Here is a 60,948-nt window from a genome sequence, read left to right as displayed (position 1 = left end):
TCCTGGTCAATCCTGTGAGAAACACAGACTTTTGAGCCAGATGACAGATACAGAGAATGAATTTTATAGGACAGGACAAACATGATTAGTCGTACTGAGGCTGTAGGTCCAAGTTTCTGCATAAGTGCCTTAGACTACAGCCTGGAGTATAAAGAGAAAGGCTGAGAAATATATTCTTGGTGAACAACCAAAGAAAGCTGGGACTTAAAAAACAAAACTCCCCCTCCCCCCAGCCCCAGGCTGAACAACTCCCAAGTAACAATAACAGAGGTTCCCTTCAAGGAGGGAAAGGACTGGGGGGGGGGGGGGTGGGAGGGGGGACAGTCCCTTTTCACATTACACATTAAAAAAGATTGTTTTGTACTATGTGCACACATCACCTATTTTCTTTCTTTCTTTTTTTAAAGATTTTCTTTATCTTTAAATAAAAAATAAAGAGAAAAAGAGTGAGTATGAGCAGGGAGAGGGGCAGGCAGAGGGAGAGGGGGAAGCAGGCTCTGTACCAAGTAAGGAGCCCAATGTGGGGCTTGATCCCAGGACCCAGGGATCATGACCAGAGCCAAATACAGATGCTTCACCAACTGAGCCACCCAGGTGCTCCCACATTACCTATTTTCAAAAGTAACTTGTAAAGAACAAGTACCGTGAAGAGTTGCAGTAAACACAACAACTACGTATGACAAAAGAGCAAACTGCCCAGACTCAAGACTACCAGTTCTTCATGTTTTCACCTGGATTTGCACTTGTATAATAATTTGCTCAGGTAGATGAATGTACAACCTTCCAATCCAAGGCCATACATCAGAATAGATCTTTCATGTAATATAAGAAACCTGAGCTCTGGTGTGCCTAGGTGGTTCAGTTGGTTAAGCGACTGCCTTTGGCTCAGGTCATGATCTCGGAGTCCCAGGATAGAGTCCCTCATCAGGCTCCCAGCTCTGCAGGGAGTCTGCTTCTCCCTGTGACCTTCTCCCCTCTTATGGTCTCTCTCTTGCTCTCTGTCAAATGAAAAAATAAAATCTAAGAAAGAAGGAAGGAAGGAAGGAAACCCAAGCCCTGAGAGCTGGAGTAACTGGACTTAGGACTGTCCTGGAGCTGGTGGGGTTGGCATGTGCCCTGAGCCCAAAGCCCTGGGTAGGGGCCTGGTTGGGACTCTTGCATCACGCCCTACCTGCTCATCAGCACCCAGATCCACAAAGAAGTGGGCCTCAACCTAGTGGGTGCTGAGCCCTCAGTTCCAGAGCTGATGTGGCATCTGGGGGGCCTCAAAGAGAAGTGTGTTGGGAAACAATTTTTGAGGACTTCATCAGTGACCTTCCCCACATGATCCTGGACAAGCTGGAACGTGAAGGTTTCCATGTGCTGAGCATGACAGAGGTGAGCCAGATGCTGGTGTGGGGTGTGCACAAGGACTGACTCTCTCACACTGAGGAGCAGACCGGGCACCCTTTTCTCGCGTGATTCCCAATCATGAGTGTCTGTTCTCTCACTGTCTAGCCCCTCACTTCCCAAATCATCATTTTCCTTTCCCTGCACCACTGGGCAGTGAATGGCCTTTTCTGAAACCTTCCTCAGCCTGTGGGAGAGGGCAGGGCCCTTGCCCTGGGGCTTCTAGCTGCCCCTTCATCTTCAGGCCTGGCTAAGGGACTTAGAGGAGGTTATAATCTCTGGGCAGGCTAAGGTGCTCCCAAGAGCCAGGCTGTCCTAGGCCAGGAGCTGGGAGCATATAGCCCCAGGTTTGGGTGGGAAGGTCCTGCAGACCTAGTCTAGGCCAACAAAGGGCTGTGATAAGTGGCTGCTCAAAAAAAAAAGGGGGGGGGGTGCCTGGGTGGCTCAGTTAGTTAAAGCCTCTGTCTTCAGCTCGGGTTATGATCCCAGGATTCTGGGATCAAGCCCTGCATCCAGCTCTCCGCTTGGCGGGGAGCCTGCTTCCTCCTCTCTCTCTCTCTTTCTGCCTACTTGTGATCTCTGTCTGTCAAATGAATAAATAAAATCTTTAAAAAAAGAAAGAAAGAAAGAAAGGAAAAGGAAGAAAGAAACCCCAGCCCTGAATGGTTAAATGGCTGCATACAATTTGTCAAAATTCACAGAGTACTCTCAAGATTTGTACTTCATGGGCGCCTGGGTGGCTCAGTGGGTTAAGCCACTGCCTTCGGCTCAGGTCATGATCTCATGGTCCTGGGATCGAGTCCCGCATCGGGCTCTCTGCTCAGCAGAGAGCCTGCTTCCTCCTCTCTCTCTCTGCCTGCCTCTCTGCCTACTTGTGATCTCTGTCATATAAATAAAATTAAAAAAAAAAAAAAGATTTGTACTTCATTGTATGTTCATTACACTGTGCTTCAATAAAGTATTATTAACAACATCAAAAAGCTTAGCCTTTGTGAAGAAAGAATGAGTCAAAGAATCACCATTTGGGGTTTATTGGGTAGGTGGTTCAGAGAAAACTAGTGTTTTGAGAAGACAACACGGTGTAGACTTTCTGCAAAAACTTGCTCTTTGGAAACCATCACTACAGCATGTGCTTTTGGTTAAGCATTCCACGGCTGAAACGCAACTCTGTGCTGAGATGCCGAGAAGATGATGCAAAATCTTGGCCAAGGTCAAGCTCTGCTGATGGTTTGAGAGGGGGACGGCAGCCAACTGCTCTGCACTTGTGTAACATTTAAAAAAAGAAAAACTAACCCCAAGCCATCTTCTGTCCCTTTTTGGAGCCAACATTAGTCCTGCTCATTGCATCCAAGAACTCAGAGGAAGTTGCATGTATGTTGCTACAGCTCAGGCCTACCAAACCTCCAGGGCCCATACATACCTACTTTAATTTAAAAAAAAACTAAGCTAGCTTGCTGGGACTCTAGTTGGCTCTATGGGATATGATGGAAGATGTCAGAATTTTAGATGAAGTTAGGGTTCATCCATCAGAGGCAAAGAAATATACTTTAACCTCCCTTTTGGCTATCTGGTTACTTTTTCTGGAACTAAACTGCAACAAAATGCAACAAAGTGACCATAATTTGATAGAAAATGGGGGCTCATGTCTGTATCTGGGTAACTATTATAAAAAGAGCTGCAAGCTTAGCATATTTGGTCCAAATATGTGCTACACAAAGAAAAGCCAATACACCAACACCCTCTTTGGGACTGAACGAAGCACAAAAAGGAACAGGGAAACATATTTTTTGTCAGGTTATAGGGAACAGATATAGATACACAGAAATGTCTTTCAGCAGTTTATAGAATATAAACTATATTTTATGCATGTCTGTTTTATAGATGCCAAAGGTAAGAGGGACAAAGTCCAAGGCCAGTCAGGGTTATACAAGATGCAGGCCCCAGAAACTTCCCAGTCTCCCTGTGAGGTGATCATGTCTTAGGACTTATGGATGGGTAACAATGTGTTAACACTGGATCCCTCAAATTTTCTTAGGCAGTCATGACAACATAAAAAAAGAGAGAATATTTTTAACTCATTGGTTTAATGTTTTCCTTTTAAAGTACCTAATTCTATTCAGTCCTCTATAGTATAGTCTTAATTTCTCCTATCCTTAAAATGAGAAACACTCATTCCTTTTTTCTCAATATCTTCCCATCTACAATACTTGGCAAACTTGCCTCATTTCCATTTTGTGCTTATCTCTTGTTAAACCTTACAGCACAAGCAATGCAACTGAAGATACAAATTTCTCCTCTTTCTTTATTGCTGAATAGTGAACTGTGAGTTCCTAAGGCCACAGATAGCACACCTCTGGTGAGAAGTATATTTTGACCTCAGGTGGAACACCAGATGGAGGAACCAGGCTTCTCTCTAGTCAATGAGGCCAGGAGGACATGGTGTGGCATCCTGCTTCCCTCATTCCCCCCCTTTCCGTGCACAGTCTCCATTCCCAGAGCTGGGGGCGGGATGAGGGTGTGCAACGATGAAGCAGAAGGTACACAGCTTCCAAGGGAAAGCGCCACATAAGAAACAGTGGGATGTATTGCCGAATGCTACAGCCAGGAGGGTCCTTACAGCACATCTAATCTTAACTTCTAACTTTACTGGTAAAGAAAGGAGCCCAGAAAAGTTAAGTGATTAGTCCAAAGATATACAGGTAATGGCCAGAACCAAAACCTAGGTCACCAGGCTGTTCCTCTGATCCTTTAACACACAATAGAACTGAGTACAGGGAAAAGCAAAATAGAACATTAAGTCCATGGGCTACAACCCCATCAACCCACGAACCAAATAAACATATCTCTTTTAAAACTACCCATATCTTAATCTCCCATTTCTTTTCAGCTGTTAGCTTACTAAGCTCAAATGTTTGATTCTTATCCAGGACTTAATGGATACCCTGGTGGCCTGGAGAGTCAGAATCCCAACTCTGCCCCAGCATGTTGAAGCCTGAAAAGGGAGATCTTTGGGAAGCAGGAGTACAGTAAAAGTAGCCTCTCCTACTCAGGAATATTCTGGACCACACATCATGCTTATATTAATGCTGACTCCAAACTCAGCAGCTGTTGGAGCTTATGCAGGCAGAAAAGGCAACAGACTACCCACTTAGCAAGAGGAAAATGCAAGAATTAATAACAAATAAGGAAGCTAGAAGGAGGGTAAATGCTTTGGATTCAGTCTGGAAGGCAGGGAAATTACTTCCATTCAGAGCAGAAAATGACCTTTTAAGGCAGTGTATACTACATCTGAAGAGGATGCAACACAGGATGCGTGAAGCAGGTCCTTTGATATTCCCTATTCCTGTGCAAAGGAAGTCAATTCCTGATTATCCCTCAAATGATGACCCATTTGGTCTAGTTACCCACAGTATCTAGGGACCTCCAACAAGAGTGGGCTATATAGACAGACCTCGTTAGATGGAAATACTAATGTACTTCCCACTTTCCCAGATAACATGCTGGCATTCAAGCGAGGGCCTTGGTGCCTCAAGCAAAAGGCAGGGGATGGGGGGTGACTAAAGCATCTCCTAGCAGGCTGGAAGGATAGGTAATTGGAACAAGCAAGCTGCCCGGCTGCATGTAAACCCCAGACCATCACTGGATATGAAACTGCTCCGGGACTGGGGACAAGAAGAAGGTATAAGGCTTCAGCATGAGGAGGTAACTTGGTGAATAGCTAAAGTATATCACTGAATTCCAAAGCAAAAATATTCTGGGGACTATGTATTATATTTACATTATTCAGATCAAGAGTTCATTACAGCAATGTCATTCTTACACCCTCTTTCAGCTTATCTCACCCAAGAAAAACTGATTCCCACTGTATTCCTGAAAGATCAGGCATTCTAAAAATGGCCACTTAGCAACAGAAAAGACAAAAGATCAAGAAGAAGGACTCTTTTAAAATATGTAACAATTAGTAAACTAGCAAACCAAGAAACTGTCTTCTTTAACAGTAAAAAGTGATAGCGTGATGATGGGACATGATGAAGGGAAAAAAAAAGAAGGAAAACGATCAACAAATGAATGAAAAACTCAAGAGAGGTAAGGTAAACTGAGAATTCAGATTATAGTCAAATGTTAGGGCCCCACACTAACAGGTAAGAAAGGAAGCCAAATAAAAGCTCTTTCTGCCTGCTGGGCTCCTAAGAGTCTAAAATGAGGGATTAAAATGGCTTTATTTCAACAGAACACATTTTGTCATCTGATCTCCATCCGTGACATGGATAAGAATAAGTAACTTATGGTTGCACTCTTAAAAAGCAACAAATCCCTGAACATTGTGCCTTGTTCACTTTAGGATGGCAAATCACTGCTGTGTATCATACACACAAAAAAGACCTGTTTGTAACTTTTATTTTAAGTTTTTATTTTAAAATAGTGTTTCCAAAAAACACTGACTACAAGGGGAAATGAGTCAATAAAGGATGGGAGATAAAGAGGAGGCAGAGAGAAGACTCTAAGCCTAGAAACACAATGATCCGGGTACATTCAGAGGCCCTTGCCATGACCCTGTCCTCTCACTACTGCTCACATGGAGGCTCAGTAAATGTACTGGGACACGAGCTAAAGGGTTAGAGAGAAGCAGTCCCTTGATATATGCTCCTAAAAGGTGATATCAATTGGTACTCACTCCAGAAATGTGAGACCTCCTCTGCCCCATCCAATCACTAGAATTCTATCCTAAATAAATTATCAAAGCTATAGTCAAAGATTTATACAAAAGACAGTTCAACACAATATCACTGACATTAACAAAGGATCTGAAACAACCAAAATTTCAACAGTGTGGGAATGGACAACTGAAGTATGGAAGAGTCACTACGAATCTACTTTCAAAGATGAGGGGTATAGGAAATTAATTATTTGTGGTACCACGTTAAGTGAGGGGTAAAAAATAGGATGTCACAGTCTATATGTACATGACTCTGAATTCTGTTTGTATTTCACACATTTTTAAATAGTGAAGGAAATTTGTGGACATCCCAGCAAAGGTTAGCTCTTTTCTAGATGGAGGGAAGATGGATGATTTTTTACTCCTTCTTTAGACTCATTTCTCATGAACATACACTGCAATAAATACTTCTTTTATAATATGCCTGCCCTAAAATATCTCATTCAAGGTCACCACTGTCAGTCTTCGGGAAAGGGTGCTAAGGGCTGACTCAAGAGAATGAAGAGTCAAATCCACACAGTAACTTCTGAGAAGGGTGAGAAATCTTGTGTGCCAGTCTAGCCTCCTTTTCTACGGTGCCTGTTGGCTCTGGTGGCCCACAGCTCTGCTGGAGAATCCATTCCTTCTTCCTACAGCAACCACCGCACCTAAATAACCTCGTGTTTCTCCCCTCTTAGCATGAGGAACACAAGGAATCAAAATGAAAGCACCCTACTGACAGTTTCAGAGGAAGTTTTTCTGGTAACCCTATTCAAATGGCCCCAAATCAGCTACACGGATCTGGAAACATAAGTCATCAGCTGTGTTCAGGAACCATATATAAAAGCCCTGTTTCTCAAGACTGACTATAAAACAGAATCTGTGAGTGCCACCTTGTGGCAAGCCTGACCACTCTAACGACCACCCGTCACGCCCCATGGTTCACCCCCGGACTCCGGAGCATGGGGTCCAGCCACTGAGCACATGGCCCACAATGACCTACCCCACTGAACATACGGTGCTGGAAGAGGCTGGTATTGTTCATCTTCAAGGATCTCTAGTTTAGAGCCCAACAATGCCTGTTTGGGGGCAAGAGGGCACAAAGCGGCGGACGAACAAAACGCACACCCGTTTGCGGACGCTCCGCTGATGGGCTGAAACCGCGCCGTGCGTGGTACGTCCGTGTGCGTGGTACGTCCATGTGCTCGCTGTGCGTGGTGTACCTGTGTGCGTGCCATGCTTCTGCCCACAGCAGGGACGCCAGGAGTGAATATCTCCTCCCCCAAGAATATTTACTGATTTTACAAAGCCGAGAAGAAAAAAGTTTTACATGTACAGTCAGTGAGCTTTGTGCTTAGAAGTTTTATTTATGAGTGTTAGAGCAACCATCACCAACTTGGGCACAATTTCAAAACAGCTCCTGTTGGATTCTGGCCATAAAATCACTAAGTTTGTTACGAACTTGTCAAGTAAAAAAACCTCTCCTCATACTTTAGAAAAACTGCTAATCACTAATAATTTATGCTCAAAGTGGTGGCTTCATATAAAGAGATGAAACACCACTGTTCTGAACATCTAAGTATATGAATTAATCTCAGAGTCCCACCCACGAGAGCGGGTGGAGAAATCCTTCCAACGCAACCCGACCAAAGGACTCCAAGAGAATTAAGTGTTGAAAAGAGGTCAGTATTACAAATCGGAAGGAACACAGAACACGGAAGGGACGTGACACTGATTCTGAGAGTAGAGAATCTTCCTCTCAGAAGGAGATTCAGCTAGAAAACCTTGCAGTTCTGGACACGAGGATTGCAATGAATAGACAACAAACAGCATGAAAGGGACAGCGAAGCAAATATCAAAGTTCTCTTGAGAGATGATGCTTGTACCTCTTTCTGCCCCACCCAGTTAGAAGGCCTATTTCCAGAAAAGGATTTCCTCCAGTGTTAGGGTGGAAGCATATGGCAGGAAGTCGCTGCTTTGGTCCTGGCTGTGTAAAGGGGAGCATCCTCAAGTATGGAAATAAACCGAAGTGACCTAGATGGGATGGATCTCAACCAGGTGAGATGTGGGAGAGCATGAAGTTAAGGAATTTATAATTATGAGCTTGAACTGGGGAAATGAATCTGACTCCTGTTCACCTCTCCAACCTCTGCAAGAATTTCTCCTGTCCTAACCCAATGGGATTAAAATACTTGACTGCCCCTGTTTGAGAAAAAACAACATACTGGGCAGGGAAGAAATGTATTAAAAACCTGAGCGTCTTGACAAGTCACTTCAGGGGAGAATCCTTCATCTGCTGTCTGTGCACAGGAAGCAAAAGAAGGAAAGTAAAATAAAGGCCAAGGCCCTTTTGTCCACAAAAAATAAGAGGGAAGCAAAAGGAATTCTCACTCTGCCCAAGTAAAATCCAAAACCATAAGCTCCCCTTGAAGCAACAGCCCGCCTCCACCAGAAGCATCCTGGGATTGGCGTGGGTTAGCATTCCGTTGTGACACTAGGCTCTGACAATTAATGACACAGGAAGAGGTGACTTTCCCACCTTGGCTCAGCTTCCCAGCCATCCTGGGAGGAGAGCAGCTCTCAGGACAGCTTGATGGGAAGGTCTTCTCCGTATTTCCGGAGCAGCTTCTGATGGTTGTGATCCACTGACCACTGCTGGGGCAGGTGCTTGGGCTGCATGGAGTCCAGGAAGTGCTGACGCCAGCGGCTCTCCAGCTGCATGAGGGAGCGCAGCCCGCCCTGGCTGTGGCACTGCACCACCTTCAGCCCATGAGGAATGTAGTTTTCATTGGAAATCCTGGCAAGACACAAAGCACAAGGGTCTGAGGAAGACAAGCACAGGACGGTGTCACAGACGGCTCCAAATGCTGTGGGCCAGGGGGCTGCCACAATGTTAGATCAGGAGGTTGCTGGACTTCTAAAGGTTGATTCCTTTAGTGCTTTTTAAAAAATTTTATTTATTTGAGAGAGAGCACATGAGCACGAGCAGGGTGTGGGGTGGCAGAGGCAAAGGGAAAAGCAGATTCCCCGCTGATTGGGGCTCAATCCCAGGACCCTGGGGTCATAATCTGAGACAAAGGCAGATGCTTAACTGAGCCACCCTGGCGCCCCCTACTTTAATGTTTTTAAAGCATCTTTCCTACATCTGCCATTTTAAGAAGTCATTTGGACACACTGCACACAATCTGACAGAAGATATTTGGGGATTCTGAGCTATATTTGTGGGAGGCCACTGCCGGAAGCTCAGCCCCCACTACAGGAGCCGCACTGTCTGGCTGACAATGAGTGAAGAACGTTGGTTTTTTATTTACTCCGGGGTTACTCAGGTACCAGCTTGTCCTTCTCAACCATACTCAGTATTTATATGGTGCTGCTAAATCACCCTGTGTGTTCTTATGTTTCAAACGCTGGAATACATACATGTAAAAATGCAAGGTGGGACATTTCTTTAGTGCCTCCTTTCTCACAGGAAGAGTGCCAAACCGTACAGCAGAGGCAATAGTCAGTGGTGTTGTAATAGCATTCTAAGGTGACAGATGGGAGTGTCACTTGTGGTGGGCATAGCATAACACATAAACTTGTCGAATCACTGTTGTACACCTGAAACTAATAAAACACTGTGCATCATGTGTCACAATGTTGTGTCAGCTACACTTCAACTTGTAAAAAATTGAAATTAAAAAAAGGTGGGGGCGCCTGGTTGACTCAGTCAGTAGGACATGTGACTCTTGATCACATGGTCATGAGATCGAGCTCCACGGTGGGCCGAGAGATTACTTAAAAAAAATCAACAAATAAAAATCTTGGGGCACATGGCTGGCTCAGTCAGTAGAAATGCAGCTCTTAATCTTGGGGTTGTAAGTTCAGACCCCATGTTGGGTGTAGAGATTACTCAAAGCCTTTGGAAAAAAAAAAAAAAAGCCAAACCATATCCACGAGAGATGTGTTTTGGTCCCATGAAATACTCAGTTGTGCAGCCGGTGCTGTTTAATGGGAAGATAAATCCTTGCCCTCTTCCTAACTAAGCAGAGAAGCCTTAAAAGTCCTCGGATGTCCTGCAAACAGTGCTTTCACTTCCTGTGAGTAACAACTACTTTTCCGGAGAAAGTCCCTACCCCATGGACTCAGTTCCCCTCCTTGCATTCATACCCCACTCTCATTCCTCCCTTCCAACACTCCCTCCCTCATTCCAGCAGTACCAGTGCCCTCCAGAAATCTGCAGCCACCTTACTGCTTAGCTGACAAGTGTCCCTAACTTGCCTATCTTCCCCCAAACAGCTTCTTCTCAGTTCCAGACAGCCAAGTCCAGCATCCCTCTATCCTAGTCAGCAAGGTGATTGGTTAGAAAGGTCTGTGACTGAAAGGGGAAGTTTAGTTGTATTAGCAAATACATCTGGGAATTGGTTGGAGGAACCATTCTCATTAACTTCTCATTGGACCTTGGCAAGTTACTTAACTTTAACCTCAGGGTAGCTAACATAAAAAATAACATCTATGCTACAACCTCACAAAATAGTTAGGAAGAATCAAAATAGGACAAAACTCATTAGTACTGTTTTCTAACTTCGAAATATTTAACAAATGCAAGATATAATGCTAGCAGTTACCAGTAAGAAATCTAAATCCTATTTCAAATGGTTGTTAGAAGAACCGATTAAGACAATTTATAGAAAGTTTATTAGGTTGGAAAAATAGAGCAGGATAACTTGGGACGCCTGGGTGGCTCATTCAGTTAAGCATCCACCTTCAGCTCATGTCCTGATCTCAGGGTCCTGGGATCAAGTCCCACATCGGGCTCCCTGCTAGGTGGGGAGCCTGCTTCTCCCTCCCTCTGCCAGCTGCTCCCCCTGCTTGTGCTCTCTCCCTCTGACAAATAAATAAAATATTTAAAAATATATTTAAATAGATTAAGACACCTACAACCATTTGATAAATGTTTGCTGCGATCTTTAAGATTCCGGGGTAATGAAACTGAAGTACAGCCAAGCAGCATCACTCTCACGGTTTTGGGAACTTATCAGTGCAATTCTTTCGGGCTCTGGTACTCCTGGAAAAGTGGTAACAGGAAGCAAAACTGGAGCAGGGGGCCCAGAGTTTCTTTCACCTCAGCCCTGTACCCATTCATTTGTCAGGGCCATCGGCTTCTCATTTAGGAACACTGAATTAAGTCATGAGTTCAACTCATGGGGAAGGAGAGGAAGCAAAGGAAGGAAGGAAAAAAGAGAATAGTATGAATGGTAAGACCAATTCTGGCCAGTTCTATTCGGTGGGCCGGTACCCTGAATGCAGATGAGACAGCAAACATGAATCCATTGGTCTCAGTTCCCAAAGACCTGGATGAGGTAAGAGACAGAAAGCCATGTACATTGTACTCAAAAGCAACTTCAGAGACTTGGGGTTATTTTTTGAGTATTATTTTCATCTCCTCTGCTGACTTCAGGATTGACTTCTGCACAGAATCTCTAAGGCAGAGCTCCACTGCATTTGAACTCATCTGCTCATCATGAAAATGGCTGGACAGAGATGACCCTGAAGGGTCAAGGACAGAAGGCAAGTCTCCTATGGAAAGGAAACTCTCACACCGATTCTTCTATCCCAGCCCCATGGTATTTTAAGCCATTAGATACTCAATGGGGTAACAGGAGGCTATGCTCTGTGCCTAAACGGCTCTTGGCCCCTGCCTGGCCGGCATCCCCGCTAAGCAGGTGGAGCTAGTACCCCCAGAATGTCCCCCAAACCCTTCCCCAACCGGGAACTGTACACTGTACCTTGTCTCCAGGCTGGCGGCCTCCTGAAGCATCTCCTCCGTGACTGTGTCTGTGTGGTAAAACTCTCTGAGCGCCTGCAGCAGTTCCACCTTTCGGTGAGCGGGCAGGCTCTCCGCGTTGAGCAGGGCCCTGGCCCCAGACCGTACCTGCCGGCGCTCAGGATCTTCCAGCAGGCGCAGCCCCTCCTCAGAGCCGATGGGGGCCTGGAACTCCCTGGCCAGCTGCTGCTTCAGGTGGTTGTCATAGTAGTTAGAGACGGCGTGGCAGGAGGTACAGAGCAGCAGCACGTCGTGGGAGTTGTGGTCTTTCATCTCAATGGGGAAGTGCTTCCGGTACTCGTGCGGAATCACGTTCTTCCTGCCAAGCCCACCCAGAAGCAGCACTCATTAGCATCGGACACAGAACGCAGGTGGAGCTAGCAGGCAGGCTGCTGGGCGTAAACAGGACCGAGAAGCCTCACGCACCACAACCCAACAGAGACTACATAAAGTCAAAACTGCCTCTTCCACTCTTGGCCTACCTACCTACCTGAGCCTTGGTTTCCTCTCCTCAAGGAGCAAGTTCATACCACGTGCTAGCAAGAGGCAGCAGAGGGCCAAGGCAGAGGGAGGCTAACAACAACCTTTGCAAACACTGTGCTCCCAGAGAGGAAAAGTATCAGAGAAGTGAAAAGAAATTCTAATGACCTTCAACATCTGGAAAATAACTCTCAAAGCATGTAGCAGGTCCCTCTACTCCTGAAATTTTGGAAGCCTGGTGACTTAAAAAAAAAAAAAAAATTTTCTCATCTGAGGAACCCCTTACTCAAACTATTTCCAGGCTCATCAAGGCCCATTGTTAATTTCTAAGGAAAACTGAGCTCTCAGGAAAAACTCTTGGCACACAACTATTTGTCTCATTTTGTAAGAGGAGAGTAGGAGAGTGAGTTACTCTACTGAAGGCAGGGAGTAGAGCCAAAGTATGCCTTCAGGTCATCCAAAAACAGGCATACCTCATTTTACTGCACTTTACAGATACTGCATTTTTTACAAACAAAGTCTGTGGCAACTCTGCATCGGGCAAGTCTATTGGCCTCATTTTTTTTTTTTTAAGATTTTATTTATTTTATTTGACAGATAGAGATCACAAGTAGGCAGAGAGGCAGGCAGAGAGAGAGGGAAGCAGGCTCCCTGCTGAGCAGAGAGCCCGATGTGGGGCTCGATCCCAGGACCCTGGGATCATGACCTGAGCCGAAGGCAGAGGCTTTAACCCACTGAGCCACCCAGGCGCCCCTTGGCCTCATTTTTTTTCCCCCAACAGCATTTGTTCACTTTGTGTCTCTGTGTCACATTTTGGTACCTTTTCCTTATTATTATATTTTTGTGCATATGTGAGATCACTGTCCTAGGAGTCACTATAGTAACTGATTTGGGAGGCCATGAATCATGCCCACATAAGACTGAGCACTCAATAGATAAATGTGTGTGTTCTGACTGCCTCACCAACCGGCCATTCCCGTGTCTCTCTTCCTCTCCTCCGGCCTCCTTATTCCTTGAGATGAAATAATATTGCTCTCAGGCCAATCAATAACCTACTACAATGGCCTCTAAGTGCTCACGTGGAAGGAAGAGTGGCATGTCTCCCACTTCAAATCAAAAGGTAGAAATGATTAGGTTTAGTGAGGAAGGCATGTCAAAAGCCAAGACAGACCAAAAGCTAGGCCTCCTGCTCCAGTTAGCCAAGTTGTGAGTGCACAGGAAAAGTTCTCCAAGGAAATTAAAAGTGCTGCTCCAGCAAACATGTAAATGCTGTGCAAACAAAACAGCCTTACTGCTGGTATAGAGAAGGGTTCGTGATCGGGACAGAAGATCACACTGGCCATACAGTTATCTTAAGCCAAAGCCTAATTCAAGCCAAGCCCGAACTCTCTTCAATTCTGTGAAGACTGAGACAGGTGAGGAAGCTGCAGAAGAAAATTCTGAAGCTAGCTGGGGTTGGTTCAAGAAGTTTAAGGAAAGAAACTATCTCCATAAACACCAAAGTACAAGATGAAGCCCTAAGTGCTGATGGAGAAGCTCCAGCAAATTATGCAGAAGATCCAGCTAAGATCATTAATGAAGGTGGCTACATGTAGGAGCAGATTTTCACTGTGGATGAAACAGCCTTCTCTTGCAAGAAGATGCCATCTAGGATTTTCATAGCTAAAGAGAAGTCAAGGGGCACCTGGGTGGCTCAGTGGGTTAAAGCTTCTGCCTTTGGCTCAGGTCATGATCTCAGGGTCCTGGGATTGAGCCCTGCATCAGGCTCCCGGCTCAGCATGGAGTCTGCTTTCTCCTTTCTCTCTGCCTCCTTGTGATCTCTGTCTGTCAAATAAATAAAATCTTAAAAAATAATAATAATAAAGAGAGAGAGAGAGAAGTCAATGCCTGGCTTCAAAACTTCAAAAGCCAGACTGACTCTCTTGCTTGGGACTAATGCATCTGGTGACTTCAAATTGAACCCAGTGCTTATGGACCACTCCCAAAATCCCAGAGCCCTTCAGAATTATGCTAAATCTACTCCACTTGTGCTCTCTAGATGTATGACAGCATATCTGTTTACAGCATGGTTTACTGAATATTTTAAGCCTACTGTTGAGACTACTAATCAGGAAAAAAAAATTCCTTTTCAAATATTACTGCTTGGGGCACCTGCATGCCTCAGTCAGTTGAGTGTCTACCTTTGGCTGAGGTCATGATTCCAGGGTTGTGGGACTGAGCCCCACATAGGCCCCCTGCTGTAGAGAGCTGGCTTGTCCCTCTCCCTGTGGCCCCCAGCCCCTACTCATGCTCTGTGCTTTCTCTCTCCCTCCCTCTCTCAAATAAATAAATAAAATCTTTTTAAAGTAAAATAAAACATTACTGCTCATTGAGAGTATATCTGGTTACCCAAGAACTCTGATAGAGGTGTACAATGAAATTAATGATCTTTTCAGGTCTGCTAACACAACATCCATTCTGCAGCCCATTGATCAAAGAGTAATTTTGATTTTTAAGCCTTATTATTTAAGAAATACTTTTCATAAGGGCTATAGCTACCATAAATAGAGATGCCTCTAATGGATCTTGGCAAAGCAAACTGAAAACCTTCTGGAAAGGATTCACCATTCTAGAGGCCATTAAGAATATTCATGATTCATGGGAAGAGGTGAAGATACCAACATTAATTAATAGAAGTCTCTAGCCCGTATGAGGACTTTGTGGGGTTTAAGACTTTGGTGGAGGATGTAACTACAGATGTGGTGGAAATAGCTAAAGAACTGGAATTAGAAGTGGAGCCTGCAGGTGGAAGTGAATTACTGCAAATGTTTCATCCCACAATAAAACTTACAAGGATGAGGAGTTGCTTCTTGTTGAATGAGCAAAGAAAGAGGATTCTTGAGATGTGAAGACTATTGAAATGACAACAATGGATTTAAAATATTACATAAACTTAGTTGACTAGACAGTGGTAAAATGTGAGAACTCTCCATTTTGGAAGAAGTTCTGCTGTGGGCAAAATGCTATCAAACAACATCACATGCTACAGGGAAATCCTTCAAGAAGGAGAGGTTCATCAATACAGCAAACTTCACTGTTAACTTATTTTAAGAAACTGCCACAGTCACCACCCTCATCAGTCAGCAGCCATCAACACCATGGCAATAATCTGCTCCAGCAAAAAGATTACAACTCTCTGAAAGCTCAGATGAGGTTAGCATTTCTTAGCAATAGAGTATTTTTATTTATTTTTTTTTTTTAAAAAATAATCTCTATACCCAACATGGGGCTCGAAGTCATGACCCCAAGATCAAAAGTCACATCCTCTACTGGCTGAGGCAGCCAGGCACCCCAGCAGTATAGTTTTTTGTTTTGTTTTGTTTTATATAGAGAGCGTGAGGACGGGGCAAGGGGTAGAGGTAGAGGGAGAGAGAGAGAAGCTCAAGCATGCTCCATGCTCAGCACAGAGCCTGATGTAGGGCTGGATCTCATGACCTTGAGATCATGACCTGAGCCAAAATCAAGAGTCAGATGCTTAACCAACTGAGACAGTCAGGCGCCCAGCAATAAAGTATTCTTTTTTTTTTTTTTTTAATCTATTTTAATTTATTTATTTGAGAGAGACACAGAGATAGCAAGTGGGGAAGAGAGGGAGAAGCAGGCTCCCTGCTGAGGAAGGAGCCTGACATGGGCCTTGATCCCAGGACCCTGGGATCATGACCTGAGCCAAAGGCAGATGCTTAACCGACTGAGCCACCTAGGCATCCAGCAATAAAGTATTCTTAAATGAAAGTATATACATTGTTTTTTTAGACATAACACTACTGCACAACTAACAGTCCAGAGTATAATATAAACAATTTTTATATGCACTGGGAAAGCCAGAAAATTCATTTGACTCACATTTTTTTTTAAAAGATTTTATTTATAGGGTGCCTGGGTGGCTCAGTTGTTAAGCATCTGCCTTCAGCTCAGGTCACAATCCCAGGATCCTGGGATCAAGCCCCGCCTCGGGCTTCTTGCTCAGCAGGAAGCCTGCATCTCCCTCTCCCACTTCCCTCACTTGAGTTCCTGCTCTTGCTGTGTCCATCTCTGTCAAATAAATAAATAAAATTAAATTAAATAAAAATTTTATTTATTTATTTATTTTTGGAAAAAGACAGAGCATGAGTGGATAGGAGCAGAGGGAGGGAGAGAATCTTAAGGAGGCTCCATACCCAGCATGGACCCCAATGTGGCTTGATCTCATCACTCTGAGATCATGTCCCGAGCTGAAGTCAAGAGTTGGCCATTTAATTGACTGAGCCACCCAGGCACCCCTAAAGATTTTACTTTTAATTAATCTCAACACCCAACATGGGCCTTGAACTTGCCACCCCAAGATCAAGAGTCGCACACTCCACCGACTAAGCCAGCCAGGTGCCCCTGACTCATTCACTTTATTGTGGTATTTGCTTTACTATGGTGGGCTGGAACCAGACCCGCAATATTATACTCCATGAGCAGTATCAAGGCTCAGAAAGTTGTGAGCCACGCATGGGAGGATTACAAGGATACATAGAAAAAGGCAGCTTCTGAAGGACATGGGTCTCCAGTCTTTCATGAGCAAAGGGAAACCACTTTCTTTATAGAAAACTGTTACTGAGAAAAGTGTTGCATTCTTGATACCAAGAATGGGACCCAAGACAGGCAGGAGAGCATGAAAAGGACCATACAGATGGCAGAAGTTCTCAGAAGAACTGAGATGACCCCTATGGACACGTCTCTCAGCCAAAATTGGCAGATTCAACCAAGACCCCTGAGGGCGCCACATGTGGCTACAAAGGCAACTTCCATCAGAGGCAGACAATCTGGGTGGCTGAACCCCACACTCACCGAATGTACGAATCTTTCTTGCCACAGACTACACACAGGTTCTCTTTAACCATCAGGTAATAGTCTCCTGGAGATTCGGGTCTTCCTGCGGGTTCAAACTGCAGCTTGACCACAAAAGGCTCCTCACTCACCAGCTCTGAGAGAAAAGATAAGAGACCAGCATTTGCCCACCCGTCCCTCAGGAAAGAAGCCCCACCTGAAATGTTCTCTGTAGTGTCCTGGCAGAGAGTAGGGTTTCTGGGTTTTGAATAGCCATGTCCCACTTGTCTCAAGGTCGTTCTGCCTTCTTCTGTTCCTCCCTGCCCCTTGTCTCTCTGTCTCTCTCCTCACTCCTGCCAATACCCACATGCACCTAAATGCAAATGCAAGGACAGGTGAGTCTCACACCTCCAATGCCTTTGTCCAGGTACCACTGAGCTTTCCTTCGGTCACAAGTGCAGAGAGGCTGTCCGTCAGGAGCATGGAGGAAGCAGTTATCATACAGAGGGGATTTTCTGCAGGGAAAGGAGAGATTAATAAAACTGGAAACTACCTATGGATCAAGGTAGCTTGATCTATGTTGTCTTCTGAGTGACTGCTATTCTCAACACTAGGGTCCAATATTATATTTATGGAAAAAAAACTAATGGGGCAAAAAGTCTTGATTGTTCCTCCATCTTCATGGGGCTAGGAACTAAAAATGAATTTGTTTAGCTAGTTTTTATATTTATGGAACAAGGAGTGAGTTGGGTAGTATATATACAACAGCTCTGTTATGAAAGCGAACAGGAACAGAGCACCAAGAACACTGCTCTACAGAGTAATCATTGGGTTAAACAAAGTAAATTAAAATTAAAGAACTTCAAGCTAAAGTAATGAAGGCCACATGGGTTTATTTCTGGCTCATACGCAATACTGGCTTCAATTTAATCATCCAATTCCTAAAGGCACTCTGCTACAGGGACCAAACTTCCACTCCAAAGCACTTATTAGTCATCTTTCTGCAACAGAGGCGTTAAGTTGTACAGAAAAACTCTCACTGGTTAGAGAATAATATTGGCTTAGAGCTGGATGCCTTTCTAAATAATCAAATACCAAATGAACAGGAAATCAGATGATGCATCTCTCCTGAAATGTATGAGGCAATTCATGCCATTCATTTTCGCAGCTATCCTGAGCAAGCAAGGAGTGATAATTATACCCTCATTTATAACTGGAGAAGTTATGGGCTCAAATCATACCAGGATCAGTGACAAAGCTAGGTTAAGCTCTCCTTACGGGCACTCAATTCTAAAAATTAGAAAGTAAAAGAAGGGGAAAAGGAGGAAAACACATAAATAGACCAAAGGTTAGCTCTAAATGTCCTTGAAGGAAAGGGAAAAAAAAATTAACGCCTGGGGGGAAAAATTAACCCCTTGAGCACCTGTCGTCCTACCACACAATCTTCTCCCCAGACCTAAGATGAGGCATCATGCCTTTTGCTGGAGGCTGGGCCTCTGCATCTCTCTCTACCGGACAGAGAACAACTCAGTTACCTGGCCGAATAGCCCACCCCCAGGGGCTTTCTTTTATGCTTTCTGGGGTCTTTCCCTTGGTGGTTGCCTGGCGTCATTCCATCTGTCTTGGACTTCTTATTTCTTGGCTTCTGCTGAGTTTCTGCTGCTTCCCCATTAACCTCTTCCCCCAGTCGGCTGAGTCCTTTGCTTCGGAATGGGATGTCTACCATATCCTGGCAATTTTCCAAGACTTTTCTCCAACCCACATGGTCATCGTTTTCATCTACAGTTGAATTCCTAGAGAAAGGGTATCCAAGAAGATGGAGAAAGAGAGCCACTGAAATCTGGGCATCCCTGGCAGCATAAATCACCTGAAGAGAAAAGTCAGAGATCAGTGGAATCTGGAAGGCACACCAGAGAGAGAAATTTCCAAGTCAGTTACAAAGACACAGACAACTTTCAGGATTCTAATTCAAGATGTACAATACCTGAAGCACTGTGTACTTCTTAAAAACCTTTTATGATGAAATATTTTGCACTATATGAAAGTAAACTGAATAGTATAATGAATCTTCATGTTTCTTATCTATGTTATAACTTATTTTAGTTAACTTATTTTAGCTAAAGTTAACTTATTTTAGCTAAAATAATGACTTACTTTGAATATTCAAAAATCCTAACCTACACAAACCAGTGAAGTTTCTTTCTCTTTGTTACCAAACCTGATGGACAGACTTTTCTCAAGTTTGGTAATTTGAGAAAAAAGAGCTGTCCCCACAAGTGTGACAAGTCCATGAAATTCACTTTGGAGGTGGCCATCATCTAGACCACCTGAAAACAAGATTCACTGAGAGGTCTGTGTAATTGCCAATCAGAAACAACCTAGCATACCTATTAATAAGATGTGGAAAACAAACAGGTTTCAAGCATGGGCCTCAAGTCAAAAGTCACAAGGGCTCATTTCTGAAATGAATAAATTTCAGATTATATGGTATAATCTACCATAACAATAACGGTAAGTCACTCTCCCAAACAACTTGACAGGAGAGCTGGTCATAAATAAAAGTAGCCAAGACTATCATTAAGAGCTTTTCCCAAAAAAGGAAGTAAAGACTTTAAAATTCCTTTAATTTACCTTTAGTAACCAAGCCTGGTAAATAATACTATTAGGAAGGATTTATTATGCTTTTAGAATAAAACAGGTTTGGATAAAATTTTCCATCTAGACTCAACAATCTATAATCTACCACCCAGCTGTCTCCCACTGGAAAAAACTGTGTTTGAATGTGAAGAGTTTAAAGTGTTTTCTAGGGGCACCTGGGTGGCTCAGTCAGTTAAACGTCTGCCTTCAGCTCAGGTCATGATCCCAGGGTCCTGGGATCGAGCCCCACATTGGGCTCCCTGCTCAGCGGGAACATGCCTCTCCTCCTGCTCATTCTCTCTGTCTCACTCTCTCTCTCAAATAAATAATTCTTTCTTTTAAAGTGCTCTTTTAACAAACTGTTTTCAAATGATAAGGAAACCAAGGCACTTTCAACAGATGCTATTGAGACAACTGGATGACCACATGTGAAAGAATGAAGTCGGACGCCTACCTTATATCACACACAAAAATGAACTCAAAATGGGTCATAAACCTAAATGTAAGAGTTAAAACCTAAGACTCGTAAATGAAAACATAGGAGTAAATGTTCATCACCTTGGGGTAGGCAATGATTTCTTGGATACAACACCAAAAGCGTAAGTGATAAGCGAAAAAATAGATGAACTGGGCATCATCAAAATTAAAATCTTTTTTGCTTCAAATGATGATCTCAGTCAAATAAGTGAAAAGACCACCTGAAGAATGGGAGGAAATACTTACACATTATATACCTAATAAGGGACAAGCGTTCAAAATATATGAAGAACTCTCAGAAGTCAACAATACAAAAACAACTCAATTAAAATATGAGCAAAAGGGGCGCCTGGGTGGCTCAGTCATTAGGTGTCTGCCTTCGGCTCAGGTCATGATCCTGGGGGTCCTGGGATCAAGCCCCACATTAGGCTCCCTGCTCAGCAGGCAGACTGCTACTCCCTCTCCCACTTCCCCTGTTTGTGTTCCCTCTCTCACTGTGTCTCTGTCAAATAAATAAAATCTTTAAAAATAAAATAAAACACGAGCAAAGGATCTGAATAGATGTTTCTCCAAAGAAAATATATAAATAGTCAACAAGCACATGGAAAGATGTTCAGCATCATTAGCCACTAGGGAAATGTAAATCAAAACCACAATCAAATACTATTTCATACTTACTAGGATGGCTCTAATCAAAAAGATAGACAATAACAAGAGTTGGTAAGGATGTGGAAAATTTGAACCTTCATATATTATTGGTAAGAATATAAAATGGTGCAGCTACTTTGCAAAACAGTCTGGCAGTTCCTTAAACAGTTAAACATAAAGGTTATGACTCAGCAATTCCACTCCTAGGTATATATCCAAGATAAGTAAAAACATATGACATATGTCCACATAAAATTTTATACACAAATATTCATAGTGGCATTTTTCATAACAGCCAAAAAATGAAAGACATCCAAATCTCCACGAGTTGATGAATGGATAAATAAAATGTAGTATATCCATACAATGAACTATTGCATAGCAATAAAAAGAAATGAACTACCAATAAATGTTATAACATGAATGAACCACAAAAACATGCAAAATTAAGAAGCCAATCAATCACAGGGGCGCCTGGGTGGCTCAGTGGGTTAAAGCCTCTGCCTTCGGCTCAGGTCATGATCCCAGGGTCCTGGGATCGAGCCCCACATCAGGCTCTCTGCTCAGCAGGGAACCTGCTTCCTCCTCTCTCTCTGTCTGCCTCTCCGCCTACTTGTGATCTCTGTCTGTTAAATAAATAAAATCTTTAAAAAAAAAAAAAAAAAAGAAAGAAGCCAATCACAAAAGACCATATATTGTATGGTTCCATTTATATGAAATGTCCAAAATAGGCAAATCTATAAAGACAAAACGTAGATTAGTGGTGACTGCCCAGTGTTAAGGTGTTGTGGCAGGGGATGGGAAGTGACTGTAGGATGGGGAGTGACTGTTAATCACTACGGAGTTTCTTTTTGGGGGATAAAAATGTTCTAAAATTAGATAGTGGTGATGATTGCACAACTCTATAAAAATACTAAAATCCATTGATTTGTACACTTTTTTTTTTAAGTGGGTTCCATGTCCAACATGAGGTTTGAACTCAGGACCCTGAGAAGAAGAGTCACATGCTCTACAGACTGGGCCAGCCAGGTACCCTGATCTGTGTACTTTAAATGTCTGAATGTTATTGTATGTAAGTGATACCTCAATAAAACTGCTAAAAGAAAGAAACCAACCAACCAAGGCACAAAGAAGTGACTTACTCCTAGTCACATAAAGTCAGAAATAGCTGCAGAAAACAAATTCAGAGAATTTGACTCCCAAAAGTCTCTTACAGGATAATGTTAACCTGAAGATACCAGCTAAATCTTTCCAATAATAACATTTTGGAAGGATGAACAAGTGGTGACCAACTCAGCAAACAAGAGAAGGCTAAAATCTAGGCCTATGGGGGTGGTAAGCCAAAAATCCAAGAATCAAGTCAATTTGAGCCACAGAGAATGGCAAAGCATTAGGAATGGGAAGCACCAGGTACTTCTGTGAAAGTAAGTACAAGTAGGGGTGAAAACAAGAAGATAAGGTGAAAGCTTCCATAAAGAACACTTAGGACTCTAGACCCTCTCCTTTATACCCCAGGGGTGGCAATGACTCCTTCTCTAACCCCAGAAGAGCAAAAGTTTAAGTCATATAATGGCTGACTCACAGAGGATTTGGATCTAGTAACACCAGGCCTGGCGCAGGGTGGGGGCAAAGTGTCACCTGGAAAAGGGATTATGGGAAAGTGTACATATGGCTTGGTGAAACTACCAACACCTTTCCCCACTCAGCAACCAGAATATAAGCAGAGGGGCTTATACCTCTTGGGCAGAAGACTAGATGATTCATCTCTGGAGAAACTGAGTAGCCTGAGGAAAAAAGAGTTTCAGTTACTGACATGTGACTGTAATCTAAAGGTATTTGATAATAACGCCCAGTGGTCAAAAGCCCTGGCTCTATTTGCTATGTTCTCAACCCATTTCTGAAAATTCAAATTTAAACATGATTTCCTGTATTTTCTAAAATCTCATTAAGCATTATGTTTATAATTAGAATGAAATAAACAATAAACATTATTGAAATAAAGAATGAACAGGGGCACCTGGATGGCTCAGTAGGAAGAACGTGCAACCCTTGATCTTGGGATTGCGAGTTCGAGTCGCGTGCCGGGTGTAGAGGTTACTAAAGAAAATAAATAAACTTAAAAAATTAAGAAAAAAAAAAAAGAATGAGTAAGAGTCTTTAGGAATTCTGAATTCTCACAATAATAAGGACCACAAATCTGGCTTTAAGATTGGTAGCAATTACCGTTTCCTCCCCAACTTTTTATTTTAAGAGTTTTCAAACCCACAGAAAAAGTTTAAAAAAGCATAATGCCAACTGACATTCACAATCGTCAATATTTGCTTTATCACTTTATAATATGGACACCACACACTTTTTTTTCTGCCTGAACACATTTCAAAATTAAGTTGCAGTGATTATGATCCTTCATCTCTAAATGCGTCAGCGTGTACTTCTTAAGAACAAGGACATTCTTCTACATGACCTCATGATTACCACACCCAAGAGCTTTAAAAATGACAGAGTACAATGATACACAGTTCTATTCGAATGTCTCCAATTGTTCCACACATGTCTTTTCAGATGGTGCAAGATTCTGGGTTTTTAGTAAACTAGAACTGCACAACCCATCACCACAAGCGTTGTTAGAAAAACTTCCATCACCTCAAAAAGAAACCTAATACCCTGTAGCAGTCATCCTCAATGTCTCTCAGCCCTAGGCAACCATTAATTTATGTTGTCTCTATTGATTTTTATATTCTGAACATTTCATAAAAATAGAATCTGATGTGATATTTTCCAACTGGCTTTTTTTCACTTAGCATAATGTTCCCAAGATGCATCCATGCATGTACCATGTGTCCTTTGTATTTCTGAAAAATACTCCATTGTAAGGCTATACAATATTTTACTTATTCATTCAATAGTTGATGAGCCCAATCAACTTTTTAAGGTGTCTTTAAATATGAATGGACAGCCAAGGATCTAAACATTTAAGAAAAATATTTCATGTGAAAGACAAAGACCAAATCAAACATTTCAAATAAGGAACTCAGAGGAAAATGAAGAAATATAGGAAGAAGAAAACCTGAGAAATCTTTAATACTCAAAGATAACAGAAGATACTGTATCTCTTATACAAAAACAAAGTTATTTTAAAAGAGAATATTCAGAGGAGACCAAGAATCTCTCATAACTTACAATTATGAAAGGAATAATTAAAAATTCAATAGAAATGTTAGAAGACAAACTTGGGGAAATTTCCTAGAAGGTAAAACAAAAAACACAAAGAGAGAAAATATTTTTCCTAGGAAATCAGAGAATCAATTCAAGGGGGTCCAACATCTAAATAATATGAGTTCTAAAAACAAAAGGGAGGGAAATTTTCATAGAAATATTATGAGAATAATTCTCTTAACTGAAAGATAGATTGAAAGGGTCCACTGGCTTCTAATACTAAAATGGAAGATAGCCCACACTAATGTATACCATCATGAATTTTAAGAACTAAGAATAAAGTGAAGATTCTCCAGAAAGAAAAACAAATGACATGCTCAGTATCAATACTGGAAGCTCTAAGACAGGGAACATTACCTTTGAAGTTCTGAAGGAAAATGATTTTCACCATAAATAGCCATACTCAGCAAAAATATCAGTTCACAGACAGGCAAGCCAATATCTTTTCGGACATGGAGGGTGTCACAAATGAGCTTCCTATGCTCCCTCTCTTAATGTACTCCAAGACAAGGAAGGGAAAAGACATGGAATTTGCAAGACAGAGGATCTACTCCAGAAGAAAGGTGATAGGACTCCCTAGGCTGATGGTGAATGCAGATTCCAGGGTCAGAGCTGGGCAGCAGCTCTGGAAGCAGGATGATGATGGACTCTGTCTGGAAGGGAGGGCTCCAAGGGAAAACAAAAGGAGTAAGTCACCTCACGTGTCTGAACCGGCCAAGAAAAGATATAGGGTTCCATTAAAGAGTCCGGGCTTGAAACAGTTAATAGGTAGATAGAAAACAAAGAAAACAGCTTTTTGGCCACCAATCTGCTTTGTGTGGCTCTTGCCATGTTTTCTCACAAGACTTTCAGAAATAAGTGATTCCCAGCCAAGAAACAAAAGCAGAATCATCCCATTCCCCAGTAGATTCGGGTGAAAACTGGTAATAAAATCAGGTATAACTCCAATAGGAGGCCCCTGCCCCCCACTCACCTGAGTGCTCCCTCTTTCTCTCTCTCCAATAAATAAATAAATCTTTAAAGAAGAACCAGACTGGGTCTAGAAGGCATCACGCTTCATGAGGTGGCACACCTAGTTGGCACCACATATTTAATTAAGCTGCATGAAGACCATGTGTTCTATCCTGTCATGGCCGACAGACATGTTTTAGCAGGGAAATGATTTTTCTCTGTTATTATGCCTCTGCACCAGTAGGCTGGTTCAGTAATAAATGTGAGAGCTTTCGGCTCTACTGCTACTGGGCTTCTGATTTGTGAGGTACTGAATTCCCCCTCCTGTCAGTTCACACATAGCACTGTCCTACAGAACTTTCTGCAGCGACAGAAATACACCCTTAACAACCAAGTATGTAAAATGTGGCTAGGGGGTGCCTGGGTGGCTCAGTTCCTTAAGTCTGCCTTAGGCTCAGGTTATGATCTCGGGAGTCTTGGGATCAGGGTCCCCAGTGAGCGGGGTATCTCCTTGTCCCTTGCCCTTCCCCCTACTTGTGCTCTCTCTTTCTCAAATAAATAAATAAAATTTTAAAAAAGAAAAAAAAAAAGAAAGCAAACAAAAGTACAAATTATTACTCACAAGAAAACAAAAGGCTATATAAGAAAAAAACTGTAGCTTCCTATGTGGTTCAGCTATAAATAATATCAATATAAGTAGATACTAATCTGATAAAAATGAAGATATGGAAGGGGAAAAATATTTGTCTGGGGACGGAAGAATTACAAGAGTACTAAATCATGTCTTCCATTGTAAGAAGTCAAAAGATAATATGAAAAATAATAAAGAGTAATATATGCATGTAATTTAAAAATATAATGGTAATTACCAGGAAGAAATGAAACTGGTTACCATTGAGTGGGAGGAAGACGGAGAACCACTAACTGTTTCTTATAATAAGTCTTACAACACTCTGGTTTTCTAATTACGCATTTGTGTTCATAATAAAAAATTACATTTTCTGAAATGCCTGGCATACAGTAACTGCTCAGAAATATGAAACACAAGAGGGACTCTTACTCTGTTACTTAAGTACCATTTATAAACCACAGACCAGTTATCTTCAGTGAGTCTCTTCTCAGGTACTTCCACCCAACACTTATATTTGAAGATTACAATTACAAGAACAACTATCTTCACAAGCAATGGCTCTTCCATTCTTCAACTACTCTGACAAGAAGTACCTGGTCCTCGGTAAGATTCTCAGCATCCCAGTTGCTGCAACGAAGCAGGAGGGACTTGTCAAGCGGAAAGTTCAAAACCGTCTCAGCAAGTGATTTCAGGCTTAGCCCATTACAGAGCAAATTGTTTCTGCAAGAAATAAGTAAGTTGTGTACCAAAAATGGGCAAAAGAAGAAAAGGCAAATCAAAAAAGACATTTAAATGGCCAATACGGGGTGCCTGGGTGGCTCAGTGGGTTAAGCCTCTGATCATGATCTGGTCATGATCTCAGGGTCCTGGGATCGAGCCCGGCATCTGGCTCTCTGCTCAGCGGGGAGTCTGCTTCCTGCCCCCCCCCCCCCGCTTGTCTCTCTGCCTACTTGTGATCTCTGCAAATAGATAAAAATCTTTAAAAAAATATATATATATATATAAAGAAGAAAATAAATGGCCAATAAGCAGATAGACGGCAGACACTCAAACTCACTAGACATCAAACAAAATAAAATAAAAATTATAAATAATTTGTTTATCAGCCTGCAGATTTAAAAAAACAACTACATCTACTATTGTTGGAGCATGAAGAAGAATCAGTCTAATCTAAAATTCATGAACTGTCCATTTTTACAAGCTTTACAGAAAATAGTTTAACAATAAAGAGCTTTCAAAATTTTGAACATGAAAATTCTCTGATTCACGAATTCCACTTCTAGGAATTTATCCTATGGACAAATGTGCATAAGATGATCTTCACTGCGGCACCACTTATATAGGCGCAAAGAATTGAAAACAACCTAAATGTCCATCAACAAAAGGCTAGTTAAATCTCTCTGCAATTAAATTCCATACAGCTATTAAAAATAAGGATGTGGATGGGGGCGTCTGGGTGGCTGAGTCAGTTAAGCATCTGACTCCTGGATTTGGCTCAGGTCGTGATCTCATGAGTCCTGGGATGAAGACCTGCACTGCCACTGCCCTGCTCAGCGGGCAGTCCACATGCTGATTCTCTCCCTCTGCCCCTGCCCCCCACTCACCTGAGGGCTCCCTCTTTCTCTCTCTCCAATAAATAAATCAATCTTTAAAAAAAATAAGGATGTAGATCTATACTGATATGAAAAGATATCCATGACCGTTAAGTAAAAAGAGACTGTGGGACAAAACATATGTTGTGGTCCCTTTATGTTAATATATATACCACATTCCAGATGTATGTGTGTGAGTCTAGGTATGAGAGAGACAAAGCACAGAGATGACTAGAAAGATACCAATCATATGTTCATGATATTATCTCTGGGTATGGGACTTACGGTGATTATCTATCTTCTTTACATGTTTCTATATTTGCATTGGCTAGTATTCATGTAATTACTTTTCAAATTTGAAAAAATGGTAATGGCATTTTCATTGAGCAGGTGAAGGTACAAAACAACCTAAAAAATCTTTCTGTCCTTCAAATACTTTCTGATTAAAATAGCTGCAGGGTGACAGAAAAAATCAAGTAGTCCAAGGTTTGGAGATTCCAAACAAGAAGTAAATGTGGAATTAGGAACACATTGGTCTACACAAGTGGTGCTAAATTCCTGGCTACCAAGTGAAAGACTAGAAGTTTTAGAGCAGGAGGCTTGGAGGTGGGGTTACGGTAAGCAGGACTCCCTCAGGAACCGTAGGAAATGAAATCATTATAATGATGAAGAAAAGGAAGTCTTTTTCTACAAAAACCAGCAGTAATTGATGGATTTCATTACCCCCAAAAGGCAGCACTGACTAAAAAGTAGAAACAGGTCCAGACATACTTAGGGAAAAATACATAATGTCTTGGTTCGATTAAGTGAAAATTAAGGCTTTGGGAGACATAAAATCTCTTTTGTTTTGTTGGAAACTATAAAAGTAATGAATGCTTATTATTAAAAGTACAGACAACCGAAAAGCATCACAGGTGGAAAGTAAAAGCCTATCACCCCATAATTCCACTCCTTCGGAATACTAACTCTTACAGTAGGCTGTGGCCACTCCAGATCTTTTCTATGCACAGACAGATGGTTAAGGAGGAGGAGATAACATGTTTTTGGCATTTGTTCTGTTTTTTTGCTCTACAACTTGCTTTATTACTTAATATATCAGAGACCTCCATCCATGATGATAAGTATAAATGTACTTATTTCATTCCTCTTAATAGCTGTGTAATTTTTCAAACATGGCTATTCCATAATTCTTGAAATCATTACCCCTGGGGAAGGACAGTACTTAATTTTCAAGCTACTTTATTCCATTTAGGTCATTAGTCCTTTTTTAAACGACATCTATGGAAAGGTTGTGCATTTCTTGAGGATTAATTAAAGACAAGAGGCCATCTTTGCCATTTCAAATTTTCACTAGGAAAGATTCCAAAGTCATATACAACAATCTCTACAGTAAATCATCTCTGATTAACATTTAACACAAAAGATAAAGAGTGAGAGCTGAACACAGCAGTACACTGCACTGTCTCTGTGGGACACACTTAAAGTGCTTCACGTAGTTTAACTCTTGATTTCCTCACACCAATCCTGGGAGGTGAGAACCTAATTATTGCCGCAGAAGGAAGTGAGGAACAGCACTGCACAGCCCACTCCAGAGTCAACTCTTAGCTCCTATACCCACCGCCTCTAACAGCAGAGGGACAGGGGACACCTCTGGGGAAGCGGTGCCTTGGGAGGGTGGGGCAGAGGGAGGCCTGGCGAGAGGTGGCTGCTGGGGTGACGCTCCAAATACTTTCACAGATTTAAAATCCTTTACAGTAAGTATGTCGATGTATTTCTTGAAAACTTGATGCCTACAAGAGTTGTATTTACATAAGCCAAACTACTAAGCTAAAATAAAATTCCATTTTATACTAAAAAAATGACAAGATGAGATTTTAATCAGGCCTTCTCTTACTTTATCAAATCCTCCGAACTTTCAATGTCTGGCATTTGAGGCAGGGAGAGAGGCTACCTCTCGCCACTTTATTAAAATGAGGACACCCACCCACACACATACTCAAGCATATGAAGGTCATTGCCAATCCCTGAAAAACAAGTTAGAATAGAATTTCCATAAGAATAGAATTATTAGTCTGCCACTGTTTTAGCCTAAAGCAGGGTTTGCAAACTCCAGTGTCTATCTGGAGAAGTTGGGGTTACAATGGATGGCAGAGGTGAGGACTGCGGCGATTAAACAGAGCATGAGCATCTAAGGAGGCCAACCTCTCCCCAGCAACCATTTCCATCTAGAACGCCTGACCTCGCTTTGTCAAATCATCTGATTTTTCAAAAGCCCCAAATACAGACTTTTACATTAAGACTTCTGGATTTAAACCAGAAATTCCCAAAAATATCATGGCAGGGGGAGGGGATACGGAAAAAGCAAAAGCAAGGGGAACCTGGGTGGCTCAGTCAGTTGGGTAGCTGCCTTTGGCTCAGGTCATGAGCCCAGGGTCCTGGGATCAAGCCCCATATTGGGCTCCCTGCTCAGCCTGGCTTCCCTCTCCCCTCTGCCTGCTGCTCTGCCTACTTGTGATCTCTCTCTCTCTGTCAAATAAATAAATTAATTAATTTTTTTAAAAAAGAAGCAAAAGCAAAACATGAAGCCCTGATTTAGCCACTGGTACAATCAGTTTTCCAACCTCTAGCTTATGGAGACACCTTATCCACGTTTCCCCTACAAAGACCAATCCTAGGTAACTAAAGTTTCCTCAGAAGTTGGAATATTCCCTCACAAATTCATATGTATCTCAGAAGCCTCTAGGTTTCTGAAATACTCTGGATGCTTCCTTACTATTCTCAGTACTCCAGACATCTTGCTAAGACACTCGCCCTGCAGCTCCAGGAACCCCAGCATTCATACGGACCCTACCTCTGCCTAACAGCTAGGTACCGGAGGTCCAGACACCCCTTAACCACGGGGCCGTAGTCCTGCAGGAGCTTGCTGGCATCTTCTGAACATCCTACTCCAACTTTTAAAATAGTGCCATCTGCCAAAATGTCCAACAAAGTTTTTGGTAGTGTTTTTCCTCCACGGATCAGCTTTGGCAAGCGAACCAAGACACAGAAGCCGCTTGGGGAGGCCATTTGAAGGAGTGACAGAGGACTGGCTTTGCCTTCTGAATTCACCTGCAACAGAAGAAAACAGGGCCACAGGTCATGCCTACCACAGCAGCAAGTACAACATGAAACTGGCAAAAAAACAAAAAACAAAAAACAAAAAACCAGTCTAAGAGGGACATCCTTAACTTCCCAAAGAAAGTGGCTGGCCGAATTTTGGTTCAGATCCAAGGTTGAGCCTATGCTAGCAAATGCAATGGACTCTGTGAAGGTGTAGCCTAAACAAAGGGGCCCCAGCGTGAGCCTGAAATGTGAGCAGCTGTAAAGACTGACACAGAGGACAGCTGGCGGAGTCACGGGAAACATGCTGGTTTTAAAAAGTCTAAATGAGGGACGCCTGGGTGGCTCAGTTGGTTAAGCAGCTGCCTTCGGCTCAGGTCATGATCCCAGCATCCTGGGATCGAGTCCCATGTCGGGCTCCTTGCTCAGCAGGGAGCCTGCTTCTCCCTCTGCCTCTGCCTGCCTCTCTGTCTGCCTGTGCTCACTCTCTCTGACAAATAAATAAATAAAATCTAAAAAAAAAAAAAAAAAAGTCTAAGTGAGAGCAGCAACTGGGTGGCTCAGTGGGTTAAAGCCTCTGCCTTCAGCTCAGGTCATGGTCCCGGGGTCCTGGGATGGAGCCTGCTTCCCTTCCTCTCTCTCTCTGCCTGCCTCTCTGCCTACCTGTGGTCTCTGTCTGTCAAATAAATAAATAAAATCTTAAAAAAAAAAAAGTCTAAGTGAGGCCCGCCTGGGTGGCTTAGTGGTTGAATTTGTGCCTTCCACTCAGGTCCTGATCCCAGGGTGCTGGGATCCAGCCCCTGCTGAGTGGAAAGCCTGCTTCTCCTTCTCCCTTTCCCCCTCCCCCTGCTTGTGCTCCTTCTCTCTGTCAAAAAGATAAATAAAATCTTTAATAAACAAACTAACAAATAAAAGTCTAAGTGAAAAAAGGCTAAAGAGTGGAAAATGACAAACACATACTTTTCATTATCACATGCTATACATTTACCTTGTTACTGATTCAAGATCCAATTTTTGAAAAGAGGTAGAAAATACAGTACTACAAGTAAGTGGGACCTGCCAATATAATAAATCCTGGTAGCACAAAAGTGTTTTCTCAGCATTTTATGATCACAAATGGTGTTCAGGAAGGGGGAAAAAAGGTATATTGAGCATAAGCTAGGATCCTTCTCTCTTAAAGAGTTGAAAATCACTTTATGTATTAATTGATCTAGTTTTAATCTTTTTGAGGTAATAGATAAGTCAGAGGGGAAAAAAGCTGAAAATTAAGAAATTATTCCCAGAAAAATTTACATGCAAAGCTCCCATTAACGCAAGATCCTCTAAAGCTAGCCACAGAACCCAGGTTAAACATCCAAGAAATCCCACCCTTCTCATTTTGGGGGAGAAGAAATTTAGGACCCACAGGTGAAGCAGTTTGCCCACACATGGAGGGGTAATGAGAAAGTTAAGACTAGAACCCCAGTTCCCCAATCCAGAAGGGCGTTCTCAACCAAGATTCATTTGCATCCCCTCCTTTACCCCATGGACATCTGGCAGTGTCTGGAGAAATTTTGGGTTGTCACAAGGTGGGGGATGGGGCACAAGTATCTAGCAGGTAGAGGGCAGACTGCTGTCAGACATCCTACAATGCATGGGACAGCCGCTCACGACAACCAACAGCCTGCCCCAGCTCTCCACAGTGGGGAATGCCGCCCAGGGCACTGTGGTTGCTCTCACTCACGTGCCAACTGCGCCAGGCCCTGCGCCACACGCCACTGCGGCAGGAAGGCATGCAAGTGACGGAACGTGACTGAGGGATTCTAGCCTTACTGGTAGAGTACGATACACACCAGCTCACACCCTCAGAAATGACACAGTAAATACCAAAGGAGTGGTTCAAACAAAGTGTTACAAGTAATCTGAGGGAGGTAGTTCATTGTTGAGGTGACCAAGACCACAGAGAGGAAACGGTCAAGGTCGCAGTGCTGCTGTGAGAAACAAAACTCAGAGGGACCTCATCTTTGACTTCTACTTCACGAAGTAAAACCATGGTTTGACTCATGGAAGGTTTAGGGTTTCCCTTCTCAGGTAATGCTTTAACAGTGAGGTGAGGGCTATTTCCAGATCCTCAAATAAAAGCATGCCCATTTGATTTCTATTGTGTCTATTTCTTAGGGTTTAGTCAAGGCCAAAAAAGACCTACAAGAAACTTGACTACTGGTTCCTGTTCTTTTTTTTTTTTTTTTTCCTTTTTAAAGATGTATTTATTTGAGAGACAGAGAGAGAGAGTGGGGTGGGGGGAAGGGGCAGAGGAAGCAGGAGAGAAAGAAGCAAACTCCACATGTGGAGCCCAACACGGGGACTCGATCTTATGACCTGAACCTAAATCAAGAGTCTGATACTTAACCTACTGAGCCACCCAGGTGTCCCTCCTGGTTCCTATATAACAATTCATCTAGATGTGGCCAAACTGCCTTTTTATTAGTGAATAACTGCCTTCCTCCATATACCAGCTCTCTCCAAGAAAAAGCCACACATCTCTACTTCTGATATTCAGCACTGCTAACTGGACATAACACTCACTGCAAATTCCTAAGCCTGGATATCTGTACATCTTTTCAGTTGGGTTCCATTGTCTAAAATACACTAAGTAACTAGGTAGATAAGTTGTTTTTTTAATATTGTTTCTGGATTATGTTTAAGATCTAACGTATCATATAAAGTTTTCCCACTAAGAATTCAAACGTTTGTGATTCCAATAGGTATCCAATTTATACAGAATGTCTAAGTAGAAGAAGAATGTTTTTAGCAGAGTCAATTTGGCTTAAAGAATAAGATATCTAGGGCACCTGGGTGGCTCACCTAAGTCTCTGCCTTTGGCTCAGGTCATGATCTCAAGGTCCTGGGATTGAGTCCCGCATCAGGCTCTCTGCTCAGCAGGGAGCCTGCTTCCTCCTCTCTCTCTCTGTCTGTCTCTCTGCCTATTTGTGATCTCTCTCTGTCAAATAAATAAAATCTTAAAAAAAAAAAGATATCTAATCTAGTCTTCATTTCTCATTATTTCCCCCTTTTGCTTCCTATGATCTTTTTGCCTTGACATCACTTTCTACTCATGGAAAACAGTGGAAGTCTTGATTTACCAAAGCTATGTTTAATAACAAAAACAAAAGAAATACACTTAAATTTCATTAACATTATTTAATCCAATGGTCTCTGAATTTTTTAAATATTTATTTATTTTAGAGAGAAAGTGCATGCATGCAAGTGGGGAGGAAGGGCACAGGGAGAGAGAGAATCACAAGCACACTCCCCACTGAGCATGAAGCCCTACATGGGGCTCAATCCCAGGACCCTGAGATCATGACCTGGGCCAAAATCAAGAGTTGGACGCTTAACTAATTTTTTTTTTTTTTTAGATTAGTCAACTCATAAAAAATGCTTGGGCATACAAAACATATATGAATACATTTTTTAAAAGATTTTATTTATTTATTTGGCAGAGAGAGTTCACAAATAGGCAGAGAGGCAGGCAGAGAGAGAGGGTAAGCAGGCTCCCTACTGAGCAGAGAGCCCGATTCGGGGCTTGATCCCAGGACCCTGGGATCATGACCTGAGCTGAAGGCAAAGGCTTTAACCCACTGAGCTACCCAGGTGCTCCCTATAAATACATATTTATACATTATACACTTGTAGTACTATAATAACATGTTATAGACATTATGAAATAATACAAAAGTAAAAACTTTTAATGAATGATGCCATCAAGAATTTTAGACAAAATTTCTAATGCTTTTTATGTATTTCAGTGATTCACTTAGCACTGATTTAGAGAGTCTTCTTTCTGAGGGCCAGCGGACAATCCATTTTGGCTTCAGGATTCCAGAGCTGATAAAACTTTTTCTAAAGCGCACAATTCTTTAAATGACCCCACGATGGCAGCAGAGAGTAAAGAATGATTTAGGACCATCTTCTGGGCTTTGAACAGATTAATAAGCATCCTTAGTCCACAGAGTTTATGTATCATTTAAATTAAGACCATGCCTTTGAGACAAGAATGAGTTTGTCCTTTTCAAGTGACAGAATAAAGGCTTAATGAGACTGTCAAGTAATAATTAGAATATGAGGGGGAAAAAACAAAACAGGAAGATCGGAAGAGGACAGGACACAAATCAGAGATGCTGAGAGAAGCCAGAGCATGTAAGTCCTTATAAGTACAGATAAGTAATTAAGACATGTTGGTTCTATTCAGAGCAATGAAAGGGTTTTAAGGAGAGGACTGACACAGTCTGATTTCATTTTTAAAATCTCATTTTGCTTACTATCTGGAGGCGGGATTATAGGTGTACAGGGTCCAAGGAGGGAGGCTGGTCAGGAGGGTTCTACAAAGGTCCAGATGAGAGTCACTTGAGGTTTGGGCTAGGGGGAAGCAGAGGAGATGTAGAGAACTAGAGGGAGCCAACATCTTTTTTGGAGGTAGCCCTAGATAGTATTACTGGAAAGGGGCTGATGATAAGGAAAAGGAAGCAGACCTCCAGTAGGCCTGAAGCCTGAGCCTGCAGAACAATGCTCTTCAAAAATGACCTTCACCACTTCATTCAATATTTGTTGCACTAGTTATTTGCACCTGTTGACAAGGACATCTGTAGCAAGAGACTCTAGAAAAAAACCAGGCAGGAGACAGGGGCCTGAAAGATATTTAACATCTCTATCCCCACCTTCCTAAGAGAAAGACATGTTTTAGCTTCAAAACACGGCAGAAACCTCATTTTCTATAAGTGATTTATGCACAATTGTACATTACCATGGGTAACTCAGGAGAGTCTGGAAACCCATACTTCTACCTCTAGCTGGTAGCATGCTGTGTTATTTCCTATTTCTGCAACCACTTCTCTGAATTTCTATATATTTTGCTATTGAGGAATCCCAGCATACCACAACTGCCTGTTTGTGTCTGACTTTTTTTTTTCTTTTTTAAGATTTTATTTAGTTATTTGAGAAAGAGAGAGGGAGAGCTAGAGAGAGCGAGACAGTACCAGCAGGGTGGGGGTGCAGAGAGAGAGGGGAAGAAGCAAGATCCCCACTGAGCAGGAAGCCCCACTCAGGACTCTATCTCAGAACCCTGGAATCATGACCTGAGCTGAAGGCTGATGTTTAACTGGCCAAGCCACCCATGTGCCCCATGTGTCTGACTTTCAATCCTATCATTTCTGTTGGTTAGCCCTTAGGGGGTTGGATGTTTCCCTGATTTTCATCTTAAAGGTAGAGAAGACCAAGGATAATACAGATTTGGGAAGAAAACTCAAGACTTCTTTTAGGAACGTGTTAAGTTTGAGATGACTATTAGACATCGAAGGGAAGATGTCAAGTAGGCAGGTGGATATAAAAGGCTGGAGTTCTAATTTTGAGAGTCATCAGCATATCAATGATATTTAAAGCTATAAAACAGGCAGCAACCTCTTCGACCACGGCCGCAGCAACATCTTCCTAGAAACATCGCCAAAGGCAAGGGAAGCAAGGGCAAAAATGAACTATTGGGATTTTATCAAGATCAAAAGCTTTTGCACAGGGCGCCTGGGTGGCTCAGTGGGTTAAGCCGCTGCCTTCGGCTCAGGTCATGATCTCAGGGTCCTGAGATCGAGTCCCCCATCGGGCTCTCTGCTCAGCAGGGAGCCTGCTTCTCTCTCTCTCTCTCTACCTGCCTCTCCATCTACTTGTGATCTCTCTCTGTCAAATAAATAAATAAAATCTTAAAAAAAAAAAAAAAAGCTTTTGCACAGCAAAGGAAACAGTTAACAAAACCAAAAGACAATGACAGAATGGGAGAAGATATTTGCAAACGACATATCAGATAAAGGGCTAGTGTCCAAAATCTATAAAGAACTTAGCAAACTCAACACCCAAAGAACAAATAATCCAATCAAGAAATGGGCAGAGGACATGAACAGACATTTCTGCAAAGAAGACATCCAGATGGCCAACAGACACATGAAAAAGTGCTCCAATCACTTGGCATCAGGGAAATACAAATTAAAACCACAATGAGATATTACCTCACACCAGTCAGAATGGCTAAAATTAACAAGTCAGGAATGACAGATGCTGGCAAGGATGTGGAGAAAGAGGAACCCTCCTACACTGTTGGTGGGAATGCAAGCTGGTGCAACCACTCTGGAAAACAGCATGGAGGTTCCTCAAAATGTTGAAAATAGAACTACCCTATGACCCAGCAATTGCACTACTGGGTATTTACCCTAAAGATACAAACGTAATGATCCTAAGGGGCACGTGTACTCGAATGTTTATAGCAGCAATGTCCACAATAGCCAAACTATGGAAAGAACCTAGATGTCCATCAACAGATGAATGGATAAAGAAGATGTGGTATATATACACAATGAAATACTATGCAGCCATCAAAAGAAATGAAATCTTGCCATTTGCGTTGACGTGGATGGAACTAGAGGGTATCATGCTTAGCGAAATAAATCAATCGGAGAAAGACAACTATCATATGATCTCCCTGATATGAGGAAGTAGAGATGCAATGGGGGGGGCGCGTTAAGGGGGTAGGAGAAGAATAAATGAAACAAGATGGGATTGGGAGGGAGACAAACCATAAGTGACTCTTAATCTCACAAAACAAACAGTGTTGCTGGGGGGAGGGGGTTTGGGATAAGGGGGGCGGAGTTATGGACATTGGGGAGGGTATGTGCTACGGTGAGTGCTGTGAAGTGTGTAAACCTGGTGATTCACATACCTGTACCCCGGGGGGATAAAAATATATTATATGTTTATAAAAAATAAAAAATTAAAAAGAAAAAAAAAGCTATAAAACAGATGAGATCACTTAAGAGAAGAATACAGAGAGGACATAAATTAGTGGTCCATGGACACATCCACTGATCCACAGACATGTTTAATATTAATATTATTATTATTATTATTATTTTGGTCTTCACATATTTAAAAACTTGCACCAAAATTTAAAAATTAATAAAGTTCACATTTTTTAAAAATCTATATTCAAAGTTTCTCTCTCTTTTTTTAAAGATTTTATTTATTTATTTGACAGAGAGAGATCACAAGCAGGCAGAGAGGCAGGCAGAGAGAGAGAGAAGGAAGCAGGCTCCCCGCTGAGCAGAGAGCCCGATGCGGCGCTCGATCCCAGGACCCTGAGATCATGACCTGAGCCGAAGGCATCAGCTTAACCCACTGAGCCACCCAGGTGCCCCTCAAAGTTTCTCTTTGAAGAACTGGGCAACCTGGCAACCCTTGGCTTGACCTGCATAACCACTTCCTCATTTCTATAAGGCATGAACTCCTTAGCCAACTGTCATTTTCCAATTACTACTGATGTATACCACTTTTTTTTTTTAAGATTTTATTTATTCACTTGAGAGAATGTGAGTGCATAAATGGGGAGAGGGGCAGAGGGAGAGGCTGACTCCTCTGAGCGCAAAGCCTCCCCCTCACCCCACTTGAGATCATGGCCTGAGCCAAAGTCAGACCCTTAAACTAAGCCACCTAGGTACCCCACCACTGTTTTTCTAATAGAAAGAAATATTTCTAAGGATCCATGTCTCTATTAAAACTAGGAAAATAAAAGATCATAGAGGTCTTGTATTTAAAGAAAAAAAGGAGGGAGCATATTTCTTTATGAAAGTTAAGAGTATCTCTGTATGCTCAAAAATGTGAACAATCACTCCACATCTTCATTTACATTTCCCATCTGGAACTTGTAGGCATATGAGTTTGCAATCCCTGGGCTAGATAGAGAAGGGACCAAGTCTGAGCTGCCTCAACATTCAGGTGCGAGGTAAAAGGGAAATCAGAAGATGAAAAAGAGGAAAGAACGGAATGATAGGAGGCAGGAGAGTGTGAAGACATGAGAACCAGGAAGAATATCTTACATAGGAACTGTGCAGATGCTTTTTGAGAGCTAGAATAACACGAGTCCACATAAGTATCTGCTGGCGTAGAAAACAAGAACTCTGTCAATTTGATCAGTTTCAGTAAGGTAGTCTAGGAGGAGGTCAGATTGAAGTGGTTTGAAGAATTAATGGAGGATAGCAAATTATACCCAAGCGAGTATAAGAAAAAAAAGAGAGCAGACACCAGTGAAACAGAACACAAACATAAAGAAGATCAACAAAAGTGAGAAGTTGGTTCTCTTCAAAGACTAATAAAATTGATAAGCCCAAAGGAGTAATCAAGAAAAAGAGAGAAGCACAAGTGATGTCAAGAATGAAAAGGGAGCCATCCCTACATATCCTTCAGACTGGGGAGAAAAACTGTCTGAAGATATTATAAACAATTTTATGCCCATAATTTTAAAATCTGAAAGCAGCTTTAGAGGAAAAATATAATTTACCAAAACAGACAAGGGCAACTGGCTGGTTCAGTCAAAAGAGCATGCCACTCTTCATCTTGGGGTCAGGAGCTCAAGCCCCACACTGGGTGTAGAGATCACTTACTTATAACTAAATAAACAACTTTTTTTTTTTAAATAAACAACATTTTTTTTAAAAAGGCATGAAGAAACAGAAAATCTAAATAGCTCCAAAAGCATTAAAAAAATGATATCCAAAATTCAAATACTTCCCTAAGCAAACAAAAACAAAAAAACTCCATATGGCTTCCCCAACAGATTCTAACCAAATATTTAAGAAAAAAAGAATGGCGATCTTATACAAACTCTTTCAGAGAATGCAAAAAAAAAAAAAAGAAAAAAAAAAGGAAAGCCTTAACCTGTTGTATGAGATCAGCATGACTTTTTTATCAAAAGGGGACATGTCATTTCTAGAAAAAATAAATTATAAGCCAGTATCACTCATGAACATAGTTTTAAAAAAATCCTCTCAAAAGCATTAGCAAAATGAATTCAGCAATGTATGAAAAGAGTAAGACATCATGACCCAGTTGAATTTACTCCAGAAATAAAAAAATCAATGTATTTCACCACCACCACAGAATAAAGGTGAAAAACTACACAGTCATCTCAAGATGCAGAAAGGGGCACCTGGGTAGCTCCGCTGGTTAAGAGTCAGACTCTTGATCTCAGCTCAGGTCATGAGCTCTGAGTCATGACATTGAGATCCACATGGGGCTCTACACTGAGCAGGTACCCTGCTTGAGGATTCCCTCTCTCTCCCTTTGCCCCTACCCTTAAAAACTGTTTTAAAAAATAATATAAAAGGAAATGCAGAAAAAGCCCTTGATAGAATTCAATAACTATTCATAATAATAATAAATAAAAACCTCCTAAAAAAACAAGAATAGAATGTAGTGTATTTAATCTGGTAAAGGGATCTATAAGCCAACCTATGGCAGATATCATATTCAGTATGAAAATGTTGGAAACTGCCATTTTGAGTCAAGGATGCCCACTATCACCACTTCTCCTAAACATTACACTGTGATCCTAGTCATGGTAAAACAGGAGAGGAAACAAAAAGTTTAAGAACTGGAAAGAAATAAAGTCATTTCTCAAATGATAGAACAGTGTACACAGAAATCCAAAAGACACTATAAGTGAGTAATTTGAATTAATGAGTTTAATAAGGTCCCTTAATAAAAGAGACATACATAAAAATCAACTGCATTTCTTTATACCAGAAACACACAAAATTTTAAAAAGATTTCATTTACAGTAGAATTTTTTAAATCACAGAAAACTATAAATAGATTTTTAGGAGAAATTAAAGTCTAAATAAATATTCTTAGATTAGAAAACTCAATATTATAAGAAGTTACTCCCCACAAAATGATCTATTGATGCAATACAATTTCAATCAAAATATCAAGAAAAATTTTTTGTAGAAACTGAAAAGCAGAAATAAATAAAATAAATAAGGAAATGTAAAGGACCAAGTCTAAGATATTCTGGAAAAAGAACAAGATGACAGGGGCGCCTGTGTGGCTCAGTGGGTTAAAGCCTCTACCTTGGGCTCAGGTCATGATCCCAGGGTCCTGGGATCTAGCCCCGCATCAGGCTCTCTGCTCTGTGGGGAGCCTGCTTCCCCTTCTCTCTCTGCCTGCCTTTCTGCCTACTTGTGGTCTCTGTCTGTCAAATAAATAAATAAAATCTTTAAAAAAAAAAAAAAGAACAAGATGGCAGGAGTCATGATAAAACAATAGTAACTAAGATAGTTTGTGATCATAAGTGCAAGAATAGAACAACAGATTCCTGGAGAGCCCAGAAACAGATCTTATAATCAGACACTTGTTTTGTGGCAAAGTGGCATTGCTGAGCAGTGAAGAAAGGTTTATCTTTTCAATTCATGATACAAAAACAACTGGATATTCATATGGGGAAAAAATGAAACCTGACTCTACCTCACAGCCTCCACACACACATGCACATGCACACGCACATGCATATGCACACATACACACAGAAACACATATCAATTTCAGGTGACCCGTAAATCTAATTGTGCAAGGTTAAAACCACAAATCTCTAAGAAAATAATTTAGGAGAATATCTTTATGACTATGAGTAGGATAAGACTTCTTCTATGCCATACAGAGCTTCTGATTATCAAAAGATAACATTAAAAGAATGTACAGATGGGGCACCTGGATGGCTCAGTCAGTAGAGCATGCGACGCTTGATCTTGGGGTTGTGAGTTTGAGCCCCATGTTAGGTGTAGAGATTACCTAAAAATTAAATCTTAAGAAAAATAATGTAAAGTAAATTCACAGAATGGGAGAAAACATTTAAGGTATACATTTAACTCAAAAAGGATTCATAGCCAGAATATATAAAAAATGACTTTAAATCAGTAAGAAAAAGAATATATAAATATTGCCTTTATATATAATATATAAAATATATTTATATATAAATAAATATATAAATATATTTAAAAATATATCATATATAATGTTATATATTATATATTATAAAAATATATAAAAAGTGCCTTTAAATCAGTAAGAAAAAGACAATTCAAAGAAATAGGGACAAGAGACGAACAGGCACTCCATGAAAGAAGATACCTAAATGATAAATAAAATGTAAAATGATGCTCAATCAAAAAATAAAATAAAATAAATAAAAACTTAAAAAATTGTTTTAAGTTTTTATTTATTTATTCATGAGAGAAAGAGAGAGAGAGAGACACAGAGGCAGAGGGAGAAGCAGGCTCCCCAAGGAGCAAGGAAACTGATATGGGGCTTGATCCTAGGACCTGGGATCATGACCTGAGCAGAAGGCAGATGCCTAACCATCTGAGCCACCCAGGTGCCCCAATAAATAAAAACTTTTTTAGCACAGTGAAGGAAACAATAAACAAAACTAGAAAACAATCTACTGAAGGGAGAAGATACTGGTAAATGACATATCTGCTAAAGGGTTAGTGGGCAAAATATATAAAGAACTTATAATACTCAATGCCATAAAAACGAGTAATCCAATTAAAAAATGGGCAGAAGACATGAATAGATTTTTTTCCAAAGAAGACATCCAGATGGCCAACAGACAGATGAAAGAATGATCAACATCCCTCATCATCAGGGAAATGTAAATCAAAACTACAATGAGATACCACCTTAAACCTGTCAGAATGGCTAAAATCAACAATACCAGAAACAAAAGGTATTGGTGAGGGGGTGGAGAAAGGGGAACCTTCTTGCACTGTGGATGGGAGTGCAAACTGGTGCAGCCACTCTGGAAAACAATATTGATGTCCCTCAAAAAGTTAAAAATAGGGGGCGCCTGGGTGGCTCAGTGGGTTAAGCCTCTGTCTTTGCCTCAGGTCATGATCCCAGGCTCCTGGGATGATCCCCACATCAGGCTCCCTGCAGGGAGCCTGCTTCTCTCTGCCTGCCTCACTGCCTGCCTCTCTGCCTACTTGTGATCTCTCTGTCAAACAAACAAACAAACAAAAAAGTTAAAAATAGAACTACCCTATAATCCAGCAATTATAGTACTCAAAGAATAGAAAAATATTAATCCAAAGGGATACATGCACCCCAATGTTTAAGCAGCATTATCTACAATAGCCAAATTATGGAAACAGGCCAAGGGTCCACTGACTGATGAATGGATAAACATAGATGTGGTGTATATATATATATATATATATATATATATATATATATAATGTAAAATGTATAATGTAAAATATATATATATATATATATATATATATATACACACACACACACACACACACACACAAAGGAATATTACTCAGACATAAGAAAGAATGAAGTCTTGCCATTTGCAACATTTATGGAGCTAAGCAAAATTAGTCACAGAAAGACAATTACCATATGATTTCACTCATATATGGAATTTAAGAAACAACACAAAGTGGGGGAAAAAAAGAGAGAGAGAGAGGCAAACCAAGAAACAAACTCTCACCTATTCAGAATCAGATAGTTACTGGGGGCGGGGAGGCGGGTTGGGGACAGGTTAAATAGGTTATAAGGATTAACAAGTGCACTTGTGATGAGCACCAGGTGTTGTATGGAAGTGTTAAATCACTGCATTATACTCCTAAAACTAATATTACACTGTATGTTAACTGGAATTTAAATTAAAACTCCAAAAAATTTTTTTAAAAAAGAAAGAAAATGCAAGATGGTATAATTAAATAAATATATTGGATTTTTAAAAATCTTTTTTTTTTTAAAGATTTTATTTATTTATTTGCCAGACAGAGATCACAAGTAGGCAGAGAGGCAGGTGGGGGGGGGCGGGGGAGCAGGCCCCCCTGCTGAGCAGAGAGCCGGATGTGGGGCTGAATCCCAGGACCCTGGAATTATGACCTGAGCCCAAGGCAGAGGTTTTAACCCTTTGAGCCACTCAGGTGCCCCTAAAAAACCTTTTTAAAAAGATGCTTAACTTCACTAATAATCAGGAATGTGAAAATTATAAACCACAATGAAATATTACTACACACCCATGGACATGGTTAATATTTAAAAATCTGACAGTACTAAAAAATAAATAAAAATTAAAAATAAATAAAAACCTGACAGTACCAAATGTTGATAAGATATATGACAAAGACAACTTTCATATAGTCTTGGTGGGAGGTTAAATCAGTAGAACTACTACCTTTTTTTTTAAGATTTTATTTATTTATTTGACAAAGAGACAGAAAGAGAAACAGCGAGAGAGGGAACACAAGCAGGGGTAGTGGGAGAGGGAGAAGTAGGCTTCCCGCTGAGCAGGGAGCCCAATGCAAGGCTCAGTCCCAAGATACGACCCAACCCGAGCCAAAGGCAGATGCTTAATGACTCAGCCACCCAGGCGCCCCTGTAGAAGCATTTCTGAAAACAACTGCAACAATGGTTACACTCATATAATACTGATTGGAGGATACATTTAGTGAAAACCACTTTGGCAAACAGCTTGGCATTATCCATATAGGTAAAACATAATACACAATTCTACAATCCAGGACTCCACTCATAGATACATATGCCCAATGGTAATGAGCGCGTATGTTCACTGCGACAGTGCTCCAAATCACAAACAACCCAAATATCCATCAATATTAGAATAGATGAGTAAATCGTGGCATTTTTATACAACAGATTACTATATGGCATAGAACCACAGTCACACACATCATAGGCAAATCTCACAAACATAATGTTGAGCAAAAGAAGATGGACACAAAAGAAGACGTACTTGACTGTTTCATATATATTAAATTTAAAAACCAGGCACATCCAAATTAGAGTGCTTAGGGATGCATGTTTGAGTAATAAAAGCGTAACAAAAAACAAGAATGTGAACACTATGAAATCAGAATAATGACAACCCTTGGGGGATAATGATTACAAGGGGTCATAAGGGGATCTCCTGGGGTACTAGCAATCCTCTATTTCCTGACCTAGTTTCTAGTTACACAGCTGTTCTCCTCAGATAAATCATTTAGCTATTTTTGTTTCAGGCATTTTTCTTGATATGTTTTATTTCACAAAAAAGGTTAAGAAAAAAAGACTTAAGGGGCAAGTTAAACAGACGATAAAAAACTAAATAAAGCCAAAGGGGACTATAAAAGAGACCTAAAGAAATTGTGCAGAATGAATCCAGAGGGATGACAATTATGTTAACTATAAAAGAGAGAGGTGCCTGGCTGGCTCAGTGTCTGCCTTCAGCTCGGGTCAAGATCCCAGGGTCCTACAATCGAGCCCCGCATCAGGCTCCCTGCTCAGCACAGAGTCTGCTTGGGATTCTCTCTCTCCCTCTGCTCCTTCCCCATTTCTAAAAAAAAGAAAGAAAGAAAAAAGAAAAGGTAAAACAGGGAATGAATGACTCTTCCTAAAGCTTTTCTGTGGCCGCAATCAGAAAAGCAATCACAGCTGAGGGAGATGTGGCCTCCAGCAGGAGCTCGGTACTTACCCAAAGCCAAAAGGAAGTAGGTTTAGGATTACTTGCCACTTTCACTTATCCCTGCCTCTGCTACAGTCACCAACCAACTGCTGTCACTAACTACTCCACTCAGACTAACCTGCTGCTGCACGGATGCTTCCATTTAGTTAGAAAATCAAGGTGTCGGGCAAGAGTGAATTTTCCTCATCTACTAAAGCTCACTGTTCAGCAATGGTTTCATCTGTTATTGTTGGTGTAAATATTTCTAAAATGATATAGTTTCTTATATAGAATACACCAAAAGTATCCAATCCTTCCCTGGTTGCCCAAGGTCATTGGTAGAAACAACTACTATTATCGCTGATACAACGAAATACCCTCCAGTAGCCAAGGTATGAGGTCTTGTGTGACCACGAAGCCTTGCCCACGCTGCCACGTGTCCCCTTGGTCATCACTGCACTGGCACCTGCTAGGCCTCCCACCATGCTCTGACCTGATTTTGTGGCAGCTCTTCTGCTTAGGGCCTCTGCTGATTCCATGTCCTGGCTCTAGGCCATATCCTAGATATCCCAGAGAAATACAGCAGAGAATCTTGGCAAGGCATTCTACTGAATTAGTCAGAAATGATTACCATGACTTATTTATACTTTTATAATATCTTCTGTTTCAAGGAGATTAAAACTCACTCTGCGAATCAGAGCAACAGAGAACAGATGCCTTGTACGATCCTCATCCCAACTATGTCACAACTCTCCCATAGGAAGAGCTACTAGAAAAATTAACCAGATGTGGGGTGCCTGCGTGGCTCAATCAACTAAGTGCCCAACTCGATTTCAGCTCAGGTCATGATCTCAGGGTTGTGAGATCAAGCCCCACGTGCACTTGGCATGAGTCTGCTTGGGATCTACTGCTCCCTCGCTCTCTGCCCCTCCCCCCACTCCCATGCTCTCTAAATAAATAAATAAAATCTAGAAAGAAAGAAAAAAAGATGGGGCGTCTGTGTGGCTCAGTGGGTGAAAGCCTCTGCCTTTGGCTCAGGTCATGATCCCAGGGTCCTGGGATTGAGCCTGGCTGCATCGGGCTCTCTGCTCAGAGGGGAGTCCCTCTCTCTCTGCCTGCCTCTCTGCCTACTTGTGATCTCTCTGTCAAATAAATAAATAAAATCTTTAAAAAAAAAAAAAAAGCCCAGGGCTCAAGTGGTTACTTTTATGCCTCCTTTCCTAGCTATAAAGTAAAGATAACAATAGTATCTTTCTACATAGGATTACTGCGTTAATTAAAGAAGACAAGCAAACAAAACAGCAAAGTACCTGGCTGAGAGTAAACAGTATTTCAAATTTTAATTGTTATCTCTTTAAATGCTCCTTTGTGTAATAACTCCCCTTTAAGCAGACTTCCTTAACTATCTTCTCCATGGCATCCTTACAAAAATACTATTAAAAATATTAATAATAGCTAATATTTAATGAGCACTGACTACATGTGAAAATCATGCTGAACCCCTCATAAGGCTTGACAATATGAATCCTTTGAAAAGCCCGGGGAGGGAGATACCATTACTTCCCTGTTGGACAAAACTTCATTGAAACTCTGAGAGCTTAAGAAGCTTGTCCAAGTTCAAAGAACAGTAAGTGTTCAAAATGGAGCTAGTGCAGATTTGTCTCACTCTAGAACCCATGACTATGAGCACCCCTCTATCCTAAGAAGAGAAGCAGCTTCTCCTGCTAAATTCTATTTGTGAGCTAGCTGAGAACAAGCTAATTCACCTTTAATCTTATCTCGATGTGACAATTCAGTTACCTAGTTAGAAAAGCAGAAAAGTTTTACATGTTTTGTTTCTGCTGTTCAACTTACCCACTCACAGTCAATTCCAAGCACTGGACAATCTTGTAACTCACTCCTAAGCAAGGGCTCAATTTGATCCCACTCCTCCTCCTGGGACACGGTGACCACCTTCGCTCCGAGGATCCTTTCCTCCCACCAGGCTCGGGGGGCACTGGAACACTGCTGGTCCTCTTCCGGGGAGGGTGACTCCCCCCTGCTGGGTGCTTGCTGCGGCTGCTGCTGCTGCCCGGTGTGGGTGTCAAGGCTCGCTTTACTCCTCCGCCTCCGGATGCCTTTCCACAGGACAAACCCCCCAACGGCCACACCGACGAGGGTGGTCACTGTCAAAGCCATTAAGTATCTAGACATCTTCAACTTTTTTTTTTGCTGTTTAGGAAAGCATATCACTAATCCCACAATCTGCAAAACAAGTGGCAACAATATATTTACATACAGGCTTTAAACCCAGATGGAAACATGTTTTCCCCTAAAAAGTGTTCTAGGTATCATCCATGTGTCCACAAACTAACACAAAATGCTACAAATTTCCATGTGGAGTGATATTTATTTTTCTCACTTTTGTACATTCTGTACTCCATCTATCGCTATCTTCATTCTCACCAGAGAAACCCCCCAGCCCTCTACCAGCTGCCCAGCACTCACTTAATCCTGTGACAATAGGCGCACTTGTACAGAATTTGAAAAATCATGGGCACCTGGGTGGCCCAGCCAGTTAAGTGGCTGGCTTTGGCTCAGGTCATGATTCCAGGGCCCTGAGATCAAGTCCCACATCGCACTCCTTACTCAGCAGGGAGCCTGCTTCTCCCTCTCCCTCTGCCTGCCCCTCCCCCTGCTTGTGCTCTAATAAAAAAAAAAAAAATCAAACCTTAGGAAAAAAAAAAAGAAAAATCAAATTAATTATAATCCTACTGCCCTTAGGTGGTCACTGCGATCAGTTTGATGTTCTAGTATTTCATACAATTAAAAAAAAATTAAGAATGGCAGATGGCTTTAGTCAGGGGAACCCCACACAACAATCTCTCTTCCATTTTTCTTATCACACATTGTTTTCTCCATCTATCTTTTGTTTTCCTATTTTTGATATATAGTACTATTTCTGTACTACTTAAATAACAGCAGAAAATATGTAATAATAAAGGGTAAGCAGCCCTTGGCCTTAGTCACAGAGAGCAATCATGGGACAGACACCATTCAGCACAAAGTGACTGATCCTGTTTGGGAAGCAGGCCCAGTATGATCTAGATAACTCCATTATTCAAGAGAAGTCAGATATCTAAATTTTATGCAAAATGTCACTATTTTTAAGTGTCAGCAACAAATTTACAGTTTTTAAAACACTGTACCAGCCAAACAAAAACACTCTGGGCTCTGTGCCACCCATCTGTGGGCTCTGGCCTAAAATCTCTAATGCCCAAAGACACAGCGATCTGCTAGACCCTGCCTACGCTTATCTACGGCTGAGAGTTTCCCATTGAATGTGTACTATTTTTATCATTTTTCAAAGCTTCAGTAACAACTATTTTTTAAAATAATTCAGTATTTACAACAACCCTGGGCTATGGTCATACCTACAGAGATATTTGGCATTGGAGATGAAAAATGAAATCACAATTATTACACTGCTAATGAAAACAAAGAAACGGCTGTGTTGTTTTAAAAAGATTTACTTTATTGCAGAAACTGTGCTAAGTATTCATGCGTACTTTCTCCAGTACTTTTATTGAAGGCTTAATGAGATTTAAAAATTTGCACAAACTTCTAGTTAAAATACTCTGAGAAGACTTTAAAAAAAAAAAACCAAAAAACCCTTCCTTTACCCCTGGAAACAATACAAAATGCTGGAGAAAACATTTATCTTTTTAATATGTATTAAATAATACATATTATTTATTATATATAAATATATATTTATTACATATTGTTATATTATATATATGTGTGTGTGTGTGTGTGTGTGTGTGTAAAATACAGAGTTAAACTCAAAAAGAAGAAAGGGAAATCATCAGGTACCAGAAATGGAAGTGGGTGGGAGATACAGATGGGCAGAGACCAGATCTCATACCAGCCCATGACCAGAAGTCTAGGCCACAAGCTCAGGGCACAGCTGAGACCCAGGAGAGTGCTACCTTGTCCATGAACAAGAACTGAAAGCGCTCACCCACCACCATCCAGGCAAGCCACCTGCCCAAGGCTGGGAGTATGAACAGAGCTCCTCATGGGAAGGCAGATGCTCAAGCTGTACTGTGAAGCAGTGCAGGGCCCAAGTTCACATTAACCTCACAAAAGAAAACCCTAAGCCACGAAACTAAAACTAAAATGGTTAGAATTGGTGCATTCTGTTGGGAGTGTGTGTTTGTGTGTGTGCTTCTAACACACAGGAAACAAAAAGGACCTCCACAGAACATCAGTCTCAGGAAGAGCAATCATAAATGAATAAAAAAAAAAAAAATTTTTAAACCCTAAAGCCAATTAAAAAACAATCCACAGAAGAACCAAACAAAAATACGTGTTATCTGAGATCTGAAAGGAACTTTAAAATAATAACACTCAAGGGGTGCCTGGGTGGCTCAGTGGGTTAAGCCTCTGCCTTTGGCTGAGGTGGTGATCCCAGGGTCTTGGCATTGAGCCCCCTGCACGGCATTGAGCTCTCTGCTCAGCTGGGAACCTGCTTAATCCTCTCTCTCTCTCTCTCTCTCCCTGCCTGCCTCTCTACTTGTGATCTCTGTCAAATAAATACATAAAATCTTTTTAAAAAATAAATAAAATAATAACACTCAGGGAAATTAAGTAAAATAATCTAATACATCAACAGGAAACAACAAAAAAAATAGAAATTCTAGATAATTGTTAAAAATTTTTAAAAGTCCAGTAATCAATAGACAGGTTGAATCGATCAGACAGTGAGATGAGAGTGTTAGGGAATTGAGGCTAAATCTGAGAAACTCCCTCAGAATGCAGCACAGAAAGATACAGAAAACAGCAGAGACATGAAGGCTAGATTGAGAAACTCAACATCCATGTAATGAAGAGTGGGAAGATAGAGGTCATCAGGTTTAGTACAATTCTCTGAGTCCCAAGCTGGATAAAATAAAATCTATCCACGAAAAGACTTACTTTTAAGAATGTTCGTAACAGCTTTATTCATAAGACTAAAGATACATGCATGAATCTTAAATAACATTAGGCTGAGTGAAAGAAGCCAGATACAAAAGAGATACTGTATGGTTCTATTTACATAAAGTTCTAGAACAACTAAAATTAATCTATAGTAGAAAAAGATTTGAACAGTAGCTGCCTTGGGGTGGAGGGAGGGCAGTTAGTTACAGGGCAGATAGATTTAAGCTGAGCACTGAGTATCAAAAAAAGAGCCAGTCAGGAAAATCTAGGGAAGAGCATTGCAGGCAAGAGGGAACTTTCTAGAATTGCATGTAATATCCCAAGTTTTGATGGGAGCTTGGCTTACGGGTATGCACATTTGTCAAAACTCAGCAATATTAAAAAAAAAATCAGCAATATTTCTGATGTTTTCCTGTTGGCCTAATGAATAACTGTTGGTTCATTCACTGTCTTTCCCACTAGACTGTAAACTCCATGAAAACAGGGACCTTACTTGTCTCCTTCAACACAACATATGTCCCCAGTAACTATCACAGAGCTCATTACAATAAATACTCATCAAATGAATAAAACTCAATCTAAGATGTTACATTTTATGAAAAATGTCTCTATTTTAACCATCCAATTATAAAAATTTGTTTATTCCAATGGAAAAAGTATTCTTCCCCTTACTGAGCCTTGATGCTAATAAGAAAAAAACAATATGGTTCAATGCTGGGCCAGAAGTGAGAAAAATCAAATTTTGCATTACAAACTGAAAGTCTATGTCCCTCTAAAATTCATACGTTGAAATCCTCTCCCCCAATGTGATGGTATTAGGAGGAGGGAGCCTCTGGAAGGTGATTAGGGTTGGGTGAGGTCATGAGGGTGGAGCCCCCATGATGGGATTCATGCCCTTATAAAAGCTTGCCTCTCTCTGATCTCTGCCCTGTGAGGCTACAGTGAGAAGTCAGAGGTTTGCCTTTTGGAAGAGGGCCCTCACCAGGCCCTAACCAGGCTGGCATCCTGGACTTCCTGCCTCCAAATTGGGAGAAATCCATCTCTGTTTTTTATGATTCACCCAGTCTGTGACATTCTACTTTAGCAGCCCAAACAAATTAAGATACCTCTCTAAGGGCTTGCTCTGGGATCCAAAGCTTTCAATGCTTCACCACTTTCCATGACTAAAAACAATTTGCCATTTTAATTTTTTTTTTAATTGTACATAGTAGGGGTGCCTCGGTGGCTCAGTCAGTTAAGTGGCTGCCCTTGGCTTGGGTCATGATCCCAAGGTCCTGGAATGAAGCCCTGCATCAGGCTCCTTGCTCAACGGGGAGTCAGCTTCTTCTCCCTGTCCCTCTGCTGCTCCCTTTGCTTATGCGCTCTAATGAATAAATAAAATCTTTTTAAAAAATAAAATGAATTAGGGGCGCCTGGGTGGCTCAGTGGGTTAAGCCTCCGCCTTAGGCTCAGGTCATAGTCTCAGGGTCCTCGGATCTAGCCCCGTGTCCGGCTCTCTGCTCAGCTGGGAGCCTGCTTTCCCCTCTCTCTCTGCCTGCCTCTCTGCCTACTTGTGATCTCTGTCAAATAAATAAATAAATAAATAAACATCTTTAAAAAAAAATAAATTAAAAAAAAAGTAAGGTGATCAATACACTTGATTTAGCACACCGACCAGCACATTAGGGTTCCATAAATGTCAGCTCTTACTGCTACTGGGCACTATAAACCACAGAACTCCTAATTAAAGCAAAACAAAGAATCACAGAGTGAAAATGCAAGAGCCAAATTCAGCTCCTGCACAAGTTAAGAATCCTTGCTGTGTAATCCTGACAGAGCATGACTTGGTCTCTAATACTTTCAGGAACAGAGTTCATTACTTTAAAAGGCAGTTTTTGTTGAAAAGTCCTTGCATTCTGCAAAAGTTCCCTACTTAGAAATCGCTCTCAAAGAAAAGAAGAAGAAGGAGAAAGAAAGAAAGAAAGAAAGAAAGAAAGAAAGAAAGAAAGAAAGAAAAGAAGGAAAGAAACTGCTCTCATTTTAGGTGTTGTTTGTTTGTTTATTTGTTTGTTTGTTTTGGAGAGAGAAAATTTTAAGCAGGCTCCACACCCAGCATGGAGGTGGACAGGGACTCAATCTCACAATCCCGAGATCAAGACTGGAGCCGAAATCAAGAGTTGGGCACTTAACTGACTGGGCCACCCAGTCGCCCCAGAAATTGCTCTCTTCGATGTCTTTGATGGTCAGTCTGGCCCCTGAAATGACAACAATATTTCCTCCTTCCTGAGAGCCTGTGAGATATGTAAAGACAACGTTTATGGCTTCCCTTAGAGCACTCTTCTTAACCCAAGCAGCCTTCCTGTGACCTAGGAGGGTCAACATTGTAGCCAGGTCCTTCTAAAAGCCTCTAATTTTGTCAATGTATCTCTTAAAATGTGGCACTCAAGTCAGTATTCAGTACTTGACACAGGGTCCGATTGGTGTAGACGACACTGCTACTACTTCTTCCTAATATCTGGACCCCAGATTTTATTAATGCAGCATGAAATGACTTGTTTTTGAGTAGAAGAGAAACCCAACGGTGGATCATATAAAGCTTGTGGTCAATTGAAATTCACTAATCATATAAAGCTTGTGGTCAATTGAAATTCACTAATACCAAATCGAGTCCCCCATTTTATATATTTATAATGTATATTTTGCACTTAAATCTAAAGCTTTACATTTCTTTCTTTTAAATTTCTTGTTTGTTTCAGCCAAATGTTTCATCCTTTGAGACCAATCTGCATCTTGATTGTGCATTCCCTCTCAACTTAGAAATCATTTTGCAGAGATAAGTGAATTTTTGTTTTCAAAGAAAATTACATCTTCTCACATGTGTTTTAATTCATATTTTACATTTATTTTTGCATCTCATACTATCTCCATATTTCATAACATTAAAATAAGGTGACACTAAAGTAGAAAACGCTTAAAAAACAAAATATTATTGATTTGCTTCCACTGAGAAGGGCTCCCTCAGATATGGAGTTCCCAGGCATATGGTAAGGTTCTGACATACTCTTTGTCACCTGTGGCCCGTGTAAGAGAAAGGCCTCACAGGGAACCAGAAGGAGCAAGCAGGGTACCTCCACATGAGGGACTGTTTGGCAACATTCAAAACACATATTAATTCATTCTTACATGGAGAAGTTTTGTGTGGGTATTTTTCCAGCCAAAGGGTTCGTTCAGCAAACATGTATGTAGCACTTTCAATAAGCCAGCCACTATGTCAGACTCCAGGTAAAGAGTTAAAAGGCACAATCTGCTCTCAAAAATTCGGGATTCAGGAAAGGAGAAACACCTGTAGTGAACAGGTTGCAGGGGAGGGAGAGAACACAGTGGGAGCTGGGGTTTGGCAAAGAGGAAGGGACCTGGGTATTGCTAACAGGAACGCTCCAGGACAGAGTGTGGGGGAGGCTGATGCTGGGGTCAAAAACTGAGCGCGAGACGTCCAGGTGTGCAGGCAGCTAGGAGAAGGGCACACCAGGCAGAGGGAACAGCGCGTACAAGATACAAAGTTTAAGCAAATGTAATGTGTACTGTAAGTGTAAAATATAGAACTTTGCAGATTTAGTATGAAAAAATGTGAAAGTATCTTATTGATCATTTCCATACTGATTTTTAAGGTGGACTTTTTTATTTTAGTAAAATATACAAAACACAAAATCTACCATTTTAACCATTTTTAATTGTATGATTCAGTCAAGCAGATACCCCACTGAGTGCAGAGCCTGAGATGGGGCTCGATCTCACAACCCTGAGATCATGGCCTGAGCCGAAATCAAGAGTTGCACACTTAACCGACTGAGCTACCCACATTACCCCTCTTTAGATTTTTAATGTGGCTACTAGAAATCTGTGTTTATGGGGCTCACATTATATTTCGATTGGACACTGCTGAGCTAGAGCATAGTGGGCATACAAGAAAATAGAGACAGATAGTGCTGGAATCAGCAGATCTAGAGTGAGGCATGAGGGGCCTAATGGACAGCCAATAAGACTTATAAGGGAAGTGCCAGCCTCAGGCTTAGATTTCAAAGAACACCATGGTGGCTGTGTGAGGGCTAGACTGGAGGAAAGCAAGGCAAGAGGAATGGAAGACTCAAAAGAATAGAGCCTGGAAGGGAAGGAGATCCAAATGAAGGCAGAAGAAGGCAGAATGAAAAAGAATCATGGGGTGGGTGGGCGTGAGTGGGGCAGGGGAGGTCACCTGGCTGGCTTGGTCACTAGAGCACAGGACTCCCTGGATCATGAGATTTCAACGTTGGGTGTAGCTCTTCGTTATAAAAAGAAAAAGAAGAAGAAAAAAAGAACCACGGTTCCTAACAGAATGACTGGACTGGAATCACCCGGATAAGTAAACAAGTCATAACTTTCACAACTTATCATTTTGAAAGTTTGATGAATATATAAAATCAAGAGCTTTCCAAAACCATTATAAAAACATGAAGAAAAGCCCACTCATAATAGCAACATACACTTTTATAAAACCACACACAACTATCACACACACACACACACACATACACACACACAGTTAGGTATAAACTGGAAGAGCAGAGAGAGATGATCACAGCTGTCACAGAGTATATAGCCTGTGTGAGGTATATACAATTATATACAATCATGTATACGGTACTCAATCCTTTCAATAACCTTCTGCAATAGGTACTATAATTATTCCATTTTTTAAATAAAGAGATTGTTTTACAGAAATGGTCAAAATAACATAAATGTAATGCAAACTTAATTTTTAAAAACTTTCTAAAAAATGAATTGACCATCAAGAGAATGAAAAGACAATCCCCAGGATAGGAGAAAATATTTCCAAAGCATAGATCTGCTAAGAGCATGTATGTAGAATATATAAAGAACTCTTACAATTCAATAATAAAAAAGATAAACTGGTTGAAAACAGGCAAGAATCTGAACAGACATTTCTTCAGAGAAGATATACCTATGGCCAATAAGCACATGAAAAGCTATTGGGGAAATACAGATCAAAATGACAATGAGATACCACTTCATACCTACTAGGAAGGCTCTAATTTAAAAAACAAAACAAAACAGAGGCGCCTGAGTGACTCAGCTGGTTAAGCCTCTGCCTTTGGCTCAGGCATATCTCAGGGTCCTGGGATAGAGTCCCGCATGGAGCTCTCTGCATGGGGCTCTCTGCTGGGCGGGAAGCCTGCTTCCTCCTCTCTCTCTCTCTGCCTGCCTCTCTGCCTGCTTGTGATCTCTCTCATTCTGTCAAATAAATAAATAAAACCTTTTTAAAATTTTTATTAAAAAAAAGATAATGAGTGCTAGCAATAATTAGAAGAAATTATAACTCTCACATATTGCTGGTGGGAACGTAAAATGGTGCAGCTGCTTTGAAAAACACTCTGGGGGCGCCTGGGTGGCTCAGTGGGTTAAGCCTCTGCCTCTGGCTCAGGTCACGATCTCAGGGTCCTGGGATCGAGCCCCGCATCGGGCTCTCTGCTCAGCAGGAAGCCTGTTTCCTCCTCTCTCTGCCTGCTTCTCTGCCTACTTGTGATCTCCGTCAGTCAAATAAATAAATAAAATCTTAAAAAAAAAAAAAAGGAAAAGAAAAACACTCTGGCAGTTCCTCAAATGATTAAACATAGGGTTGCCATATGACCCAGCAATTCCACTGCTAAGTATATACCCAAGAGGAATGAAAACATGTCCAAACAAAAGTTCACAGTCCCATTATTCATAATAGTCAAAAAGTGGAAACAATGTATATATCCTTCAGCTGACAAGTGGATACATAAAATGTACCATATCCATAAGGTTATGGGTTGAACCGGGTCCTCAAAAAAAGAGATTTTGAAGTCCTAATCCTTGGTACCTGTGAACATGACCTTATTGAAAATTAGGTCTTTGCACACATAATCAAGTTAAAATGAGGTCATTTTAAGTAATGCGGGACTGTAATCCAAAAGAAATGGTGTCCTTCCATGAAGGAAAAAGACACAGAAACAGGCTCCAAGAGACAGAATTACGGCATCAAGACAGACCCTCAGGGAAGAAGGCTCTCTGAAGACAGAGGCAGAGGCTAGAGTTTTGGCATAAGCCAAGGATTGCCAGTAATCACCAGAAGCTAAGAGGCAAGAAAGGATTCTCCTGTAGAGCCATCAGAGATGGAAAAGCCCTGCTGACACCTTGATTTTGGACTTTATCACCTCCAGAACAGGGAGAGAATACACTGCTGTTATTTTAAGCCACCCAGTTTGTGTTACTTTGTTACCCTAGCCCTAGGAAACAAATACAATGTAGGATGGAATTCTGTTCAGCAGTTAAAAAAAAAAAAAAAAAAAAAAGGATGAGTACTGATACATTCAACAACATGGATGAAACCTAAAAACATTATGCTGAGTGAAAGAAACCTATCATAAAATATCACAAATTGTATGATTGCATTTATATAAAAGATTTGGATCTATAAAGGCAGAAAGATTAGGGGCTACCTAGGGCTTGGGTACTGGGGAATGGGATGGGGAATGACTGCTAACTGGCATGGGTTTCTTTTTGGGGTGATGAAAATGTTCTAAAATTAGATTGTGGTAATGGCAGCACAACTGTGAATACACTAAAAAAAACCACTGAATTGTACACTTTAAACATCCAGTTATGTAAACTACATCTCCATAAAGCCACTTAAAAAAACTACTTGCCAAGCTAATTCTAAAAATCTGGAAAAGAAACTAAGATTAGCCCCCAAATAGTTTTTTTTTTAAAGATTTTATTTGTCAAAGAGAGAGAGAGAGCACAAGCAGGGGGAGCAGTAGGCAGAGCAAGCCGAGGATGAAGCAGGCTCTCTCCTCAGCAAGGAGCCCCATGCGGGACTCGATCCCAGGATCTTAGGATCGTAACCTGAGTGGAAGGCAACAGCCTAACTGACTGAGCCACCCAGGCGTCCCCCAAAATAGTTTTTAAATGAGTATGTGAGCTGAAAAAATATACAATTTTTAACTAAGTAATGACAGTAATAATTATAAGGGAGAATTTATCCTACTAAACATCAAATAGAACACATATTTAACATAAGATATTGTGGTATTGGTCCAGGAAAACAGAAAATTAGGCCACAGAATAGAGGAGTCCAGAAACTGATTGTGTGTGTGTGAGAAAGTAGTAAATGACAAATGTGGCATTTCAGATTAATGCATCAAGAATGTATTTAATATTCAGAGTGGCACTATTGGGAAAACAGTAACTATGCACACACCATTCACTCACACACTCACACATATCCAGAGGAACTGACGAAAAACTCAAACATGTAAGAATTCACAGGAAAATATACTCATAAGAGAGAACCCTGTTGTGCCTTAGGGTATAATGGGGTTTTTCCACATCAGCACTACTGACTTTTTAGTCCAGAAAAATTCTCTGTTGTAGAGGGCTTTCCTATGCATTGTAGGATGTTTAGCAGCATCCCTGGTTCCCACCCAGTAGATGCCTGTCATTCCACAACCCCAGTTAGACAACTAAAAAAAATGTCTCCTCACATTGCCAAACAGCCCTTGAAGGGCAAAATATCTCGCACTGGAGAACCACTCAGGGAGGGAATGACAGTCACAAAATACAAAATACATAGAGTAAAAAACTGATACATTTAAATGTAAAATTTAAAACTACGGTTTGACAAAGATGCCATGTAGTTAAAAGACAAGCACCAACTTTATTTAAAAAGCACTAAGTTGGGACTAAATACTTAAAACAAATATAAATGACCAAAAATTAATATCCAGAATACATAAAAGACTACTACATATTAAAAAACAGCCCAATTAAAAAAAGACATTTCTCAAAAGAGGAAATACCAACAGCCAACAATCATGAAAAGATGCCCAATCTCACTAGTAACTAGGGAAATGCAAATTAAAACACTGATCAGCATCATTTTTCACCCATCAGACTGGCGAAAATGAAAAAGATTAACAGCATCAAATGTTTAAAAGAGCTAGGGAAATAAACATTATTATACATTGTGGGTGGGCAGTTTGCCATTAAATGTCCACACCGTCCCGCCCATCAGTTCAAACTGCAGGTTTGAAATGTCCACATGGGCACACAGACACATGTGGAAGGATGTTCTCTGCCACGTTGTGTCTAACTGTGAGCAATCTATGGAATCTCGCATACTATGAAATCTTAATAAACCGTGGAATTTACAGAGCAAGTAGAAAGAATAAGGCCGATCTCCCATACATATGAACAAAGAAAAAGTTCCAAGACCCATTTTTAAGTATAAAAGGTCAAGCTGCTGAATAGGTACAATATGTCATATTTGTAAAATATGTATTAGTAGAAATTTAACATGAAATCTTACATCTTACATACATGTAACTTATGTGAATACTTGTCAATAAATGTTAAGAAAGAGAAATAGAAAAACACATCCCAAACTGGTAACAGGTCTTACTTTAGGGCTAACAGAGTAAAGATGGAGATGGAGAGAGATCAAACAGAATCCATTTTAAATTTTTTTCTTTTTTTGTTTTTTGTTTTTTATTTGATAGACGGATCACAAGCAGGCAGAGAGAGGAAGGGAAGCAGGCTCCTCGCTGAGCAGAGAGCCCCATGCGGGTCTCGATCCCAGGATGCTGGGAAGGCAGAGGTTTTAACCCCTGAGCCACCCAGGCGCCCCATTTTGTTTAAATTTCTTACATGATTTTTTTTCAAAGGCTGTATGCATGAACAACGACTAAAATAAATATAAAGGTAGGGCGCCTGGGTGGCTCAGTGAGTTTGGCATTTGCCTAGGCTCCAGTTATGATTCCAGGGTCCTGGGATTGAGCCCTGTTCAATCCCTCTGCGGTTCCCCCAGCTTTTGCTCTCACTCTCTCTCAAATAAATAAATAAATTTTAAAAATTAAATATAAAAGAATACATTTTTAGAACCAGCTCAGCCTGACCAAAACGAATCATTATTTCCTATTAAGCCGCTTTTCTCCCACAATTCCTAATTCTGATAATTAACAAAATATTCCCATGCAGTTCCTTCTATCCATGTAATAGAACCAAAAAAAAAAAAAAAAAAAGATATACGGTATGGGGCGCCTGGCTGGCTCAGTCGGTGGAGCACGCGACTCTCGATCTCGGGGTTGTGAGCTGGAGCCCCACACTGGGTACAGGCATCACTTAAAAAAATAAATAAATAAAACAAACAAAATAAAACAATAAACTTTAAAAAATGGTATAAATAATGTAGTGTTCTCAAGGAGCGGGTATCTAAGAGAGTTTGCGCCCCATCAGTGCATCAAAAGCTCAGGAAGGGTCGGGTTCCCTTATATGTCAATGGACAAGGATCAATTTCGTAGGCATCTCTAGGGTCTCGAGTCTCCATCCCAGGGATGCGGAAAGAGAAAGAGCCGGCTCCCAGCCAGGCCCAGAGCAGCGGGTGTGGTCTGGGAGGAAAGGGGTGGTAACACTGGGGGCGGGAGCAGGTCCCCACGAATAGAGGGGAGGGACCCGTAACTGCGGCCGCGTGCAGCACGCAGCGCCCTAGGAGTTGCCAGGTGCTGTGGGCGGTGCCTCCTTTTGAGCTGACGGGGTCTAGAGGCCACGAAGCTTTGGTAGGTGCTCCTAGAGACAGACGAAGGGGCCCGGGGAGCGCGTGTGGGCGGCCGGGCCGGGGCGAGAGCCCTCGTCGCACACCTGGGTGCTGAACCGCCGTGGGGGTGGGGGCGAGGAGGCCGCGCCCCAGGAGGGGGACAAGGGCTGGGCCAAGTCGCTCGGGGACGGCGGGGTCCCCGCAATAAGTCGCCCCCCCACACAGTGACATCTCCAGCTCCACACCGCTTCTCCTCAATCCGCACTGGAATCCCCCTCCTTTCCTCGCACAAGGCGGGTGAAAGGCCCCGCGGACCCCTTGTTCTCACTTACCTGCGACCCGGGACCTAAGCCGAACACCTGCGGCACCTCACGCCGAAGAACTGGAACCCTCCTCGGCCACCTGCGCGCACCCACCCGGATCCACTAGGGCCGAAACCACTTCCGGTCCTGCGACGGACAAAGAGGACGTAAACCCAGCTGGGGTGTACAGATGGGCGACGCCATGTTGTACGGAAGCTGCTGGGGCAGTGCCCTCCCCAGTTTCTTCACTGCTGAACAAAGGATCTGTTAAGATTGGGAAGGCTTAACGTCGCTTCAGAAAAGGGGTGTTTTGTTTTTGTTTCTGGGGTGGTATTTTTATTTGTGTTGGTTTTGGTCTTAACAGAAGAAGCCTCTGGAATCATCACAAATGCAATATAAAACATCTAATTGTTATTACTAATTAGCTCAAGTCACGTTACTCTCCTGCACTAATTATCTTAACTGTTAAATGACAAAGGTAAATGGGAGAGACACTTGTTTAAATATTGTATTCCTGATTAGCAGTGCATTTTGTAATATTGCCATTGTAATAATTATGCCATCTTTTATAACAATAACCACAATACCTTGTGTTTATATTTAAAAGTCATTCATTCAACTAGTCTTTATCAGCAACTATTATATGTCAAGAGGCTAATGTATTGTTTCTCTGTCAATAGAAAGTGTAACAGAAGGAGAAAAGAGATGAGCGTAAAGAATATAAGGTATAGTAATAGCTGCCATTTGTTGACTATGTACACACCACGTGCTGGGAAATTATTTTATGTATTTTATCTCATTTAATCCTCAAAACAAACTACTGAAGCAGTACTATTAGCAGTGACATTTTCCATAAAATGGAGAAAGGTTAAATAAATTCTCAAGGTAGTAGCAAGGAAGCATTAGAGCTGAAAATCAAACCTCAGTCTATCTTCTTGCAAAGCTTTTCGCTCTCATTCTCTGTATTATACTGCCTCCTGCACAGGAAAAGAGGTTCTAAGTTCCATTAGGTAAGTACCCATATAGCGGAAATTTATGGCAGATGTAGAGGATTACCCCCCTGCATTTTAATACTCCATCCTGAAACATCTTTAAAAAAAAAAAGTGAAAAGGAAATGCAAATTAAAACCACAATGAGGGTGTCTGGGTGGCTCATTGGTTTGGTGTCTGCCTTTGGCTCAGGTCATGGCCCTGGAGTCCTGGGAGCCTGCTTCTCCCTCTCCCACTAACCCTGCTTGTGTTCCCTCTCTCTCTCTCTCTCTGTGTGTGTGTAAAATGAATAAATAAAATCTTTAAAAAATAATAAAATAGGGTCGCCTGGGT

At 41.4% G+C, this 60,948-nt stretch overlaps 1 protein-coding gene across 2 annotated transcripts; it reads right to left on the bottom strand.

Annotated features, from left to right (window-relative positions):
* Positions 1 to 2,236: 2,236 nt before the first annotated feature.
* On the bottom strand, positions 2,237 to 59,776 carry EXD2 (exonuclease 3'-5' domain containing 2). 2 transcript variants are annotated; one of them, XM_032344592.1, is made up of 9 exons: positions 59,656 to 59,776; positions 46,627 to 47,016; positions 30,208 to 30,464; positions 26,358 to 26,484; positions 18,740 to 19,071; positions 17,613 to 17,719; positions 17,226 to 17,361; positions 11,854 to 12,210; positions 2,237 to 8,882 (listed from the first exon to the last, which is right to left on the bottom strand). In XM_032344592.1, the coding sequence occupies exons 2-9, from the start codon at positions 46,963 to 46,965 to the stop codon at positions 8,666 to 8,668; spliced, it is 1,872 nt and encodes a 623-aa protein (XP_032200483.1). In that variant the 5' UTR covers positions 46,966 to 47,016; positions 59,656 to 59,776; the 3' UTR covers positions 2,237 to 8,665. The 2 variants fall into 2 exon arrangements, with proteins under 2 accessions (XP_032200483.1, XP_032200484.1); XM_032344593.1 differs by lacking the exon at positions 46,627 to 47,016.
* Between the last annotated feature and the right edge of the window lie 1,172 nt (positions 59,777 to 60,948).

Source organism: Mustela erminea, chromosome 5 (genome assembly GCF_009829155.1).
Source record: "Mustela erminea isolate mMusErm1 chromosome 5, mMusErm1.Pri, whole genome shotgun sequence".
Classification (NCBI taxonomy): domain Eukaryota; kingdom Metazoa; phylum Chordata; class Mammalia; order Carnivora; family Mustelidae; genus Mustela; species Mustela erminea.
Note: the sequence above shows the minus strand (reverse complement) of the source record. Positions and strands in the feature narration are given on the sequence as shown.

Excerpts from the sequence above, each read along its gene's own strand:
- EXD2 (XM_032344592.1), bottom strand. The coding sequence starts at position 46,965 with ATGTCTAGATACTTAATGGCTTTGACAGTGACCACCCTCGTCGGTGTG. Across the intron at positions 17,720-18,739 it reads GGGGTGGGCTATTCGGCCAG|AAAATCCCCTCTGTATGATA; the intron begins GTAACTGAGTTG and ends CTTTCCCTGCAG. Across the intron at positions 17,362-17,612 it reads CCTGGACAAAGGCATTGGAG|AGCTGGTGAGTGAGGAGCCT; the intron begins GTGTGAGACTCA and ends CTTTTCTCTCAG.